Source organism: Emydura macquarii, unplaced genomic scaffold (genome assembly GCF_026122565.2).
Source record: "Emydura macquarii macquarii isolate MOO-44397 ecotype Brisbane River unplaced genomic scaffold, CSIRO-AGI_Emac_v2 contig_2924, whole genome shotgun sequence".
Lineage (NCBI taxonomy): Eukaryota > Metazoa > Chordata > Testudines > Chelidae > Emydura > Emydura macquarii.
Genome location: NW_027133061.1, coordinates 3,377,132 through 3,447,732, shown reverse-complemented (window position 1 = coordinate 3,447,732; position 70,601 = coordinate 3,377,132). Strand labels below are relative to the sequence as shown.

The 70,601-nt window shown below is 50.2% G+C and overlaps 2 protein-coding genes across 2 annotated transcripts; both read left to right on the top strand.

Moving 5' to 3' along the window:
- The first annotated feature begins 19,129 nt into the window (after window positions 1–19,129).
- On the top strand, window positions 19,130–39,516 carry LOC137167389 (hepatocyte nuclear factor 6-like). The gene is made up of 2 exons (XM_067569510.1): window positions 19,130–20,048; window positions 39,155–39,516. The coding sequence occupies exons 1-2, from the start codon at window positions 19,130–19,132 to the stop codon at window positions 39,460–39,462; spliced, it is 1,227 nt and encodes a 408-aa protein (XP_067425611.1). The 3' UTR covers window positions 39,463–39,516.
- Window positions 39,517–49,057: 9,541 nt separating this feature from the next.
- ENSA (endosulfine alpha) lies at window positions 49,058–62,650 on the top strand. Its single transcript, XM_067569381.1, has 4 exons — window positions 49,058–49,201; window positions 56,928–57,053; window positions 59,540–59,706; window positions 61,400–62,650. The coding sequence occupies exons 1-4, from the start codon at window positions 49,145–49,147 to the stop codon at window positions 61,455–61,457; spliced, it is 408 nt and encodes a 135-aa protein (XP_067425482.1). The 5' UTR covers window positions 49,058–49,144; the 3' UTR covers window positions 61,458–62,650.
- Window positions 62,651–70,601: the final 7,951 nt, after the last annotated feature.

The window sequence follows — 70,601 nt, the reverse complement described above, 5'->3', positions numbered from 1 at the left end:
TTCTCCGCGGAGACTACGACGCGGCGAGAATTCCTCCGGCGGGTAATTCAAATGTGGCCCGCCGGCAGAATTGAGTTTGACACCCCTCATAAAGAACATGAAAAGTCCCTGGGCGCATGTCCCAATGAAATGTGCTGCGCACGCCTATGGTATCTGGCCTGTGTTAAGCAGGGGTTCAGATGAGATGGTCACAATGATCCCTTCTGGCCTGAGAACCGACGCAACCTGCAAGGTGTGGGGGACCGATGGGAGTTGACAGAGGGTGGAAGCGCCCTGCAGGATCAGGCCCTAAATTGGAAGTGGAGAGAGCTGGCTTTGAGACAGAGAGGCAGGCAGGCCTTTCTGCTCTTCTCTGCGACAGGCACTTCAGCTGGAAGGAGCAAAGCAAACAGCAAAGAGCGTGCTGATTCCTGAGTGAAAAGCTGCTGCTGTTTCTTCCGCGCCTGCCCATCTCCCCCCAGGCGAGGGCTGGAGTGTGTGTGAAGTGCCCTCAGAGGCGGATCTGTGTCATCTCTCTGCCTTTTATCAGGAGCCCTCCACATCCTGCTCTGCGCAGCGCCGGAGCCGGAGTGCCCATTAGCCCAGCTAACCGGGGCCCTCCCTTTAATCTTGAGAGCAGCATTACTGAACTTCACTCTGCCGCTTCGCTCCTAATGATGTGCTCTTCCCCGCCGCCCGCGAGCCCAAATGGCTGGCCTGGTGATCTCCATCAGTGACCCCATGCCTCTGCTTAAGTGCTTAACAGCAAGCCTGTAATGGACCTCAGCAGCAGCACAGCCGCCCCTTTCATCAGGTGCGAGCCGTGCCGCAGAGACCTGGGTGACAGCTCTGGCTTGTCGCCTTTGCGTGTGTGTGTTTCGGTGACATCGTCCAGAAACAGTTGTTTCTACATGTGTTTATATATGCAGAGTGTGTGTGTGTGTATGCAGTGAGTGTGTGTGTGTGTGTGTTTGTATGAAACCATGCAGTGTATATATGGAGTGTGTGTGTGAGATGATGCTGTCTGTGTAAGATCAAGGATGTGTGTGTGTGTGTGTGTCTGTCTATCTGTATATACGCAGTGCGTGCATGGGCACACCTGTGTGTGTTATGCAGAGTGACTGTGTGAACTTAACTATGGCGCTACTATACATTTAAGGCTGCAGCAGTTTCTTTGTTAACAGCTGATTTTTCAAAGGCACACGGATGGGCAAACGGCCTTAAAAATGTGTTTGCCACATGGAGGGTTGGGGTAGAGTAAGTGCTGAAAATGTGGGATCATTTGACTAAGGGATTCCCAACATGGCCTCTTCTTGCCTCCCTAAAACAAGGTGGTTTTAAAAATGCTTGGTTCTTAACCCTTTTTTCCCCGGCAGATTCAGACTCTGCGCGGGGGTGTGTGTGTGTGTGTGTGTGTGTGTGTGTGTGTGTGTGTGTGTGTGTGTGTGTGTGTGTGTGTGTGTGTGTGTTCGCGAGGCAGAGGTTCCAACTCCATGTTAAGCTTTGCACTTAGGCCCTGATTCAGCAAGGCACTTAAGCACATGCTAGCTTGAAGCCCGTGAGCCCTCCTATTGGCTTTAGGTGCCTAAAATTTGGCACATGCTTAAGTGCCTTTGGATTTTTGGCACATGTTAGTGTTTCAGGCAAAAATGCTCAAATTTCCTCTCGTTCCCCAAACCTCCTTTGAAGAGCCCAGCTTTAATCTTCCAAGGGGGGAGCGGGGCTCTGCGGGCGTAGAGCAGTTTGCACGATTAGGACCCCAGTCTGGAAATTTCACACGATCAGGTTTTCGTCCTGTCTGATTCCTGGTACTTGCTGCAGGAAAATCCCCCGCAAACAGCTTCTCTGGGGGAAAGTTCTCAGCCCCTGTCCCTGCCCTGCTCTAGCCAGCGGGCACAGAGTTGGCAGAGCAAATGGGAAATACCCCCGCTCGCTTGTCTCTAGGGTTACTAGGGACACCTGCATTCCATTCCTGGGTCTGCCACTGAGAAGCTGTGACAACTTGGGCAAGTCAGTTGCCCGCTCTGTGCCTCAGTTTCCCCTCCAACAACCGAGGAGTGCGTGAATGAGGAGAGAGGGTTGGTAACCCAAAGATCTCTCTCTCCTTGGATAAACATACCCGAGTTGTCTGCAGTCTGCAGAAACAAGATGGCCTCGGACCAGATCCTCAGCAGGCATAAAATGAAGCCTGTTGAGCTATGCTGATTTACATCAAGGAGACTCTGGGCCCGGCAGCATGGCGAATGAGGTGAAAAGACACCTGCATAGGGAATCGGTGACCTGACAGAAGTCCAGGAGTCCTCCGGGCAGCCTGGTTCCTAAAGAGTTAATCCACTTCTCCCTCCGCCTGAGGTTCAGTGCAAGAATCCATCAAGGAACCGCAAGGAAGAGTAAAAATGGATTGGGGATGGCCCATCGCTGCTGTCCATTTATTATCTCCACAATCAATAGGCCACTTCTTGGAGACGCGGGTCAGATACGGTTGCTAGGAGACCGCAGCATCGAAGATGAGGGCTAGTGTGTCGGGCAGGCAGCTGGGAGGGCAGAGGTCACCGGCGCCGGGGCTCGGGGAGGGGGTGAGAGGGGAGGGCTCCGTGGGTAGTGTCCGTCCGTGGAAATGGTATTGAGGGGCGTGAGGAGTCAGACTGACTTGTCAGAGCCAGGGCGGGTGCTGCCCCGAAGAGTGCAGGATGGAGTTGGGGGGCAGTGGGGTGCAGGGCATATCCCTGACCCCTGCCAAGTTCCCAGGACAGCCTGGGCTCCCAATGTTGCTAATGAAGCAAGCAGCTGGACCTGGAACTCTCACTTCATTTCCCACAGCACCCAAAGGCCCCAATCTACAGTAGAGATAAGAACAGACTGCAAATGTCAGCCCTCAGACCAATGGATCGAGGGGGAGACAGGAGTTGTGGTTAGGCGCCCCCAAAACCCCTGCTGCTTTGCCCCCTCTTATTCCACTGCTCCAGACTATAAAACTGGGTTATGGCCGTGATGTGTGTCAAAAAGTTTCCCATTCACCTGGATGCAATCTATATCCACCCTCAACAGAGAGAGTCTGTGTGTACGTGCATGTGCACACGTGTTTTCCCCAGGGGGGGCAGAGGACTGACCTAGGACTCAGGACACCTGGGTTCCATTTCCCAAACTTGCCACCAACTGATTTCATGGTGTTAAGCAGGTCCCTGTCCTTCGGTTTCCCAAGCATAAAAAGGGGGTAATGATACGTAACAGTGCCTTGAGCTCTAAGGATAAGGAGCGCTGTTTAAGAGCTTTAAGTGTTATTCCACACTTATGCACAATTCTGCGAGAACTAGATCTCTTCCTTGCAAAGTGTTGACCAAGTGCAATTAACTTCTAGCCAAGGTTTAAATTCCAGGAACCAGGGATTTCCAATGTGGATGCTGAGTGACCTTGAAACTCAGGTTGAAAGAGGATGCTATTATCGATAAGTATATACAGTATAGGCAACCCCAAATGTTACAAAACTCAGGAGCTGGGTTCCAAAACATCATGAGATTGGTTTAAAAATCATGAGGTTTTATTGGGTTTTTTTTAAGTTGGGTTATTTCCATTTGCTGTCTGGCTTTTGAGCCTCTAGGTTTCAGTCAGGTCATGTTTTCAAGCTTTTCTCCACAGCCACAGGTGAGGAGGGAGGGAGGGGGGAAGAGAGAGTGTGTAAACTGAGATTCTCACCTAATCACATGACTCCAGGAGCTGGGACTTTAAGTGAAGCAACTTATGTCATGAAACTCAAAACTGCAAGAACTGGCACCAGTGTCTATATAAATGTACCCATCACTTAGCTAGTACTTTCTCCAACTGAATACCAGTTGCAGTCTCAGTGAGCTAAATTTTCTAGTCTTGTACTGTGACTCTGCTAACTCTCTGAAGCTGTGCAGCGTCAGCCTGGGACACTGACTGGATGGGAGACCTCTAAGGAACACGGATGGTGTCTGCTTCCTAAGTCAGTACTGAGCTAATGTTCTGGGGTATCTCTGCACTACACACACTAGAACTGTGCCGTTGTCGTGTGGACACGTACTACAGTGATGTAAGGATTTTTTTGATCACTTTAGTACATCCACCCCCTTGAGATGCAGTAGCTAGGTCAGTAAAAAAATTCTTCTGTTGACCTCGCTGTGTCTACAACGGGGGTTAGTTAGCTCAACCTAGCTATACCACACAGGGTGTGAATTTTTTCCCAGCCCTGAGCGATGTAGCTACATTGATCTACATTTTAGGTGTAGACAAGGCCTTGGTGTGGCTTCCTGGGGGGTGTTGTGCCGTTGGAGATGCCACCTTTCAGACACAGATGGTCATTAAAGAGCCCCCCGGTATTCTCCAGACGCTTGCCCTGTGTTCTAGCTACATGCCGCTTGGGGACTTACATTCTTCATTGCTAAGTTCCTAGTGCAATTTCAACTGGAGATGGGGTTAGGTACTTCTTTTCCCATCCCAAACTGGATTGGCTCCTGGTATTGGTCGGCTACTTAAACCAGGCTCTGTGACTTCATAATGAGGGATGGTTGAGCTGTGCTGGGGGTAAAATTCTTGCCTGTGTGGAAAGTGAGTATCCAGTTTATTCAGTTGAATTTCCTCTGGAAGAGTATTCGCTCCTTACAGGCAAAGGGACAGTTTCATTTTGACTTCAATGGGGACAGGATCAGGCCCTAACCTCCCCCCACTTCCCCCGTCCTGTTTGCAATGGGCTAAGTGTAAAGCTTGAGAGAAGTTCTCTAGGGCTTGGTCTCCAAAGTTTTACTAAGTCCCAGTTTAGGAACCTGGACAGGAATAAGCCCAGCACAAGGTATTTTATTTTCACAGTCGTCAGGAATCCAGGCAGGGGTCAGCTTCGGGGGGGTGGGGAGGAGGTGATGGTGGTATTTGTCCAAGCTCCGCCCGCATGACATGCCACTCAGAGTAGGTTGTGCAGAGGTTTAAAATATGCTCTGTGAGCGCCATTGAGCGGTTGGATCTTCGCTCCCTGTTGGAGAGCGCTGGTAGGGTCCTTGAGCTGGGATCCTCCTTGACTGAAAGCAAAAGGGGTGGTGCTGAGTTGCCTTGTGGGCAGGGGCCCAGGCTGAGAGTCAGTAGACTTGGGTTCTAATCATGACTCTGCCTCCTGGGTGACTTTAGACAAGTCACATCCCTGCAGTGTGCCTCAGTTTGCCAATCTGTAAAAGGTGGGTAGTGATTCTGGCCTCCTTTGAGACTTCTGGATGAAAAGAGCTGGGGGTGGTTGTTATGGTCCTGAAAGGAGACGGCACCCACAGTAAACCCCGCAGCTCTGTCTCTGACACACCCCGCCTCCATTCTTACGCGAGGCATGAAACCGTTAACAAGTTTGATATTTAAATTCTCATAACCGGGCATCTGAGTTAACCTCTCAGTGTGGTGAATGGGGCCGTCCACACCTCCTGGCGCCATTGTCCCAGGCTCTCTACAGATTGAGGCCTGGTCGACCCTACAAAGTTAGGTCAACAGAGGTCGCCTGGCACTGATTCAGCTGTGCAGGTTCTACACTCAGATCTGTCTGTGGCGACACAGTAAAACCACCTTCCCGAATGGCACTGGGCCATGCTTCAGCTACTGAGGTATGTCAACCCTAGCAGTCCTCCAGCAGCTGTCCCACAATGCCCTGTTCCTTGCAGCAGCGGCTGCCCTTATGAACTCCATGGCCCAGGGATCACGGAAACCAGCAGCCTCCCCCCGTTTATAATACCCTGCGTATTTTTGAAATGCCTTTTCCTGGGTGCCCAGCGGGGTGAGCACAGCTAACAGCTCTCCCTGGGTGAGTGCCAACCAGGCCAGCATGGAGACAATTTAGGATCCAGTCTCCCTCTGCTCAGGAAACCGATTGATTTCGATGTGACTCTCAGAGAATGTGTTTGCAGGACTGGAGTGGAGGGTGTGTCTACACCGCAAACGAAGCTCCAGTCTGCGGGACCCGGGCATGTGGGCTTGGTGCCCGTGTGTGAGCGTGCACACTGCATTGTTACAACTGCTGGACCCGGGTCTCACAGCTGTGCCCCTGTGTCCGCACCTCACTACACAGACCTCCTGACCCGGGACTGCTGCTTGAGCTGTGTCCACGCCGCAAAATGACGGGGCTTGAACCCAAATTGCAGCAGGACGCGGGCTCTGAGCCACTCCCCGCAGCAGGGTCCGATGACGTGGGTCCTGAGCGCTGGCTGACCTGGGTCTGACAGAGTGAGGGGTGGGCTCAGACCTGAGTCGGTGATCAGGCTTAGCACGCGGTGTAAACGTGCCCTTAGCTTCGGCTATGTCTGCACTGCAGCTGGGAGCGAAGCTCCCCACCCAGGGAGACAGACTCACGCTAGCTCTGCTCCAGTTGGTGCGCTAAAAATAGCAGAGTGGACCTTGCAGCTCTGTAAGACGTGCCCTGAGCTCACGCCTGTCTGCAGTCCTGCAACGTCTGCTATTTTTCGAGTCTGTCTTTCCATGCTGCTCCCAGCTGCAGTAGGGAGCGCCGGATTAGATCACAGCCAGCGTCCATCCAGCCCAGTGTCCTGCCTCTGACAGTGATGTGTCAGCGGAAGTTGCAAGAACCTGATAACAGGCAGATGTGGGATAATCTACCCCCCATGAAGGTCTCATCCTGGTCTCTAACTGTTAGAGATCAGTCTAAATCCTGAAGCAAACGTTTAATAGCAACCGAGTCCTTCATAACTGGTGATTTATCTGTTACAGACCTAGTGCCCCGTTCTGCATTGAGGTCTAGTGGATCGAACATGGGCCTAGCGCTCCAGAGACCTGGCTTCTACCCTGCCTCTGCTGCTGGGTGACCTCCATCCAATCACTTACCCCTTTCTGTGCCTCAGTTTCCCCAGCTGGAAAATGTGGATAATGAGATTAACCCTCCCCTTTGTAAAGTGCTTTGAGGTTTGCAGCTCATAAGAGCTAGGGATGATTCTTACTCAGGCAAAATTTCTATTGACATGACCAGGAGTAAGGAACGATGTGCGGACTCCGCAAAGCTCTGAAGCTCTTACATTTAAAGGTATATTATTTATTTCAGTGGGATCTAAGTATGTGTTTTAAAGTGCTTTGCTGAATCAGGGCCCGCCTGAGTTGAGAGCAATGAATCGGACCCTATATTTACCGTGTTGTCGTCTGAACATGTCTCTTGATTGGCTCTAGTTTTCCCAATAACATCCTGGTTTTTCCTGGCAAACTTCCCCTCTCCTTGGTTGTGATTTGAGACTACATGAAAAGGATGATCCCGTCTAATTCAGGCCGCAGCCCCTTTCCCCTCTCATTCCATGAGCAGGCGCTTCCTCCTGATTATCAGTTCTCACACTGGGGACTCCCGGTGACTGTTTCAATTAATAGAAATGAGGCCTCAGATGAAAGCAGTGTGACTGATCCTGGTTAAAAAGGAGACACTGGTATAAGGGGGGGAAATCCTTACTTATGTGACTTTCAGTGCTTTGGGTTATTAAAACAAATTTAAAATTCCCATTGACTTGTCACCCTCTCCGGTGTTTGCATTTTGCTCAGCTCGGCTGGTGTACCTGATTCTAGTCTTTTACTTTCTGGTTCTCATGGGACTGGATCCAAAGTCCATTGAAATCAATATGAAGGCTCCTCATGACTTCAATGAGCCATTTAGCACAACGCTGCTTGGAAGTTTTCCTTTGGTGATAGGTATGTATTGGGAAAAAATAAAGGGACTAGATAATAAATAGACACTCGGGGGTTCAAGCAAGGCAGAGGCATATTTAAATAATAATTTCACCAAAACACTTTTTGTGTTGGTTTTTTTCATTAGTCTATATCATTCCTGCTGTTAATCTTGTCAGTTAAAAAAACCACCCAACCTGAATGTTGGGCCTAGACTACTGTATCTGGAAACATCCGCTTTAATTTAATTTCTTTGCTATTGGCATTAGGATCCTGAAAGAATGAGGTAGACAAGGAAATTACACCCACATGACACCCACTAGCACTGTCGTCTTTAGATTGCTATTCACAGGAACACTTCAAAGCCCCAGTTGAGATCAGGCCCTCATTGTGCTAGGCAGTGCTTAATTTGTAATAAAAGAGGTGCTGGGACTCGAGCCTTTTTTTTATTTTCATAACTGACACGGCAAGCCCAGAGGGGCCAGGACTATGAGTTACCAAACCTAGAGGTGCCAGGGCTCAGCCCTAGCCAGCCCTCTCACAAATTAAGCACTGATGCTAGGTGCTGTACAAACTTCTAGTAAGAGACAGTTCTTGCCCCCAACCTAAGTAGAGAAGACAGGCAAATGGTAGGAGGGGAAATAGAAGCAAAATGGCTTAAATCACAGCAGAAATAAAACCCAGCTGCCTTGAATCACAGGTCAGTGCTCTAAATCCACTGGTCACTGCCTTCTCTAGCAGGCTAGCCCATTCATTGTTCCCATTAGAAATCCCTAATTCTGGGGTTTTATCAGTGGACGGTGAAGTAATTTGCTCTTGGATGCAATGTCTCATAGAAAAGATTTAACCCAGGAAATAAAGTTGTGCCAGCGTGTTATATGCAAGAAATTGCCCTCTGATATACACAGATTTCCAATGGACAAGGTAATGTGACCTAAGTGAGAATCGGTACCTTATCTTTAGTTTAAGTATTAACACCCCATTCTCTTATTTTCTTCCCTATTAAGGCTTAAAAAGCTCTCTCCCCATTTGGTTTATGGTCATATCATTGGGGTTTATTTTTCATCCTGAGCTGCTTTATCCAATTATTAGACCCCATAAAAGAGAGCGAGACATCTATCTAAAGTAAAATATTTTTCCATCCAATTTTTTCTTGGGGAAACATAAATGTAAAGAAAATCGCACAAGGATTTATTCTTATTGATCATTTGTATCACAGAGCCATCTAGATCAGAATCCGACTGTACTAGGGACGACTGAAACATTACACAGATAGTCCTGCCCCAGAGATCTCACAATCTAGGATTTCTTTAACTTTCCTTGTGTATCCCACTAACCGTCCAGAGCTCTCTCAAAGGATCAGATCCTAACATGCTGAAATGAATGGCTTTTTCTTAGCAGGAACTAATAACAACCCAGCGTTGACTTTCTCCCATGTAGTTCACCTACCCATCACTCCACAGGTCTGCTTTTCTCCTTGGTGGGTTTTTTATTTATTTATTTTATTTTTAACTCAGCCAATATTTCGTAATTGCTTTATTAGAAAAATCCACTTTTTCCATGTGACCTTTTCCCTCTAGGTTCTGGTGAGTAAACTCTGGGTAGCATACTTAAAACAAAAAAAATCAAATAGCGTTAAGTTTTCTGCTTAACCCTAGATGGGTTTCACACAGCATATGCAGGTGGGCCCTCCCATATATCTGAAAATGTGTTCAGATGAAATAGCAAAAACTAAACCCAGATTTGTTTTCCCCACATGCTCTGAGACTTACACGAAGGAGCTGTGAAACTCACTAGATCCTTCAAACTCAGCTCTGAGAAAACTGCCTTCCTCTCTCCCTGTAACATACCAGCAAAGAGAAATCTTTCTAGCTCCAGCTACTCCACTGGAAATGCTCATCTCTGGTTTAGGAATAATTAAATTGGATTGTCAAATTATCCTATAATGATTATTTGTTTTCATTAGCTGATAGGCGCGTGCGTGGGGGGAGGGGAAGCTCTGGGAACTGGAAGTATGATCATTTCTGCTTTTCTGATTGACTTTATTGATTAGAATCTCTGTTCATTAACAGCTTGATTTAGCCAGGCAGGGCGGGGCGGGGGGGGGGGGTCTAGAGGACAGCTTTGGAAAGCAAGAGCTGGGTTTATTTTGTTTTACTGGCACGGGAAAGCTGCAGAAAGGGCAGAGTCAGACTGTCCCAGGAGCAGGGGGTCCTGGTTCCCTTCAGCCGAAAGCAGGAGCCACACAAACCAGGCACGTGTCTGCAGCAGAAGAATCCTGGGCAGGCAAAGAGATGGGGGCGGGGGGGGGTCGGGCATGTAGCCAGGAGACAGCTGCAGGTTTCTGGGTTCACAGGCAGCAGTGGGAGGGCGGGACCCAGGTTGAACAAGCAGGAGCCTAGCCACAAACCCCCTTATTCAAGCGAAGGCAAGTAGGAGGCGGTGGCTGGGACCGGTGGGCGCTAAGTGTGGACTGGGGGTTGTGGTTTCTTCTTTCGGGCTGACGAGCCAGGCAGGCACCGGTCTGCGCCCCGCTCACCCCCCTTCTCTCTTGCTTCCCTGGGATGCACCGTTCATCCCCCAGCAATTTGCCGGGGGTTTGTTCCCGCTGCTGTCTAAGAACCTCACTTTGCTCCTTGGGCTAGGACAAAGGCGAGGAGCAGAGGAGGGGTTAGCCGGGCCCCCTTGCTTCGTCCTGACCTCCATGGGGAAAGGATTGCGTTCGTTTGTTTATCTTACAACATTGCCTTCCACGGTGGGTCTACAAGAAAACCCACAATTGCTGCAACTCCTCGGCTTTTAACGTGTGTGTGTGTGTGTGTGTGTGTGTGTGTGTGTGTGTCGCACGCGCACACACACACACACACACACGAGAACTGGGAGTCAGATCCGAGCGGGTCAATATGCATCGGTGGCTGCATTTAATGGTGCCATGTATTTTCCTTGCAGGAATCTGTACTGTAAAATCTCAGGTCCCCCCCCCCCTCCACCCTTCTGTTTCTTTTCACATGCCCCCCCTGTACAATAAGCCCCCACCCCACACCAGAATGGCCGTGTTAATATCACGGCGCATCTTGCATTTAAAATCCCAGCCGGTTATGGCTCAGCCCGCTGTGCGTTTAGCACCGAGCACGGAAGCGCCTCGATTTTATTCGTGTGAACCCTACAGACCCTTCCCTCATCTGAGCCCAGACTCCCTCACACCCCCCCCCTTCACACGGATCCCGCAGCGTTTTGTCTGAGAAAACTGTAATGCTGGGGATGGGCTACATCTAAGGAGAGCTGAATTTAGCAGAATAGCTACCGCAGCCGTGCAACCGACTAAACCTGTGTGCTGCGTGCACACTAGAGAAACTAACCCCGCAATGATCAATACCAGAAACCAGACAATCTTGGGGCTGGTTTAGGGGCAAAGCTTTTGATGGCTCGAGCTGAATAAAATCTCTGCGAGTCCTACAACATCTGCATTTCCTCCTTCTGATGCAACTGGCAAATTCCCGCGGATCCCAAACCCGACCGCAACCTGAACTTTGCTTTTGCTGTTCCCAACCCGGTAGTGAGGGGTGGGCGAGGGGGACCAGCCTTACTTCGAAAGACATTTCTACCCCGCTACCTCCGGGTGAAAGATGACGGGGGGTGGGCGGGGAAACGAGGATCTACGCGGAGCAATGAAAGTTTTCCCTAGTTCGTTTGTTTTTTGGAGTGACTGAGACACAAAGCAAAGCGGCTCCCACCATTCAAGAGGGAAATGGCTCCGTGCCGAGCGTGTTTAAATTCGGTGCAATATCGCGCTGCAGATCAATGGGCAGGGTGGAAATCAATGGGGGGGAAGGCTAAAGGGGCTCACTCGCCAGTTAGAAATGGAAAAGAATAAAAGCAACCCATCCCCTGACCCAGATCTACGCTCTGCACTTCTGTCCTGATCCGCAGGCAAGCTCCTGATGTGGGGGTTCGCTATATAATGAGCAGAACACGAGACCCTCCTGTGAGGTTTTGCTAAACTCCTGGATAACCCCTAGAGTCCCCCTTGCTTCGACTCACACCTGCCGCTTTCAGCCCCCCCGCCACAGGTAGAAGACCTCTCTCTCTTTAGCAGCCAGATGGTCTTTATGAAGGATCTAGTGTAGTCAACAACACAAAATGCCTATTGATCCTTTTAATGCAGCACCGATATTTCAAAGGGGAGAAAGTCTGGACCAAGTTGATTTAAAAACCATTAGCTCTCTCCCTACAGTTTTAAAGCAAACGGGGGGGGGGGGGGAGAAGTGGCTCCCTACAAATTATTAAATAAAAAGTTTGACGGTACTAAAGATCTTTGGTTAAAACAAGAAGAAAACCCCCCGTGAGCCCAGACTTTTTGTCATCTCTGCTCTCGTTAATTTCATTCTCATTAAGGGATACTTTATTACAATATTCTATTGACCAGATTTAAACAGCACTGAAGAGCCATGGCGTCCAAATTAAAGCTTAACCCAATGTAAGTAGTATTCATTAAGAAACATAAAATACTGTAAATGCAAAATGATTCATAGCTGGAGCTGATATTTCACCTCCTTGCTGTCAGGAACTTGATCCATAGCATGGCAAATATAGGAATGTAATTCAATTTCCTTCCATGCTATTTCCTTTATCTGTAAGGTAAACTACATTGGGGAATAGTCCAGGGAATAGTTTAAATAATGTTGATTACATTAAATCAAGTTAAATTCTCCTTTTTTTACTTACAGCCACTTTTATACCCTCTAAAGGTTAACAGCTTATCATATTTGTAAAAAATTTCCCTGACTTCAAGATAATTCACTCTGCTTTTTATTAGGGACTTTAAATGGGGAGGAAAGAGCTGTAGTAATTTTCTCCCTTTATTTTTTTATTTCTGAATGTGTCATATTATAGTTACATTTCGTCTGAATGAATAGGAGTCATTTCCCCCTCTTTGTACTGAGAGATCTTTCCTTGACTTATTTAAAAGCCTGTTTGTGCAAAGATAATATTTTTCTCCTCTCAAATAGTAAAATGTAGCATTTTTCATTGTTATTATTTAAAATGTTCCGTGTGTATATGTGTTCCCTATAGCTTGATTTTATAGAGATCTGAATAATCAATATATATGTGTGTCAATACATACGTATCATTATTCGGATCTCTGTTGAATCAGATCCACAGAATAGATGTGTAATACTTGACATTGTTCAACTGATCAGGTAGTACCACTAGCCGGTGATAATTAGATGGTGTTTCAAATTCATTCCTGTCTGCTAGTTTAATTCTTATATATTCATCTCCTGTAATTGTTGTGAAGTCTCACTGCAAAATGATTTGGGCAGATTCTGATCTTGTTTACACTGATGTAACTCCACTGACTTGACTTAAATGGGCTCATAGTCATAGTGGTGTGAAAGTGACCAGAAAACCACCCCCCGGGGCTATTTTTAATATTGTGTCATATTAATATTTGTTGAGCAGGTGAGAGTGAGTTTCTGAGTTTTTCACTGGGTAGCTATTTTTTCATCTTTGTTTATTTGGATTTGGGGGGGAGGCTGTCTCCTAATATCCTGCGAGCTTTGATTTTTATTGATGAACTTTTTATTTTGAAATTTCTCCTGTTAACCAACCCGATCCGTAGCCCTCCGGAATGTCAATTAACTACAAACTTGCCAAGTGATTTCATTGTGTCAGGTTGGATTTGTTTATTGACTGGGGCAGAGTTGTTAAAGGAGAAGTATTCTGTAAAGCCTTCGACGTAATTCCCAAAGAGTTGGCATTTATTGGAAGGTTATTTAAATATAAATAACTCAAGGAGCTTTGAAAAGTGAATATTATCTGAGAGACAGGGAAATTATTTTCCCCTTCTTGAAACTGACATCAGACATCATTTCAGTGTCCCTGTGTGGGCGTGAAATTTGATGTGCACGAGCACCCATATAGTGCTCAGGTGTGCGTGTGTACAGATGAGGGTGTGTGTGGCGATAGATAGATATCACATACGCCCAATCCAATTATCACAGGATGTTTTATCTCCTGAGATCACTGCCAGTTTGAAAATGTGACTTCTCCGTGGTTAAACATCCATTCAGCTGATCTGGATGCATGTAGACATATGAATAATAGCATCTATTCTAGTACATACACTGAACATTTCAAATCATAAACACACATACATGAAACAAATCTTCAACTCCCATTACTATAAAACAGGTCATGCCCCGTTCTGCCAGCTTTCTTCACTTGTATCTAAAATGTTAGGTTCTCAGTTATTTTGGGAATTTTATAATTGTGGTGATTGATTATTTCCCCCTGAAACGGTGTCTTTTAATTCTTTACAAAATCTATTCTTCTTTCTAGGATGAAATTGTTCTTTTTGATATGATTTTAGCACAGCCTATTTTAAAACAATTTGAAATACATTCCCTAAATACATTAAGGCTCTTGACACCATCCGTCCTCTGTGGAGGCTAAATCTGAAGAACAACAGAGGCAAGTTTGCCGGCATTTCATTAACAATGTTAAAGTTATTATTCGGAAAAGCCCTAAAGAGGGAGAAATATTAAATTTCTGTAATGCAATTTTCATTTGAAGGGGGCTAAATTGCATTAAACACAACTTCATTTCCTCGAAGTGGATGATAGCTAACTTCTGTATAGACATTGTAAAGGGGGGGGGGGGAGCCAACCAAATAGTAAAAAAAGTATTTTGTGTCTTTTAATGTGCTAGGAAATGTATTTAAATATATTCAGTGAAGGGGCCAATGTTCCTGCCAAACAGCAAATTGATCAATAAAAAGCAATTAATCAACTAAATGGTGTTTTAAACTCTGTTCAGGAGAACTACAAACCAAATGGTCGAGGCAAGAGCCTTTCAGTGTGTGTGCAGGCTCCATACACGGGTTCACAGAAGGTGTTGGAAAACTCGGGAGTCTGATACGATTTCATAATTAGCTTCCCTTGGAATACAGACTCTGCCAACATTTGTCTCTGTAGTAAAGACAATTGATTGGTGTCTTTGAAGTCATTTGAGAGGGCAGGTACATTTCCAGTCGCAGTATTTCAGTATATTTTTGAGTGTCTCCGATCTTTTAAATGTGATTGACCTCTTTTTACACATTTAAAAATAAAAAGAATATAGAGACAAATAACCATGTAAATGGGGGAATGTTTCATTCTTGTCAGACACCCAGAAATGCCATTTCAAATGGTTACACTAAATATTATCCGGGAGTCTAATCTGGCTCTCTCTGCATAGATCTGGCAAGGAATAAACTTAGGAACCCTCATGCTGGCATCCGAAAGAAAGCCTCTTTTTTGCTCGTTTTGAAATAAGATGAAAGTCTGTTGGGGGGGGGGGGGACATTCCAGTGGCTAATTTTCCCTTTGCAAAATGTGCATTTCTGAGGGAGGCTTTTTCTGCGTTTCTCCGCTCGTGGGTGCGGAGATCAACCACAATTTCTCCGCTACGATTGTTGCGAGCGGAAATCTGAGCTCCCTTTTCCCTCTGAATAAATAAAATAATGCGCCTTCTTCTCAGATCGGTGAGACCCTACAGATCGGAGTATACACGGGGCCCATTTGACACCTCTGGCTTGCCTGCGCCCCCAAAGAACTTAACAACTCCCCAGACCCGCCGCTCTTTTTCAGTGGGACGCTTGCATGGGTTTGTCTGCTGCAGTAAAGCCTCGGGGTGTGTGTGGGTGTGTGGAGGGGGAGCGCTTCTTAAATGAGCTTTATTTCAGTGCAGACACAACACAAATATTTTTCGCGTTCCCTTCTGGAAGCTTTGGCTGCGCAAAATGGTTTTAAAGAGAGAGTCCCGGGGTTTGCAGCTTGTATCCGAGCCCTCGGGGATCCATGGGGTGACTCTGAGTTTTGAATATGCTGTGAATATTCCCCCCCCCTCCCCACACACCAATTCATACCCTCCCCCTTCAGCACCTGCATTTGGGACAGCTCCTCCCAGAGCCGGTCTTGCTCCTTGGTCTCTAAGGCCCTTGGTCTTTAAGGGCAGGTTTTCGGAGGTGGTGTTCAGGGGGCAGTTCCCTTCACCAGGAGGCAGCCGACAAAAACTTTCTCAGCTCAGCGCCGCTTGGGAGGAAATTCCCAGCGCCCGGGTCGCACCGCGAACCGATCTCTCGGGGAGCCCCGGCTGCAGCTGGGCATCGATTGGACCCCACGGGGCCCGTTTGGCTTTGCAGCTCGACACGCAAAGTGCAACTGGAGGAGGGGCCGGGACCCAGACTCCCAATGAAACCAGTAACAACCATGAGAACCACAGCGGAGAGACAATTGTGGAGGAGCGGGGCAGTGTCTCTCTGGGTCACGGGGTGGCTCTGGGGGGAGTCGCTGGAGCATTTATACGATGCCCTGTGCACTAGGTTTGACTGTGTTATTGGTGGGGAGCCCGTGCCTTGCTCCAGACAAACCCCTGGCGCAATCCGAATTACCCCGCGTCTCCAGGAGGAGGACCCCCACTCCCAGGCAGCTGGAGGGACGGGGGGTAGCCAGAACCCCGCCTTGGGTGGCAAATATATCCATGTAGACGTGCTGTTGCCTGCATCTAAGCAGAGGGCCCTGCAGCCTCGCCTTCCGGGAGCTGGGGAGGTCAGGCGGGGCTGGGGTCAGTTCCCAGCTCAGACCCCGGCACTCGGCTGACGCAAACCGGCGCAGCTTCGAGCCTCTATCCTTGACCTCGGCCAACAGTCTCTCGAAAGCCTCTCACCCCCCCCCCCTGCCCCCAGCAGCGAGCCCCAGGGAGGCGGGTCTAGGCACGGCCGGGTTCCACACAGATCCGTCTCGTCTATTTCATGCCCCCCCACCTCTGTCTCCAGTCCCGCTGACCCCCCCAGGCGCACCGGCACTTCCAGGGTCGCTCCCTGCCGCTGGTTTTCTTTATTTGTAAACAGGAGAGGAGACCCTCTTTGAAGCCAGCGGCCTGAAATCGGTTTGGTTTGGGGGTTTGGAAAGGGACCGTCCTGCCTGCGTTGGGCTGGTTCCAATTCAGGGCGGCTGAGCCCGTTTCCCAGCGCGCCCGTGCTGCGATCTGGGGCTGGGGGGTGTGTGTGACCGGCCCCCTTCCCAACTCCCGTCTGTCCCCCCAGCATCTCCCTAATTAACCCGGCTGCCCAGCTCCTTTCGCGCGGGTTGCTCAGGTTGCGGCCGCCGCCCTAATCGCTTTAACGATGCCTCTTTAGGGAAAAGGGGGGTAAATATTCAGAAATGCCCCGTGGGGTTCTCCAGGTTAGCCAGACCCGGAAAGGCTCCGTCTAGAGAGATGGACCCCGCCGCTCCTGATGGCGGTGGAAATCCTCAGTCCTCCTTCGCAGGTGGAGATGTTCAGAGCTGTTGAGGGAATAGACACCCACGAACTGATTTCTCTGCATCCCTCGTGTTTGTAGCCCGGACTCCCCTTTGCTTAGAGCAGACAACAGGCTCCAGCTATTTCAGATTCACTGTGGGTGAGCTCCTTCCACAAAGAAGGGCTAACAGATCCCCCCCAATTCATCTATCTCACGGGGGACTATCGGGGAGTTGTGATGTTATACGAGAGCCGGTATATATCTTTGATTCTGGTTTCAGTTGAAATCACTGTGAGTTATCAGGGCGGAAAGGAACTGGTGGCCATATCTGCATTTTCCCAGACATAGATACCCAGCGCTGAGGATATTTACAGGCTGTTAATATTGTGCATAAAGCGTGTTATTAAAAACACCCAACCCTCACGGGATTGGCTCCAGGTGGGTCGGACAGGAATGATTTTAAAACAGACGAGTCGAGTTTAAACCACCCTTCAGCTCCGCTGCTAACCAAGTGTGCGCTTAGAAAGTTGGACGGGCCAAGGACTTCTCACGGCTCGGGTAACCCTACCTCTTCAGCTGCTGTCGAAGAAAGACCGAGAGATGAACGTGTGTGACTGCTAGATTTAGATCTGTGCATGTCAGATACAGAGTCCTGTGTAGGAGAGAAATCACAGGAAGACCAGAACACGCAGTTGCAATTTCTGTACCATTTAAATTTACATCATTTTAAATGATTTCCTACCTCAGGCGAGCAAAATACAAGACCGTCAAGACGGGTGCAGTTTTGTGGCTTTGTATAGCCGAACACCCTGCGTGTTTCCACCCAGATTCTCTGGATTTGTGTAGATTCATCTGTATTTACAGCCAGACTCTGTACAGACTATTTGTGATCTCACAGAGACGGTCCAAAATACAGATAGCATGCAGAGAAAAGACCGAGCTTGCGTGAAGCCCACCGGGGACTTCGCCTGTGGGCTTGACGTGGAAGGCGCTCCGATGCCACGGTGAGGAGCGGAAACTTAAGCGACGCAGGATGGTGCATTTATGTCGATGGATACAATTATTGGGGGGGGGGGGAGGATATGAAATAGACATTTTAACCCTGCACACAAAGTGTTGCAACTAACTGCAAAGCCAATAAACACCATCTACGTCCCCCCTCCCCCCCCATCCTTCTCGGCTCTGCAGCCCGGATTCGGAGCCGGGCCCGATCGGGTTAAGCCAGGTTGCGAGTTGAGTGCACATCTGTCAGGTTTTCGGCTGGATGACGTGTGAGGAGCAGGGGAGCGGAGTGTTGGCGAGGGAAATCGATGAGCTGTAGCTCTGGGCTGGAGCAGGGCAGTATCCTCTGGAGGGAGAGACAGATCGAGAGCTGTGTGTGTGTGTGTGTGTGTGTGTGTGTGGAGGAGACACAAAGAGGATGGGGCTGTTTTGAGCTGCACCTCTTAAAAACACACCCGGCGCGGGGAGCTGATCCTGCCCCCGCAGAGAGACAGCAGCTGATCGCTGGAGCCTGCTGCCTCGCAAGCACTTGGCTGGGGGATCTCGGGGACTCTCCTAAAAAGGCTGGGGTCCAACCCGAAGCAGCAGGAAGAAGCTTTCCCCTCCAAATCCTCAGAAGCAGGAGACCCTCTGCAGAAAGCTCCAGGAAGGGGGGGTTCGGGGGGGTCTGAAACTCTGCTGCTCATCGTCATTATTATTGTGTTTTTATTGATTTGTTTCTTTGTTTATTTTTTTACATCCCCCCCTTCGACTCCCCCCAAATGCCTAGGGAAAGCTGCAGCCGGCACTAGGTAAGGCAGGTTCTTCATGAACTTTCTCACTTTGCTTGGGGTTTAAAGGGAGGGGGTGGGGGGGCAAATCCTCCCTCCCCCCCCCCCACTCCTGTCCCCAAATCCACCCCAGCCTGGGGTTAGAATGTGTCTCCTCTCTGCTCAGTTTGAAGGGGGCTTGTTCATGGGCAGGGGAAAAATCATGAGCCCCTGCCTTCCTGGGGCTGCAGCAGAGTCCAGAGCACGTTAGGTTTCCTGACCCTGGAGACAAGCTTTGGTTGCTGAATACATAGGACTTGCCCCTTTGCCTGTCCTCCCGTCCCCACCGATCCAGGCAGAGAGGTTTCCTCGGACCCCTTGAAATCTGGCTAGCCCTTCCCCACGCGCAGGAAGCACAAGATTAATGAGCCGCAAAGTGGATAAAGAGAGGATGCACTAGCCTGGAGTCATGAACGTCCAGCTGGGTTTGGAGAACGCCGGGGACATGTCCAGCCAGGAGCAGGAGCTGATGCACGGCCAAAGCCGAACCTTTCACTCCGCTCTCCCCAGACCTTCTCTGATGGCCTCGGTGCTGGACGGCAGCGAGTATCACCGGGCCGAGCACCCCCTGGCCACCTCTTTGCACCCTGGACTTGGCTTTGGTGGGGATTCGCCCACCAACAGCTACACCACCTTGACCCCGCTGCAGCCGCTGCACGAGAAGTTCCACCACCACCACCACCAGTGCTTGCCGGTGGGCAACGTGATCGGGAGCTTCACCCTGATGAGGGAAGAAAGAGGCCTGGGCTCCAGCGGTAACTTTTACAGCCCTTACCACAAGGATCTCAGCATGGGGCAGAGTCTGTCGGCCCTGCCCAGCCCTACCCTGACCTCCATGCATAGCTACAGCCACTCCGCTGGACACTTGGGCAACGAGAAGATGGTGGCGGCCAACGGCTTTGAAGCCCACCCGGCCATGTTTGGTAGAATCGACCAGCATTTTTCCAGGGAGATGTCCCCCTCCCAGAACTCCACCATGGGATCCCCCAACGGCATTGGCCAGCACCACTACGGCCAGGCCCGGTCGGACGTGAACTCCAGACCCAACCAGCCCATCTCCACCCAAACCACTGTCCTCGCCAGCCAGCTGGAGGAAATCAACACCAAAGAAGTGGCCCAGCGGATCATCGCGGAACTCAAGAGATACAGCATCCCCCAGGCAATCTTTGCCGAGAGGGTGTTGTGCAGGTCTCAAGGCACCTTGTCCGACCTCCTCAGGAACCCTAAACCCTGGAGCAAGCTCAAGTCGGGGAGGGAGACTTTCAAAAGGATGTGGCGGTGGCTGCAAGAGCCCGAGTTTCAGAGAATGGCAGCTTTAAGGTTAGAAGGTAAGATATTTTTTACGAGCATGATCAGGAACCGGGCCTGGAACAATACAGGGATATACGGCCCGGGGCCTCTTGATTTCCAAAAGAGAGAGCAAAGGTCGCCCGCTCCGTGACTCTGCTCATCTCTTTTGCAAACTGTCAGGCCTGAATAAAACAGCAGTGCGAGAATAATTACACCCGGAGCCTTGACTGCCTGGTAATATGAATCGTAGCTATTGATCAGAACTTGCAATGTACACACACACACACACACGTTCTGGGGCGGAAGGGGGTGACTGGGTTGCAAAGGAATCTCCACGTGTTTTCTCTCCAGCATTCCCCTGTATTGTTTCGGGGTGGTTTCAACATACGCACAAGAGGCTTCATTTCCTTCTCCCCCCGCACTCACCTTCTGTCGTTTATGCTGTTAAAGCCATTTTGTCACCCCCCCCCATGTCCACCCCATAACCCATTGCTGCTCCTTGCGCTACCATGGTTTAACTGAACATGTTAGCCTCCCGTTCAACATGGAGACCTGGTTCTCAATGGCTGTGTGCAATCTCCTGGGGCGTGGGCGCCTGAATCAAAGCTTACGGGAGGCTGTCTACTCACTTCAGCGAGCTTTGGATGGGGTCCCATGTATGGGGGCAGATAACATTGAAGGAATCGATGTTCCTGTGCTGACGCTATTACTGTATGGTTCGTGAGAGGAAGCTGTAGGGGAAAACATCCACCGAGGGGGAATCTACAACGCTGCCCCTTGCTACCGGTGGTAGGAGATGGCTTTTTCCACTGATTGAAAATCCCAGGATTTTCTAAAGTGGGGGCCAGAATTTTAGTTGGTACAAACCACCGTAGCTATCACTGACTTCAGTGCAGCAATCCTGATTTACACCAGTGCCCTGGTTAGGCACGCCAGCCCTGGTCAGCAAAGGGAGAAAAAGATTGCCAGGCCGGATCAGACCTAAGGTTCCATCTCTCCCAGTATCTGTCTCTGACTGGGGCCAGCCCCAGATGCTTCAGAGGGAAGTGTAAGAAACCCTGCCGTGATGGGGCAACCTGGCATAGGGGCTTCTCCCTCTAATAGTTTAGAGCTTGACTTAACTCCGGAGGCAGAAGACTCTTAAGCAGGTGCTTATTTTTAAGCACCTGCTGAAGTCCCATTAAAATGAATGAAACATGAGAATATCCGTTTGCAGGGATGGACTGTGCTGAATCGAGGCCTGGTTGAGGATTTGACCCTTATTATCCAAAGTTAGGCTGCCCAAATCCATATTTAGATACCCAAATAATTGGCCTGATTCCCCCCCACCCTTCCCAGCAGTGACCACTGACTTCCATGGGAGCTGTTGAATGTTTAGCGCTTCTGAAAACAAGGCTACGTACTTAGGGGCCTAAACATGGATTCTAGGCGCCTCCCTTCGGTCCTTCCTTTTGAAAAATCTTGGCCCAAATGGCTCTCGATGGCCAGTGATGCTTCATATCAGCCCTGCGGTGCAGGGAGTTTGCATGACCAGAATACTGCTGCTTCCCCTCCCCCCCCCCCCCGCCCCCTTCACGTTTGTGCTGTTCTCCCATCATCTTCAGAAGGGATGGTGCATTGGAAACGGGGGAAGATGGTCGGGGGGAAGGGAGGTTAAACGATGAAGTCCAATGCAAGGAAAGATTTCCTGCTCTTGGCCTGGTCCCGCCGATCTCTCTGAGTTTCCTCCCGGTGAGCCGGCCAGTGGTTGTTTTGGGTGTATGTATATTAAAGGCCATGTGACAACAGCCCTGGCCGCATCATGTGACCCAGCAGGGACCTGCATTAACAGCCTTGCTTTGCTCATTAGCAGATAAGATCCAGGCTGGCAGGAGGCTTATGGAACCACTGAGGTGGTGGAAAGAAAAAGGAGATGTTTGTGCTGGTGGTGATGATATTTAGATGTCCTAGGACTCCCCCCCCCACCCTCCCCTCCCAACTTTTATTGAAATATCTTCGCAGGAGAAGGCCTGTGCAGTCGGGAATGTCAGTAAACTCAGGGACTGAGCCACAGCGTGAAATCCCCCCGTGGCTGCAGTGAGCTTTGGATCAGGCTATTAGTTCTTTTCAAAGGCTTCTCTGTCCCGTGGCACGCTGTACTTTCCGTCCTCCGGCCCCTCTCGTTCAGGGTGACCAGACAGCAGACGTGAAAATTCGGGACGGGAGGTGGGGAGCAAGAGGCGTCTATATAAGAAAAAAGCTCTGAATATAGGGACTGTCCCCGTAAAGTCGGGTCACCAGGTCACCCAACTCCCCTTTGACCTTATCCTCATGTGAGACGTTTACTCTCCAAGCAGCTTCCTGCCAGGGCTGGTGGGAAACAGGGGGGCTTCCAAGAGGGGTGGGGGGCAGAGAAGGACCTAGCAGGCCCTGGTGCATGCCAGTCCCCAGATTATCCCGGCAGGGCTGAATTTGTCTCTCCGCAACGTTGCTTGTGACCGCGTCCCTCCAGGCCTGTGTTGCATGAGCCCAGCCTGCCGACAGCCCTCGTCTGCCTGCGGGCAGCCACCGTCGCTGGGGCAGGGTTGGGAATAGCCGCTTGCTTAGAACCAGGGAGTTACTTGCGGTTCTGGGTTAGCAACGGTGGCTTGCACCGGACTGGCCTCAGGAGGTTTGGCTGGGCCGAGAGTAGCCTAAATCCTAATCCCTGGCGTTGGACTTCCTGCCTCGTCGGGTGGCGGGATTGTCTTGGGGTTTGCAATTCCTGCGCTCCCTGGACTTGCACGTTTGAACCCCAGTTGGTCAGTTCAGCTCATCTAACCCTTCTGGGATAGATATATGGAGCGCGGTGGAGCCCGTCGCCCTTGGGTCCTTCAGCTGAGACCCAGAGAAACCCAGAGCTGATCTGCATGGATGAGAAAACCCCCCTGGAGGAGGGGAATTGCCCATGCAGACTTTAAGGCCAGAAGGGACCCGTTAGATCCTCTAGCTGGACCTCCTGGAACACAGCTGAGCTCTGGCATCTCTTCCAGGAAAGCATCTAGTCTCAATCCGCAGGTGTCAAGAGATGGGGCACGCGCCCCTTGCCTTGGCTCTTTCTTCCAGTGGTTCGTCCCCAGCGCTGTGAATATCGGGAGCCTCCGTTCGCGTTTGAATTCATCTGGCTCCAGCTTCCAGCCATTTGGGTCTCGGGCTGCCTTTCTCCGCTCGACTCACGAGCTCTCCAGGCTCTGCTCTTTTCTTCCCGGGAAGGTGCCGATACCCGGGGATCAAGTCACCGCTCAGCCTTCTTTCTGATAAGCTAAGCAGACCGAGCTCCCTCAGGCTACGTCTACACTGCAGAAAAATAAACTCCAAACCCCAGCAGTGAGTCTCAGACCCGGGTCAGCTGACTTGGGTGTGGGAGGCTTGGGCTGCAGGGCTAAAAATACCAGTGTAGACATTCCCGCTCCGGCTGGAGCCTGGGCGCCGAGACCCTCCCCTTGGTAGAGGTTTCAGGCCCCCCGTGGGAACGTCTGCACTACAATTTTTCACCGTATAGCACAAGCCCCTTGAGCCCGAATCAACTGACCTGGGCTCAGAGATTCAATGCGGCAGGGGTTTGTGTGCTGTGTAGACATCCCCTCGGCCTCTCCCCATGGGGCGTTTTCTCCAGTCCTCAAATAATTCTTGGGGCTCTTCTCTGCACCTTCTCTAATTGTTCAGTGTCCTTCAAAAATGCAGCCTCCAGAACTGGATGCAGTATCCCAGGATCGGGGAAATCCCATCTCTTCTCACTACTTCCCTGTTAACATGTCCAAAGGATGGCATTAGCCGGTTTTGCCTCAGCATCAGACTGGGAGCTCGTGTCGAAGTGTTTGTTCCCTAAATCAGCTTCCCAGGATACAGTCCCCCCTTCTGTAGCTATGGCCTCCTGTCTTTGAGTTCAATTGTTCCTTCCGCCACTGTTCAGCATCCTGCAGGCTTGGTGGTTGTTTCCACCCCAGAGGTGGCTGCATTCCAGGGCTCTGTGATATTATTATTTTTGGTTATGCGATAGGGCCTAGGAGCACTAGTCCTAGGCTGGGTCCCCACGGTGCCAGATGCTGTACAAACCCGTAATGAAGAGAGGGACCCTGCCTCCATCAAATCTTCCGCTCCCTTAGTCAAAGCTCCTGTTGATTTCACTGAGTAAGAGTCACCCATGAGATCAGCTCTCGTGTGTTGGGCTCCGAGTTTGTGCTGGCCCAGAGAACGTGGGAGGCAGAACGGACCGGGCTGTCTCCTATATCTGAGCTATTTAGCATTGTGACGCCGATTTCCCCACGGCTCTTCCTCTTTCCCTCCTGTGGCAGCCCCTACGGTGGCAACACCTCCAAACACAAGATGCCTGCAGAGCTGGCATCGGCCTTTCTCAGGGCCGGCAGAAATAGTGGCACGTCCCATCTTGTTGAGTCCAAAAGGGCCGGGGCTCAGAACGCACTTGGATCCCGGAGCCCTGCGCGACGGTGACCCTAAACGAAAGCAGAGGTTTCTTCCCCGGGCGTGTTGCCGGGGCACCTTCCGCTGTTGCTGACTTTGAAGTGGTGCCTGGCCCGGGGCGCAGAAAGATTGTGCCCTCATGCAACAGCACGCACACGTGTCACAGGAGGACCCGCGCTCATCAATCCCGCTGTGACTTGCCATTGCCGGTGGGAGGTGAGCAGACCCGGGAGACGTTCAGGGCGGTCAGGACTGGGGCCAGGAGGCAATCCTCTTTCAGGAGGAGGCTAAAGGCTGAATCTGCGGGTGGGGGGAGGGTGCAGTACGACAGGGCAGGGGAGGGAACGCAACATCAGATATTTGCCTGGGGTGAGAGACTTTTTGCCAAGAAAAGCCAGGCTCGCTGGGGTGAATGGGGGAATCTTGACTTGCACAACCGGGGACTGCGCGCAAACGTAGCGGGTTTTGCACGAGGATTGTCGTGCAATGTAAATCGGAAGCGTCGCACAGATCAGATTGCACTGTGTGCAATGACAGGGTCCCAGAAAAGCAGTCCTTTTCAGCAGTCGCTAGTCCCTCCGATAATGTGGGGCAGGACTCCTGGGTTCTTTTCCTCCTCTTGGCATGTGGGGTGCCCTGGGGCGGGTCCCTCTCTGGGCTTCTGCTTCCCCTGCATCCCCGGATGATTATGATCATTCATGCAGAGGGGTTGCAAAAGCTGATCAATGTTTGTAAAGTGCTTTAAGGTCCGGGGATGAAAAAGGAGCAAAGGTTTTTGTGCCACACCCCTGCAGGAGTGTGTGTGTGTGTGTGTGTGTGTGTGTGTGTGTGTGAGAGAGAGAGAGAGAGAGAGAGAGAGAGAGAGAGAATCATAGAATATTAGAGTTGGAAGGGACCTCAGGAGGTCATCTAGTCCAACCCCCTGCTCAAAGCATTTTAACCTCTGCTATATCATCCCATTTTAAAACCAAACAAAACCTGAATGGAAAACCAGGTTGATTCCTCCCCCAGCCCCTTTAATATAAATTTTCCAGGCCTGTGTCGGTACAGCCACATGGAAACTAGAGCCCGAGAGCCAGAAAATGAAACTGGCTAGACGTAAGCAAAGCTAGTTTCACTGTCCAAAGCTGAGTGAAGTGGAAACACAGAGCGTCTGTGATGAAAGCCAATTGTGTGCATGCGTGTGTTTATCTTAGGCTTTTATACTGTTGCCTGACACCACAGCATCAGAGCACCTTCCACATACAATCAACAGCATGCATACACACACACACACACACACACACAGAAAAAGAGAGAGGGTTTTTTTTTTAAGGAATTCGGGTGCTGAAAGATGCAGATCAGTGCCCAGTGAGAGTTTAAAAAGTGCCCATCTGCATGTTCGGGTGCCTAAAAACCTTGACAAATCTGTCGCCAAACCTTTAAAAAACGATGAGTGATTTTAGGCACAAGCAACTGGCCCCAGGGGCTCGCGATGCGGGACTGGGGCTTCTAGGTGCTGCCGCAATACATGTAATATGTAACAGGCGCCTTGGGTTCCAGATGCCCATCTTGAGACCTGATTTTCGGAGGCTGGAAACACAGCGTATCTGGAGATCGAGCCCCTGTAAGGTGTCTCAGGTGGAGCTTTCAAGATGGTTAGTCCCTTTTGCAAAAAACTGGGCCGTACGCGTGTCACTTTTAGTACAATCAGCTGTTACCCTCCCGCGGGATGGCAAGGAAGGTCATTTAAAAATATTTCTTTTTTGATTTCACTGAAAACGAGTCTCTCTTTAATATACATAGATTATTCCTGTGGATTTGGAACTGAGTCCCTTTAAAGCTCCATGGCAGATACACAAGGTCCAATCCTGCTCTGACTGATGTTAGCGAGTTTTGTGCTATTGTCTACGATGCATCAAGAGAGCTGCGTGGCTGACTCCACTGCCATTACTGGCGGGAATAAAAGTGGCAGGATTGGACCCTGTTGTGCTGCCAACTCTTGCAATTTTATCGCAACGCTATTGGTTTTTTCTTAAAGCCCCAGCTCCTGGAGTCAGGTGATGATGTAAGACTCTTGCATTGCAGCTTACTTTTTAATTTTTTTTTTTTTTTTTTAAATTCCTAACCTTTGCATTTATAGAGAAAAACTTGCAAATGTGACCCTTAAAGGCCGTGCCGTGAGGCAAGCATCAGGAGCTGATGCTTTCTGCCCTCCCCTTATGCAGCCCTAGTAGGGGAAAGTGACCTGGATGCAGGGATCCCTGATGTTGCTCCTCGCTCCTCCCCTCCCCCACGGACCCCTAGGGGAACGTGGAGGAGCAGCATTCAAGTGGGGGGACGAGCAGCAATACCAGCTGCTCTGGCATGTCGGTCTGTTTCCAGGTGGACTCTGTTTCCAGGGTTTGCAGAGGTTAGGGATGAAGAGGGCACAGCGTCAGGAATTAGGGGCGGAGCAGGAGTGAGGAGCCCGCAGGGATTAGGGGTGAAGGGGGAGCCCATGGGGGCCAGAGGCAGGCGCCCACAGGGACGAGGAGGTGGCACTCAGAGGCTTGCTACATGAATGGGGTCACCAACAGAAAAAGTTTGAGAACCACTGTCCTCGGAGGACAGTGCTTGTTAGGAAAAATACGGTAATACTTTGAGGCCGCTTCTCTGCCTGAAGAATACATAATAAAGCATCGGCCCACCCTGGACCTTAATGTGCGGTTTGACCTTTTATCTCCAGCTTCCTTAGATAAATGTGCTTTGGATTTACAAACAACATTCAACTGTGACAAGGCCCAGCCTGAGCCTCCGGAAACGCAGACCTGTCTGGTACCTGGAGCTTGGGACTAGACTGTCTTTTTGTTCCTGTGTGTGTGTGCAGCACCTAGCACATGGGGGCTGGAGTCCAGTGGCCAGGGCGCTGAACTGGGCTTCAGGACGTCAGGACCCTGCCACTGATCCTGGGAAAGTCACTTTCTCCCTCTCCGTGCCTCAGTTTCCCCTCCCACTCCTTGTCTTGTCTCTTTAGATTGTAAACTCTTGGGGGCAGGGAGAGTCTCTCACCATAGCAGTGGGAGCCCAGCCTGGACCGGGGACTGTACACACGACTGGAATACAGCTCTGGCTATGTCTGCTTTGAGCTGGACTTGTGATTCTCCGCCATGGGCACCTCCCTCAGTTTAGTGCTCCTGAGGGCTGTGATGCTTTGGTCTAATTCTGGTTAGGGGGATGCATGTGGGGGCAGCTGGGGAGAGTCTGTGACCCAGGATATACAAGAGGTCAGGGGGGACGATCTGTACGTGGCCTTCAACTCCATGACTCTAGAAACAATGCAGCTCAGGCCTATTGCTGTATAAATGCAAGTCCTGCGAAGATTTTGATTTCATTTTGCTTCTGGCCTTAGCCCTGTGAACATAAATCCTGCCCCAGACTTAAAACTCAGGTCAAATGGAGCCACATGCCGGCAACCCATAACTGGTAAAACTTGGTCACACCAAAGCATAACAACATGGAGCACGTGTCATCCATGGGTCTCAAAGGAAGGTGAGTATCGTCAGAGAGGGAAACCGAGGCACAGAGTGGGGAAGTGGGAAAGCTGGCAGGTCAGTGGCAGAGTCGGGAATGGAACCCAGGAGTCCTGATTCCCAGGACTCTAGCTACGGGACAGCACTGCCTCTCAAAGCAGTTCTGTAGCCATTTTTCACTTTACCTGTGCTTTACAGACATCAATATATCCTCTCGGCCCTCCCGGGAGGGGAGAAGGAAGGGAGGGCACACTGTGGGATAGGCCCAGCAGCCTTTCAATCAACAAACGTTTCCTCCTCTAGGCATCCAGGTCCGATTCTGTCTCACCTGGCCATTTTCCCCCGCGCAGAGCAGGGGGTGCAAAGCGCCATCGTGCTGAGTGTGTGGGGGGGGGGGGGTGATAGTGATTTCACAAGGCACAGGGCTCGGACAGCTGAGCCCCAATTCTGGAGAGCGTGTTGGGGATCCGGAGAGAAACCATCACGTGATATGACATATCGAGGGGAAAAACATGTCCCCAGCCTGGACGCCGGTCTAGCTCTGTAACAACTGCCCTGGGGAGGTGTCTGTCCCACAAGCCGCTCCATGCAGAAGAACCATGACCCAGCTCCTTACTCTTGTTAATCAGGCTCCGGGCGGGTGCAGGGATCCACACACAAAGCATAGCTTACTAGGCCTAAGACCCTGCAGAATTAAAAAACGTAACGCATTGTACTTAGTGCTACAGGGGTAGTTGAATACCGTTAATCCTCCGTAGCCGGCCAAGGCCGTTATAGAGCCTAGAGACCCCATTGGGCGCAGACACAGAGTGAGAGACAGTCTCTGCCTCAAAGAGCGTAGGCAAGATGGATGAAAGGTGGGAGGGGAAACTGAGGCACAGAGCAGTGCTGGGCCGTGCCCAAGGTCACCTCCCAGGCCTGTGGCAGGGCAAGGAATAGAACCCAGGACTCCTGAGTCCCGGTCTAGTGTCTTAGCCATTTGATCCGAAGGGCGAGTAAAACTATTGGAGTCTCATTGGTCAGGAAGTGTAAGAAAGTTGCCGTGCCGTGAGCACGGTGCTGTCACAGCTTTGCTGGGAAGTGGGGGGAGGTGGCTGCTTTCTGGGGGCGTTGCATTAGAGGGTGCACAGGTCATGAAGGGCGTAGACCGCCCGTCCCTTCTCTGGTACCCGCCCCAGCACCTCCTGGCTTGTGCATTTCTAGGCAGAAATCCATACGCCCAGGGGAGTCAGGCTGTCCCTGCCGACCAACTCTGCTTCCCCCGACCCCCGCCGCAGTGAGGCGCGACGCGCTCCCTTTGCAGAATCCGCTCAGGAACGTGAGTCCCAGACAAAACACCCTGCCTGGGCCCTGCTGCTGCAGAGGAATCGAAGAGCGAAGCTGGGAATTGACAGCGGCAGCAGCAGCTGCAACTGGGCTGAACAGACTAGGCTGGAAAACAGCCTAGCTGCCCCTGCTCCCCTGTGTAACTGCACCGAGCCGGCTGTGAGGACCTGAGCCAAAGCCGGCTGCAAACAAGGGAGACTGGCTGGTGTGTGAAACCAGTGGGAGATCAGAGTTGGGCCGTCTCTGGATCGGCTGCCCCTGGAAACCAGAACCCTGGAAACTGTTTCCCCTGCCCCACACATCTCTCCTCCCCATGTCTCTCCCCCCTGCTCTGGTGGAACCCTCTTTAGGGGTCCAAGTCTGGTCTCCACCGCCTGCTCATCCGGGACCCAAAGGTGTTGCCCTTTGATGGCTGCCTTGTGTGAAACGAGTTGTTGGTCTCAGCTCACCTTACCAGAGGTGCAAAATCCAGCGCCCCGATGAACCCCTTCGCGGTGCCCCCAGGGGGAAGGCAGAGGCCCTGAAATGGCTGAATTGAAATGAAAAATGCGTGTGTGGTGGTGTGTGGGGGGGATCTTCATTTCAAGGCAACTCAGAACGTCCAGTGGAATTTGTTTATTTTTTGATTCAACGAAAAGAATGGTTTTCAGTTAGAATCTAGCAGGATTTGTTGGGGGGAGGTTTTGGTTTGGCCCCTGAATCAAAAAATCCCGCAGTCGCTCAGTGTTATTTTGAAATGCAGCAGTATTCCCGGCTGTAGTTCGTCAGGGCTGGAGGAGCATCTGGAAGCTGCCTGGCGGGCGGTCAGAAGAAATCACGTAGGAGCTGTGCTTTTCTGGTCCACCTTCAAACATCCCCAGAGAGCAGACAGTATAACAGCTCTCCACCTTTGTCACAGATGCCCCTGTGATCGCAGGGTCTCGTAGCACTTCCTTAGCATGTTAATGAAGTCATTTGTGGTAGGGAAGGGTCAGCACCCCCATTTTACAGATGAGGAAACTGAGGCATGGAGTGGGGAGGGAGATTTGCTTAAAGAGACACAGGAAGTGAGTGGCGGAGACGGGAAACCCACACAAGAGCCGGGGATCAGACTGGAGTCGTGAGCTCTGTTCCCAGGTGCACCAGTTGCTTCTCTTCGGTGAACTCCACTTTCCCCAGCTGCAAAATGGGGCAAAATATTGAGCCAATATCGCATGCTGCGGCAGCTGCTGCTCTGTCATCTTAGACTCTGTGCAAATTCCAGCTGTGATCCAGGAGCCGCACTTCAGGGAGCTGAGTAATTAGCGAGCGGGGAGCCGGCCTAGATTTGAGGGGCAATTAGAGCCAGGATGTTGGTTGGATGGAAACAGAGACAATCGAGAGGCCGGCTGGTGCTGTGAGCAAGGGCCCGACTAGCCCGTGACTTAGAAGCTGTCCCAGGTAGGATCAAGTCCCCCTTCGGCCACAAACTTCCTGACCTTGGGCAAGTTGCTAAGCGTACGTCTACACTGCAATTAAAACCTGCGGCTGGCCCATGCCGGCTGATTCGGGCTCGAGTTTAATTGTGGTGCAGATGTACTCTCAGGTCGACCCGGCCAACCCACCTCCTCCCCAAATCCATGGCAATGTGTCTCAGCACCGGGGTCCACAGACGTGCTGTGGCACTAAAAATAGTGGTGTGGATGTTCCTACTCAGGCTGGAGCCCGGGGTCTGAAACCCAGCAAGAGAGGTGGGTACCCCCTGGTACGTCTACACTGCACTGGAAACCTGGGCTGCAGTGTTGCCAAACCTGCGTTTGAGCAGCCGCGCTGCATTCTCAACCAGGGTGTGCAGTTGACGGGCTGTGCGTCTCGCAGTGTCCAGACTGCCCTGCGCAAACCTGACTCGGGTCTGCGGCTTGAGCTGCGTCCACACTGCAAAATGACGGGGCTTGGATCTGAATTTCGGGGGGGCTCAGACCCACCCCCTAGATGGGCCCTAAGATCTGGGTCCTGAGGGCTTGCTGACCCAAGTCAGATTGATTTGTCTGTCGACAGATGGGGGGATTTGGGCTCAAACCTGAGTCTGAGCCAGGTTTACAATGCAGTGTAGACACACCTAGATCTAGATCCTGAACGGTATTTTACACGCCCAATTCTCACTGATTTCAGTGGGGGTTACCTGACTACACACCTCTGCCGATCAGGGCTTTAGTCTCTCTGTGCCTCAGTTCCCCATCTGTACAATGGTCATAATAGCCCTGCCCGCCTCCCAGGGGAATAGGGAGGATAAAAATGGTGAGGTGCTCAGGTACCGCAGTGATGGGAGCCAGCTGGATAGATCGAACCGCACTGAGTGCTCCGATACTGATCAGCGCGCCATGACCTACTGATTTGTTATTGTAGGGTCTCTCCTGAGCAGGCTTGCTCACATGGGGTTGTAGGGTCACTGAGCGCTGGGAACGCTGGCTCTGCCCATGTGGTGATGATGTTCCAGGGAAGGCAGGTCAGCTGTGGAGGCAGCGCTCACTCTATCATCCCTGGAGCAGTAGAAAGCCACGGGGGTGCAGCTATGTTCCAGCAGGATAACGCTAAACGTTGAGCAAGGAGAAGCCCCGAGTCAGAGACTTTCACTAAGTTACGCAGGGCAGATCTCTGGCCCGATGGCTTCGCACTGAACAGAGAGCAGTGCCCTTTGGCCAGGTGATCCCCGGTTCCGATATTTCCTGTCCGTGCTTCATTTGTGCCAGGGCTGAGCCCCGGCACCACCGGCCTTTGCCGCCTCAGTTCTGAATGTACAAAAAGTGCTTGAGCCCCGGCACCGCTTTCATTACACATTGAGCCCTGCCTCCGGGCCCCATTAAAGCAAGGGAGCAGGGTTTAGCGATGCAAGCAGGGGCGCCTGGGAGCTAGCCTTCCTGGGTTCTAGTCTCCGCTCTGGGCGGGCAGTGGTGTCTTGTGGTTAGAGCAGGAGACGTGGGCTGGAGGACTCCTGCCTTCTGTTTCCAGCTCTGGAGAGGAGCATGATCTAGAGTCAGGGCCTGGGCCTAGGATTCAGGACTCCTGGGTTCTATTCCTGGCCCATGAGTCCCCTGGGCAGTAGCTTCCCCCTCTATTTACCCATCTGTACTACATCGCTCCTAAGACCCCGTGGGAGGGGGCTGGGAGGTTCTTAGACTCTCTGAGCCAGTCCAATGAGAAGCACAAGGTAATGTTGCAATCCCTGGTACCCTGCTTCGGCAGGGCTGGTACCAGATGGCCATGGCAGGGACACAGACTGGCTGGCAGGGTAGGTGCCAGGGTACATCAGGGCTGCAGAGACCCATGCTCAATCCCGGCTGCCATGGGGAAAGGGAGGAGGCCCGAATTCCTTGCTGGTTTCCAACCCCTCCCCCTCCCAGGGTGCTTTATTTAAGGGAAGCCATTGATTTTTTTTCTCTCTCTCTCTCCTCCTCGCAGTCAGAAAGTGAGTGCCAGTCACAAGCGAGTAGTCAACTACCCACAGTTCCCTGCTCCCGATTCCCTGGGGGGGCTTTTCTGCAAGGGAAGCATTGATTTTTGGATTTGCCAAAATTAGCCCCTCCGCTTGCAACCCCTTCCCCCCTCAGCCTTCGTTTATCGGCTACGCAAAGTGGGGGCAAAATTCTCTGTTGCTGCAAGTCCCCTGGAAGTCAGTTCGTGTTCACACCACGGCTCTGGGAGCGGCCTGAGTGTGGGTGTAGTTACACTACCCTGACAAGATCCATGAATACGAATCAGACCCACCAGAGAGGGCAGAGATTCTGCCTCTCCGCTGCCTTAAAACCCAGCCGGACAATCTCGCCTTCCAATGCATCTTTGCCATCCTTGGCTGCAGGGTAGCCATGGTTGCCAGAGTCCTGGGCCAGCTTTCGCCACAATGCCAGCCTTCCTCTGGGCTCCCCCAGAGACATCAGACCCTTTGGACTCAGCTCTATCGTCTCCACGGGCCCATGGCCTTTGTTTAACTCGGTAAGATTTTGTATCCTATCGGAGATGCTTAAGGGAGGGCATTGGCTGTTCCCAGCATTCCCGCTCCTCCAGAGCTGAGGACGTTCTGCCTCCGGACGCCAACGGGCTGGAATCTCCCAGCTGTGGGTCTTTGGGGGCTGAGTCCAGTTGGGAAAGGATTTGCCATGGGGGTTTTTTGGGGGGGCAGGCAGGAGAGGAGAAGAAGTGACCTTGAAGGACAGCAGCTCACATGGGAGTGACGGGGAGCAGGTGCAGCGAAAGCAGAGGGAGAGAGGCCGTGCTGAGGAGCACGATTCCCCCGGGTTACAGGCCCCCGAAGCCCTGAGGACTGCCATAGAGCGCAGAATTCGCTCTCCTAGGCGTGAAAGTTTGGGACCTGATGCCAATTGACTTGCCCCAAAGCAGGCACAGGTATAAATGACTGCTCCAGAAACAGGGTAGCCAGACCCCTCCAGGCGTGAGGGAGAAAGGTTTCATCCTTTCGTTGGACATCGACTCTCCTGGCCCCTCGCCCAGCTTGGTGGGTGGGTGCTGGTTACCCCCGGTCCCCGTGTCTGGACAGGATCCTACCGATCTGCCTGCCCTTCCCCATTGCCATGGCAACCCTCGCAGGGTGATTTGTCCGTGCAGCGTGATTCACGGCCACTCTCCAGGGCCATTTTTCCCCCTCGCTGCAGCATTTGTCTCGGCCATCGACAAGTCCTAAGCGTTATGTCACCGGCTCAGCTCATAGCGCTTCTGTCCTGCTGCCTAGGTACGGGACTAGAGCAGGGGGGATGGGCTGGACCCCCTTCCCTTCCCCCCGGGGCATGAGGGGCACCCGCACCGAGAGAACAGGCTGCTCTGGTCTTTTAGGCCAATCGTAGCTGCAGGGCTGGGTGTTCAACAGCCCCTCAGGGTGGTTGGTGCCAATCCAATGGGATTTGAGTGCCTAAATCACTTAGGCATCTTGGGCGCCCAGCGTGAAATCTTAGGGCCAAAATTCTCCTCTCAATCACACCCTTAGCCCCCTGCTTGTTAATACAGTCACTGCCCCCGCCTCTTGCGACCTGCCAGGGCTTTAGGCCTAAAACTCAAAAGCTCCTCGTTCATGCCAACGCCCCTGTCAGAGGGACTCCTGCCCCGCTGAACTCCACGGGCGCTTGGCTGTTGATTTCAGTGGGGCGCAGGACTTTAGAGCCTGATTTTCAAGGGGTGCTGAGTCTCCCCCCAGCTTCCGCCGGGGGAGGGGGGGCGGGGAGCGGCAGCTGCTCAGCACCTGGGAAAAATCAGGCCTTTCATTTCCGCCGATCCAGCCGGCTTGTGAATTTCCTGGTGTGGGCACGTTGTGAGGGTGCCAGCGGAGCTGTTATGGGACCAGGTGGGGACCAGGTGAGGGGGAGCTGGGGAGCAAGCTGGGGGCGGGATGAGACAGGGGTTGTGATTGGAAGTGGCTCTTAACAAGAACAATGCACAAAATGGGGCAGGGGTGGGGAGAGAGACAGACAAGCAGGAGAGTTCCTGTGCAAAGGGCTTTGAGATCCTCGGATTAAAGATGCCCTGAAAACAAACTAGCGGCGGCTGGGCACTCTCTTGCTTTGAAGCAGGCGGCGCTGCTCTCCGGGGGCTGCTAGGCTAGGAGGGGACCAATCCAGACGGACAATTCCCGTGGTCCTGCGGTTATTAATTAATTGCCACTGCCCGGCCCAGAGCCCAACGCCTCTCCCTTGAAATGGGAGGGCGGTCAGAGGCTGGATCTGAGTTTTTGGGGCTCGTCAGACCATGTCCTGGGTGGGGTCTTTATGTGCCAAGCTTGGACCTCCCACCACACACACACACACACACTTCATTGCGGACACAAGAAAGCGATGGGGCGACGTCTCCTCCCAGACTGGGCTGTTCTCAGACTGGAGATGGAGTCTGGCTCCATCTCTTCGGTGCTTCTTGTGCATGGGAAAGAGCATCTGATGGTGATGGGGAAACGGCTGCCCCCATATGCTGGAGCAGCTGGTGTGGTTCAAATCAGGCAGCCGCAGGACCAGATTCGGGCATAGGAACTATAGCCCCCAGCTCCTGCGATCACTTGAGGGGAGCAGGAGTGAAGAAAAGCTTGGAAACGTGACCAATGCCTGCCTGAGTCTGCAGCCGGCTTGAAACGCTGGCTCCAAGAGGCGTGAGCCCATGCAGCTTAACTCTGAAACCTGCTGCACCCTCCAGGACGGGGCAGGTCCACACCTGGGGAGCGGGCTACGGGGGAACCGCCTGCACTGTGCATAGGGCCCTGGATCGCCATCATTTGGCCCGGCGCATGGGGTGGAGATCAGGGGGAGAGCTGGGTAATAACTGACCGAGCAGGGGGCGTAATCTAAACCAGCATAGCCAGGTCTCTGGTTTCTAACACGTCCCCGTTCCAATCCCCTTCCTCTCCTCCTGAAAACGCCGACCGAAGCCCGGCCCAGCAAGGGTTAACGTGAAATAGGTTGTTTGCAGACGGCGCTGCTTGGATCTGATCAATATTTTCTATCAGCCGGCAGCCCCAGACGAGGAGCCAGGCGGGGAGTGGGCTGGGGTGGGGGCTGGTTGGGGACAGGGGGCACGGAAGGAACCGGGCGGGGGGGGGTAGGGAGGAGGGAAAGGCCGGGCCCTCACGTTTCACAACCGCCAGACAGACCCGTAGATCATCGCCGTGTACAGCGCTGCCCTGGGGGAGCGAGGTGCCCGTGCAGCTGGCCTGGTGGGCATGCAGGGCAGGAGGCGGCGGGCCAGGGGGCTTTCAATGGACAGGCCCCGGGCGCTTGAGGGTGGGTTTGCTTTTCAGGGCGGGTGGTGCTGTCTATAGTCGGTGCGGGAGGGGGGATCCCTCTCACACACACAATCCTGCCTGTCGCCAACCCTTAGCCCCCCGCTAGCCCAGCCCCGGGCTCCCCACACGCACGGCTCTGCAGATGCTCCTCACTCCTGCCCTGTAGCTTTCCTCACCCCCTTGTGTCCGAGGCCCAGCTGGCGCGGTCAGGGCTGAGGTTATGCATCCACAGGGACTTAGGATTCTCGCCGGTCGTTAACTCACAGCCAGCTCCTGAGTCTCCCCGCGGCTCTCGCCTTTGTGCAGCGCGTGGAATGAAGCTGAGCAACGGGCCTCAGGGGACGCATGTGGACATGGGGTGGGGGCGGCTTACGCAGGCTGGACCAGCCGGTGTGTTCTGGGTGAGCGTGGTTGGCACGCTGGGCAACATCGCTAGCTCTCCGGCCGTTGGGTGCTTAAAGTCCCAGCTCCTGGAGTCGCGTGATTCTCTCAGTCTCTCGGCTTTCCTTGTAAAACCTAAGTGAGCTTTCTAGCCCTCGTGGCTGCTTGAAAACGGGACCCCCCGCATGGCTGTGACACCAGGAGACGAATCAAAAGAACCCCAGGATTGTTACTGGCTTAAAATCGCACGGTTCCTAAGCCAAGCTCACCATGTTGGAGCGCACGGCGTGAGCAGGGCTGGATTTACATCTTACGCGCCCCTAGGCACAGCATTTTCAGTGCCCCCCCCCTCCGCCTACGACTGACCTTTGTGTTTTCTCTGTGGGGGAAGGGGAGAAGAGAGAGGGGCCAGCTCCATGCGGAGGACAGGAAGAGGGGCTGGGGCGCTCTGCTCGGCCAGCTGCAGGCAGGGTGAATATGCTCACCCCTGGACGCCAGCTTCCGGCCTGGCCAGGGTCTCAGGGGGAAGAGGAGGCGCAGGGGCAGAGCCAGAGTTCTGGGGCTCACGTGGGCCCCCAAATGGGCTGGGGCCCCGTTGGCCCGTGCGGGAATCCGCCACTGTTTAGCTGCCCCTAGAACGCCGGTGCCCCTACGCCTACCGTGCCTAACTGGAAATCCCACCCTGGGCGTTGGGGACGTTGCAGATTGTACCGACACGTGCTGGGTTTGCTGGGCAGCATGCCTATACCCCCAGCTGGGCACAGCCAGCGTAGCAACAGCTTTCCCAGCCTGGGTCTGCTGGGTCTCGGCTCAGTTTGTTTCCGGCCCCAGCTAATCAAATCCCGCCGCGCTGCTGCGGGTGCACTGCTACCCTGCTGGGGCTTGCTTACAAAGGGCAAGTTTAACTCGAGCCAAAGCCTCCAGTCCTTCAGCTAGTCCTTTGCGTCGCTAACGGGCCGTCATCATCCTCACGGCCGCCCCTCCAGAGCTTCCCGGTCCATTTCCGCCCAGCTGCAGCTTCCCGCTGTAGGTCTCCTGCTGGGAACTACAGAACCATCTTTTTATCCTCCAGCGAGCGACTGAGGCATGGGCATCCAGCACACCTGGCCCCTGGGCCCTCAGGCCCAGCTAAACCAGGCACGGGGCGGCCGGATCCAGCTCCCAGAGCCAACCTTGGAACAGGGCTGGTTGAGTGACCTTCAGGTTGGTCCAGTGGTTAGGGCTCAGGCCTGCTTTTCAAGAGGTGCCGTTCCCTGCTCTGCGACAGCCAGGGGCAAGTCGCTTAGCTGTGCTGTGCCTCAGTTTCCCCCTCTGTACAACGGGGGCGATCGCCCTGCCCTGCCTCGGAGAGGGGGTGGGTGGGTCAGTCCCTTAACGCTCATGAGGTGCTCGGCTCCTCGGCTGAAGGAGACGCATCGCAGATAAAAGCGACCGCTGCCCTGGGACCCCCCCCCCTCGCATCGATCCAATGTGTGCCTGACGTCCCCTAGTCTCGCCTGTGCCGTGGCAGGGAGTCGTCAGTGGTTTGCTGGATCGCAGCATGTCTTAGCGGGGCCCTATCGATCCAGGAGCATGGCCCATGAAGCCCTCGGCTGAACGTCACCCCTGCAGACTCCCAAAAGGGTGCGGCCTGCCTTCCAGCTGGGATCTGTGACTGAACACAGCAGCATTTAACATCTGTGTCCCGTCCCGTCCCCCCGCCGGCCTCTCGCCCCATCACTGGGCTCCCTTGGCCCGACCCATCCATCATCCCGAACACGCCTCTTAAAACGCCTGATGCAATATTAATGGCGGGCAGCCGCTGGGCCGAGGCTGCCGTGAAATGAAGTGGCGGTTCTCCTGCATTATCGCCGCCGCGCTTCCTTAGCTGTAAACGGTTATTGAAGCTGGGCCAGCGGTTAATCACTCAGAGCGGGTGGGGAGGCTGCTGTTACAGGTGCCAGGCTGCAGTTTCCTGGTGTGTGGAGGGGGTGGGGCGGTAGCCCTTTAAATAGCGTGTAAGCCCCTAGAGGTGCTCACTGTGTTCTATGCGCTAGCCGGAGTAGCAGCCTCGGTAGCTAGGACTGGCACAAGAAAAGGGTCCCGCTGTGCCCATGTGGTATCAGCACAGGTTGTTTCAAGAGCAATAGACACATCAGATTGGCACGGATAGAACGGACGATGCCAGGGCTGGCATACCCCAGAGAATCGAGGTCTCTAATGGGGGCACGTCTCATTTTCCTCTATCGCGATGTGACCTCAGCTCCGGTGAAAGCTACTTGATTGGCATCCCCAAATCTAGAAGGCCTCCATCTATCCACAGAGCACGGGCGGTGGGCGGGCAAACTTCCTCAGTGTTTTGCCCCTGGGGCGTTAATTTTACCTGCTCTTCAGCCGCTGACCTCACTGCAGGAGTTGATGGGGCGGGAACCCTCCTCCTTCAGGGCAAGCTCTAACAGGGGGTCAGGAGGAAAGGTCCCACGGGGCGGTTGTCCCTTCGTTGCAGGGTTTCTGACACCGGGGAAGCTGGAGGAACCCTGAGCTAATCCAGGCGGGCAGGTCCCACCCGGTTGGGTTTGCGGCTGAGGCTCTGGAGCGGGGGGCCGGGGACTCCAAGCAGCGTGTGGGAAGCTTGCCAGTGTTTGGGGGTAGAGGGAGGATTCCAGTCTCCAGGGTTATTGGCTGGGCTCATTGCCTGGCACTAAATCCACCCCACCTGCACGGTCAGCTACAGCACCTGTAAGCGGCCGCTCCCCGCTTCTCTGACAGCATCTCCTCTTCTCTCCCTCTGCCGCAGCCTGCAAAAGGAAAGAGCAAGAGCAAAGCAAAGCCGACAGAAACCACGTCCCTAAGCGGCATCGCCTGGTCTTCACGGACATCCAGCGCCGCACCCTCCACGCCATCTTCCACGAGAACCAGCGGCCTTCCAAGGACCTGCAGGTCACCATCGCCCAGCAGCTGGGCCTGGAGCTCTCCACCGTCAGTAACTTCTTCATGAACGCTCGGCGCCGCAGCCTGGACAAGTGGATGGAGGAGGGGCGCCCCCCGTCCTCGGGTGCCCACGCCCCCAACACCTCCTCCGCCGTCACTTGCACCAAAGCCTGAGGGGCAGCCGGGGCGCCAGACCGGGGGGCGCGGGGCCAGGCTGGTGTGAACTGGGTGGGGTTTGATGGGGTGGGGCTTTTTGTTTTTAATTTCTCCTCTTCGGTCGTTTCTTTCCCCTTCCCCCTGCTGGGCTTTTTCAGCTGTTTAAATAACGCCCCCTCCGGCCTGGATCCTCAGCCACCACGAATCAGCCCCTTTGCATCCAGTGAGGCACTGCTGATTTACCCCAGCGGGGGGGGGCCCTGACTCCCATGACATGATGCTGATTTACCCCAGCTGAGGATCTGAGCTAAAATAATCCCAGGCAAGATCCTCAACTGGGTTAGATCAGCTCCTTTGATTCAGGGGGGCCCCCCCCTGATTGGCACTGGCTGGGCAGTGGTTCCCGTAACTGCCTGGGAGGCAGGAGAAGCGCGGGGCTGAAGATTTGGGGGCCTGGCGGAGGGTGGGGCTTGCGGCTCTTTAAAAAGTGTTTGTTCCAGCCGGCTGATTGAACCCGTGGTTGTTTCTTGTTTGGAAGATGGTACAGCCCAGAGGTGAGCCGCAGAGCCAGGACTCCTGGGTTCTATTTGCCCCTCTGAGAGGGGTGCAGTGGGGGGTAGTGGGTAGAGTTATGGAGGGGGAGCCAGGACTCCTGGATTTGGATTTTGGCTCTGAAGGGGAGTGTGGTAGCTAGTGGTTACAACAATAACCTAGCAGCCCGGACTCCTGGGTTCTGGCCTTGGCTCTGGGAGGGGAAATGCCATCTAATGGAGAGTGCCATTGACTGGGAGCCAGGCCTCCTGGGTTCTGTTCCCGACTCTACCACTGATTGGGTGCATCACCTTGAGGCAAATCACCTCCTTGTCCTGCGCCTCAGTTTCCCCACCTGTCTGAGCTCTTACAATTGCCCTGCCTAGCTGGGGTGCTGGGAGGTTGAATGAGTCAAGTGCTCGGAGAGGAAAGGTGTTCTGGAGACTGCCCCTGCCCTACGATGATTGATTGGGCTGGAGGTTTGAGGGACAGAGGGCTCAAAGCAAATGGGACGTTTCCTGGCTCCCCCTCTGTTACCGACTGACAGTCAATTCAATCAATCAGAATGATCTGGGGCAGTTTAATTGTGTTATCTACAGGTGAATTACTCCAGGATATCTTTTCTGCTTTAAAGTCACACTCTACCTTAATCCAGATTAATTTGCCTGTGTAGACAAACCTGCCTCCTCTTCTGGCCTAAGGGTCCAGCCTGTGGGCCTGATTCTCCATGGGCCTGATTCCCGGGTGCCCAGCACCTTGTGCTGCTGTTTACACGGGTGCCAAATGCCTGCAACACACTGTTCCGATCAGAGAGGGCGGCTGTGTCCACCCGTTCGGCACCGCCCTCAACGGCTGTGCGAGGCGCTTTGGGAACGGGGCCTTGGAGCCAATGCGCGGCACTGAGCAGCCGCGGCTCCTGTGAACGCCAGCGGCAGGTGGGGATGCTCGCGCTCAGGCAGCGGGAGGCGAAGGGGTTGCATGGCAAATCCCGCCTCTGCAATGGTCGGGGCGAGCGGCTTCTCCCCGGGGTTCATGTGGAGGTTTTCCCAGGGGGCCTTTGGAATAGCAGTTTAAACAGCAAATCCCTGGGATGAGGACTGGTCCTTTCTGCATGGGGGATGGCTGGCGGCATCCCCTATAGTCCCGTCCCATGTGGACGGCCCAACAGCTTCAGCTGGCCACTTGCTATCTAGGTCGCCTCCTCCTTTGCCTTTGAGAAGGCTTTGAAGCTCTGTGATCTGAGGCCCAGATCCTCCGAGATATTGAGGCCTCTAACTCCCATTGGTTACCCGTGGGGAGTTAGGCACATAAAAGCCTTAGAGGATCTGGGCCTCGGCGCTTTGAAATCACGAGTCCTGCTGCTGTCGCCTCAGGCCATGCGAAGTGAGCACGACCGCACCAGCACAGGCGTGTTTCACACTGTGCTACCGGATCAGAGCCTGGGGATGGGGAGCCCAGTGGGAACCGGGCTGAGGCCCAGCAAACTCGTTACACCCAGGCCTCAGAATGCGGAGTGGATGGTAACACGGGCGGGGCAGGCCCGGAGGTGGCCATCCGGGGCGCTCAGCTGGGGTGTGATTGGGCAGGAAGCTTCCAACCCATGACCCTCGGCCAAGCTGAAGAGGAAGCGTCTTTGCCCTCGTTTAGCCAGGCGGCTGTGTGGACACGCTCCAGCCATTGGAAGCTGCCTCTACCAGTTCAGCTGGCACATCGGGCCAAACGAACCCAATTCAGGTCGGGCTTAAATCCATGCAAGCGCGTCCACGTGCAAAGCTGCACCCGTGTAAGCCACAGTCGGCTGGTTTAAAAATCACAGCTGCAGCGTGACGCTCAGATCCTCGTGGTTTGCAAAATCACTAGAGCTTCTGGGTTGAAATGAGCTCGCGAGAGGCAGCCTGGCCTTAATTATCTCTCTCCCCTCCCGTGCGGCGCTGCCTGGGTTCCTGGGATGCTGTCAGCTGGGGTTTGCTGGTTCTACGGAGCAGGGATGAGCCCAAGCTGGGGTGACCATGGTCACAAATCAATAACCCCAAGGGCCTGTTCCATCCATCCCCACGTGGGGGCACAGCCCGTGGTCCACTCATATGGATAAAGAGAACAGCCAGAACCTCCGCTTCTCTGGGGCAACGCTCCGATCCCTGCTGGGATTCTGCCCCGTCCACCGTCTAAACCAGGACCTGGAAAAATCCACCCCTGGGGTAACTCATGGAGTTAGTTACACCTAAGGAAGGGTCTGACCTAGGAAATCCTGCCCCAGATTCCGCATAAACGCATCAGATCCGGCAGAGACTTAGCTGGCTTCATCTCCCCCTTGCTGGCTGGATGCCGTCCCCGCCGCAAGCCGGAGCGAGACAGCACCGGTGTCCGGATCCTGCCACCTGCACAGCCGCTCCTCACCCGAATTTGTCGTCCCTCCTCCTCGCCCCCCGCCCCCAGCCATAATACGTGTCGTGCGATTCTATCGTTTTGTCAAACTGCGGAAAATTTCTACCTCACTTTGTCTCTTGCACCAAAGATACCAAAGATTTTGCAAGGAGTCTCTGTGTGGGCGTGCGTGTGGGCGTGCGTGTGCCGATAGCTATATTTATAGATCTATATCTATCTATCTATCTTTTTTTTTGTTTTTTGCATGGCTTGTCTCTTGAAGTGCTCTATGGTGTTGGACTTTCAGTCTGCGTGGGACAGGAACGGCCTTCCTGCCTGCCGAGCTAGTGACGTGACATTAGATGTGTCATCTGTCATAACCGAGACAACTAGGGTGACCAGATAGCAAGTGTGAAAAATCGGGGGTGGGGGGGAGCGGGGAGTAATAGGCGCCTAAATAAGAAAAAGCCCCGAATATCGGGACTGTCCCTATAAAATCAGAACATCTGGTCACCCTAGAGACAATGATTCTGTGACATTCCACCCCCCACGTTCCCCTGCTCTCTGTATGTTACCAATATAATGCACTTTAGTGGAGTGACCCACAGGCTGAGACACCTGTAACAGTGTTTAGGTTCCAGCCGTGGGCAAACAAGGGACGGGCATGTGCTCTTCTGTTCTATGGTGCGACTCTCTGTAAAAGCAGCATGGTGGGGCCAGATCTGTATTTATTGTACCTCAGCGGCTCCAGATTGGTTTATCCGGCTGTTGTGCAAAAAGATTCAAAGATTCTTCTTCTGCTAGCTCCTTCCCACCCCTTAACTGAGCAAGAAATGTCCTCGGTGGCAGGCTGCTAAACTCTATATATGATCCGGCCACTGGGGCAGTGGCAGGGAGCTGCAGTTCGTTTAGGGCCCGCAAGCCTTTGTGGGTGCTTCCAGGTGGAACCAGGTGAGACAGCAGCTGCTGCTGCTGCCAGCACAAGCAGTGCCCAGGGAGCGGGAAACAACCCAGCGCTGTGCAACGGTTCCACTCAGGGGCTTCGACTGCCTTCCAGGCAGGGCCCTATTCTGCCCAAGCTGCTCCACCATTCCAAGGCTAGTCAGATCCCCACGCTGGGAAGGTCAAGATGGGGATCCCCAAGGACCAGAGCTGTTCGGGTCCAGGTGTCCTCTCTCTTTAGCACCCACATTGCCCTCTGGCCCTTTGACTTTCTAGCTGGGACTTTCAAAGGAGCCTAGGGGCATCTCATCGAATGGCAGTGTGAGCTGGGTGCCTAACTCCCTTAGACGCCACTGGAAATCCCAGTCTCTCTCCAGTAAGCCCAGTTGCTGGGGTCCTGAACCCTCCAGCCCTACCTCTTGGTCTCGGGCGGGGGAATCGTTTCCCCACACAGCACTCTGCTGGGGGCGGGGTGGGGATAACGGCTGTGGAGGCTCCTTGCTGGAAGCTCTCTCTCTCTCTGCCCTCTTGTGAACCGGGCACGGCAGGATTCTCACGGGCTGCTGCAGCCCAAGCGCCGAGGGTGCCTCTGTGAGCCAGAGAGCACGTCTCTGCTGCCGGAGCCGGCCGGCGAGAACCACAGGGTCTGGCTGTGTCCTGCAGCCTCAGTCAAGAGTCCCGTTTATATTCATTACGCCCAGCCTGGCCTCTCCTCCACAGCGGGGAACTGGGAAGAATCTAGCAGCAGCACAGCGCATCCTAACCCAACCTTTGTTCCCAGCGAGCGCCCCGCCCTCCGTTCCCATCTGAGCATGATGCAGACAGCTGCGTTGGCGGTCCTCTCTTCGTTTCCCCGACACCACCTCCAGGCTGCACAGATCCGTAAAGAACGGGGCCTGGTCCTCAGTTACACGCAGGCCTCTTTGTACCACACTGGCGATGTACGGGGGGTGGCATGAAAGTGGGTGGGAACGGGACTAGCCCCCTGAGAAGAGCCACCTTGCCAAATAGCCTCCTGGATCAGTGCAACTGCTGCTGGGGGGACTTCTGGCCCCATAGCATAGTCAGCAGGTGGCAGAAAGGGAATACTGGCTTCTATGGGGCTAGGGTAGTTCAGCAGCACAGTACGGGGCCTTCTACACGCTCTCTGCTCCTACTCTCCCTGCAGCCTCAGTGCTCCTTGTGATCACCGTCCACACTGTGGCCCCGTCTCATCTCACTGCCACACGTGGTCACTGTCCCCAAACCTAAATCTCAGTTCAGTCATTTAATCCTTTTTTCTCTTTTTGGCTGACCAACGCGGACTCACCAAGCAACCATCCAGGCGATGCCCTGAACAGGAGCCCCTCACAAACAATAAGTGAAGCCAAACTCAACCAGCCCTCTCCTTTCCTTCCCGTCGGTGTAAGCGGTGTGTGAAAAGCAGTGCATTACTATCTATTACCTTGACTGTTTCTTTGTTTGTTGACTGTGCTAACTAACCAAAGTCTTTTTGCCTGTAAACATTTTAAAGCCACGTCCATTTTATACCAAAGGTTTTTCTCGGCTACCTCGCCCGGGACCTGTTTGTGTTGATATGTTACCCTCAAAGTAAATGTCCTTTATTGAAACACTCCTGGCTCGTTCGATTTGCTTTCATCTGGGGCAGCCTTTCTGGTGTATTTTACAAACACACTGAGTGCATTTGAAGACGGCCCTGGTCGTAATTAGGCCTGATTCTCGTTTACACTTCGGCCTGGGTGTAGACACATGTTTTGTACAGGCTAACTCGCAGTGAAGGGGTCTGATTTGTAACAAAATAGTTCTACCCTAAGCGTGGACTCAGCACTATGAGTATAACAGTGCCTTGTAACAGCACAGCTTATACTGGGATCACTGGACCTGTATAAAGCCCCTTTAGATCAATATAACTGCGTCCACATTAGAGATGTTGTTACTTCTTTAACTATACTATAGGGAGACAGTGTGTCTAGTGGCTAGCGCCCTGGATTAGCATTCAGGAGACTTGGGTACTATACCTGGCTTCCTCACTGGGCTGCTTTGGGCAAGTCACGTCCCAACTCTGTGCTTCGGTTTCCCCATCTGTACAATGGAGATGATACTGTCACCCTTTGTAAAGCGCTTTGAGATCTACTGAAGATAGCACAGTATAAGAGCTAGGTCTTATTATTAATATGCTGTTGATTTCAACACGTCTGCTCGCAGTAGTAAAGCATGTGTGTGGTTGCAGGCTCGGAGCCTTATTGTTATAATCCCAAGCGCCTCTACTTACTTCTGTAAATGCCACAGCAATGCAGCCATGCTGGGGTGAAGTGAAGCAGCCAGGTAGAATGGGGAAAAATTAATTTGGGGGGAATTATTTTGTCAAACTTCTATTCAAATTTCCACCCAGCTCTGAGGGTGGGGAGAGAATTTGTGAAAATGCGTCCGCCTTTTTTCCCTATTTTTTTAAGTTGAAATACGTCACTTGGAAATTTGGGTGGAATTTTGAAACCTTTCAATAGCTCTACGATCCAGCGCATAAAAATGGAGTTTGGGGGTGGAATTTTAGCCACGGACAAAGCCCTGCTCGAAGCAGAAGGGCTAGGAGGTCATAATGTCCATGCAGAGCCTGGATATTTAAAGTCTGCTTTGAGAAACCCTCTGACAGCCAACTGCATAGAATTCACGTTAGGGACCACGACAGGCCAACTCAGCTAGGATTTGACCTACTAGGGGGTGGGCTCATTAAGCCATGCCCTCTGGCTCTGAAAAGCACCAGAGCACTGCAGTATGTTCCATGCACACAGATGAAGGAAGGATCATATCCATCACTCCTAATGCTGGTGGCTGATAGCTGAGACACAGTTTTCTGCTGCTCTGTGCCTGGTGCATTCATTATAGCAGCGCAAAGTAACCGGGAGTTTTGCACCCACGTGGCACTGGTATAAAAGCCAGCATGAGGTGCAGAGCAATGATTAATTGAGCCCCGATGAAGGTTTTAAAAAATTCCCAAAATGCACCTGGCCCATTGCATCATTCTGTTCATGTGGCAGAAATTCCTGCCAGACCCTCAGGGTAGTCAGTTCTTCCCCTGGAACATGAGTCGATTCCCCCAGTCTTGCCTGCATTGGTCATAAAATTGTCCACCCTCTTTTCAAACCCAGCCACCCTATTTGACTTCCTGATCTCCTGCAGCAAGGAGTTCCACTGATTTTTCCCATGTTGTGTGAGCAAGTGTTTCCTGATGAGACCTGGAGGAGGAGTTGACAGCGTGCAGGCCATTTGAAGGTGGTGTGGGAGCTGAAGGCCAAAGGAAAGGTATATGACTGCCTCTCACCCTGAAGTAAATGGCATGATTCCACTTTTCAATGACTCTGCCCAGCTCTGGGGATGCTAAGGAGGCCGCAGGTAACTGTGGATTGGCTGGAGGTGTCAGTCATGAATTGGCACTAATGAATGAATGAAACGCACTCAGGCAAGTCTATGGGGACGCACTTTTGTGGAGTGAAGCAGCATCGTGCTTACCAAGGTGAGAACACCAACCCCCTTCCCATCAGCCTGGCCCGGTCCGGCCTAATAAAGCTGCTGCTGGAAAAGAAACCCAGCCAAGATTCAGTCTTACTTCCTTCCCTGCTTAGGTCTGCCCACCAACCCTGTCCTTGCGGGTGGCGTTGAGCACGCATGTGAGAGTTCTCATTGCTGGTTGGCTGGTCAGATGCCTGGATTTAAAGTTCATGGCAGAACTAGCATTGTCCTCCACAATCACCCTCTCCTACCCTGGGGCATCTGCCACTTTGGTAGCTCCACTTGCCCAGAACGCGGGTGGAGATGTATGCAGCTGACTCTGGTGCGTGTAGCCCCCCCCCCTGCTAAAACCCCCAGATAGACAAGCCTGTAAAAGTCTTGGTAAAATGGGTCAGCAGTGGCATCTAGTGGCCATAGTGTGTCATGCCAAATGCCTTGCAGAGAGGGACTTCCCGTAGGACGAACCAGCAAAGGGACATTTATTAGGCTGAACTTCAGGGAACAGCAGCGGAAGAGGAACAACATTAGAAGCGAGTTTCCCAGCATTAATTTCTGTAGTTACATTATAAGTTATTATGTGGGTTACGGTAACAGCTGGGCATTCCACTCTGCCAGATCAGCACTGTGCAAACACAGAGTCCCTTCCCCAAAGAGCTCACACCCGAAGTGATCCACATGCTGTGGACAACTGGGCCTTGGTAAAAGACAAGACCCGCAGCTGCTAAAAATAAGATGCCAGTGCCAGGTATAACCTAGATCGTTAAACACGTGGTCCTGAATTGATTTGTTTCATGCCGCTTCCGCCTAGGCTGTTTTAATGTCACGCTCAAGGCCACTAGAGAGAGGCAGGACCTGTGTCCAGGCCCTAAGTGCCTACCAGGGTGTGTAAACGAGCTCTTGGTTGGTTTGCGTTCAGTATAGCCGTCTGCGCAGCATGTTACTAGAGGGATCATCATTTGCCCCAGGGGGCTTTGAACGAAAGTGGGGGGGGGCCATGTTGGAGTGATCCTAATTCATGCCCAAGTGTGAAGCCAAAAGTGTTTTAAACCACTTTGTCCAGGAGTCCCAGGGTCCAGCCTACGTCCCAGCCTGGAATCAATCCCTGGGGAGTGGCTCCTTTAGCAGGCTGGGCACCTAGGAACCGCGCAGTTACATATGAACTGTGCGAACATCATTTTGATCCAAGTCCGGGCGGATACCACATTCCCAGGGACAGGAGGACCCAGCGTTGAGCCACCACAAAAGACACAAACTGTGACACCCGCAGTGATGTGGGTACGGGACAAGTGATGGGGAGGTGCAGGTCCTGGGGTAATGTGGGGGGTGGATCCCAAAGGGTCCTGGGGGGGCAGGTCCCCGGGGGGGGGGTGAGTCCTGGGGTAATGGGGGGGGGGGCAGGTCCCACAGGGTCCTGGGGGGGAGATCCAGGGGGTGGATCCTGGGGTAATTGGGGGGGCAGGTCCCTGGTGGGGGGGGCCTGGGGTAATGTAAGGGGGGGTCAGGTCCCTGGGGGTGGTTCCTGGGGTAATGTAAGGGGGGGCAGGTCCCTGGTGGGGGGGTCCTGGGGTAATGTAAGGGGGGGGCAGGTCCCTGGTGGGGGGGTCCTGGGGTAATGTAAGGGGGGTCAGGTCCCTGGGGGTGGTTCCTGGGGTAATGTAAGGGGGGGCAAGTCCCTAGGGGTGGTCCCAAGGGGGTGGGGTCCCAGGAGGGTCCTCCTGGAGGGCACCAAGGGGGCGGGTCCTGTACTGTGGGAGGGAGGGGCAGGTCCCAGGGGGCGGGTCCTGGCGGGTGAGGCCCCAGGACTGGCCAACAGGGCTCACGCCTCTCCCAGGCCACCCGCTGCTCGAACCAGGGGCGGGGCCGGGCGCCACAGAGCTCAAGGCAGCCAATGAGATTTCTCCCGCCATAGCCAAGACCCGCCCCCACCACGCCCAATCCTCTATTGGGTCCCCGCCCCCACCACGCCCAATCCTCTATTGGGTCCCCGCCCCCACGGCCTCCTCCCTTTACCTTATTGGATCCCCTAAATCTCCATCATTCGCAAGTTTTTCCCCGCCCATTCTGCTCGTGTCTCACTTCCCATTGGTCCTTTTTTCCATCTGTCTCGACTCAGTGTCCCGCTCCCACATCCCGCCTCCTAAGGGCTTTGATTGGTTGGTTATGACGTCACCCTGGCCTCTGGAGCTTTCTTATTGGCTGCTCAGATTGTCAGTCACCCAAGGCAGCACCGTTACGGGGGCGGCGGCGGCCATTTTGGTTCCACAGTGAAAGTGACAAGAGCTGGGGAGAGGGTGGGAAGCAGAGCGCCAGCCCTTCTCGCTGCCACGTGCGTCCCTCTTCCCTTCCCTGCCCCACCATGTCGGAGAAGCTCGGCACTGACAGCCGTTCCGAACAGACGGGCGACGAGAAACAGGTGAGGGCCCGGCGGCCGGGGCTGAGAGTCTGGGCGGGACCGTTCTGGGTTCCGATTGGTCACTAGCACGTCCGTGCACGCCGGTCTGCTCTTTGATTGGCTGCCTTCCTCGTCGCTCCCGGTAATGGTGTTTGGTCATTGGCTGCAGGCCTGGGGGAGGTGGTACTTCCGGGGGGGTTTGGTGGTGGGGTAGATAGGGCATAAGTGCGGGGGGAGAGGGGGTTAGGCGGTGTATTGTGGGATACTGGGGGTGTGGAAACCTCTGGGTCATGGGTGCAGCTCGTCTGCGGTGGGACAGAGGGGGATTGTGGGATACTGGAGGATATGGGGGCGGGAGATTGTCATGTTGGGGGGCTCTTGGTCTGAGAGATTGAATCCAGGCCTGGGTGTGGGGCAGGCTGCACTAGTGGCAGGAGGACGTGGGGTTCTGAGTGGGCCAGGGACTCCAGCATGGGCTGGCTACGCTGGCGGGGGCTTGAATTCTTCCACTGACTGGGTGGCGTCTACACTGGGGGTCAGGTTGGCTTAACTACAGCCCTCGGGTGTGAAGGTTTCCCGACCCTGAACGGGGTAGCCAGGTCAATCTGGATTTTGTGTGTAGACAGGGCTAAGGTCACAGGTCTCCACGAAATCGGGATTGCAGAGAGACGAGGTGGGTGAGGTAGCGTCTCTTATTGGACCAGCTTCTGTTGGTGGATAGGGCAAGCTATTAAGCTACACAGAGCTCTTCTTCGGGTCACCTGCCCTACCATGTCCTCTGAAGAAGAGCTCTGTGTGGATCAAAAGATTGTACCTTCCACCAACAGAAGCTGGGCCACCTACCTTGTGTGTCTCCTATCCTAGGACCAGCACAGCAACAACAATACTGCACACATACGTGTGACATGGCTTATAGTAAGTACCCCTCTCACCTGTTCAGAACTCAAGAGTGGGACAAAGCTGACTGCCCAGCAGGATCCGTAAGAAGAACTAAGAATGCAAGAGCTGCTTTAAAAGCAGTCCGTTTGGTGTCTTTAATATAAATAATGGCCGATCACCTCAGTTTCATGACTTGCCTTCTCTGTGAATATTTGATGATGAGAGGTGAGATCGAGCTTGTGTGAGATGGAGGTGAATTTGAGTTTTGTAATAACGACTCCTTCAGAGTAAGTATGGGAATTTCCCTTTGATATTAAGGGGAGGGATGTTTCTCTGAAAATACCAGTTCAGGCTTGCACTAAAGCAACCACTTTGTTGAAGCCAGTTCTGTGGTTATGCACAAGCTCTTGATTTATTTGAGGGTAATACAGTTCCTTAGGCTAAAGCAGATTGCAGGGGGTGGCCCAAAAATGAAGCTGCAGTCAGTGAGAGGAGGCAGCATTATTACTTGGGTGGGCAGGGGCAGGGTTGTAATTAAGCTGTAGTGCGGGTTTTGTATTAACACTGTGGCACTGAACTGTAGTGAGTAATGATTTAAAGTTATCCCACATAACCCTTCTGTGCAAAAATTCTTATTCTGACTTTTGTCTAGGCGGCTTAATAGCATGGTGTGCATCTCCCCTGAGTCATCGACTGACTTAGAGCATTGCCCACGGTGTCGTGAGCAGAACAGCCACTCAGACTTATCCACTTTATTTAAAGACTGTCTTATCAAAGACGCATTGTTTTTTCAATTGTTCTTTTCTCTTGACTTTCTTTAAGTGGATGGTAAGCAAAGAGAGGAGACAGTAGCTTTAGAGAAAGGAGAAACCTGACTTAAATAGTCTCTTCCAAAATGTCTTGGCGTTGTCTGTCCTGGAAATCAGATATATTGGGATTGGGGGGGAAAGTGTTTCCAATCTGAAATCTTAATTTTAAATATTAACTCTTGGTAACATAAGGAAATAGTTGCTGCTAAAGAGGCCCTCGGCTTAGAATGCTAAAATAGGTAAGACCGAGGACATGACTTACCAACATCAGAAGGTACAGTTTCTCTTAACAACTTTCACAGGAGATCCTGAATATCAAATGCCACTCCGTCATCAGACTTAATTTAAAAAATCTAACTGTGTTTCTGAAGCTTATGTATGAGCATAATCCAAAGCCCACTGAAGTCAGTGGGAGACTCCATTGATTTCAATGGACTGTGAATCAGGTCCTGTGTAGGACCGGTCGGGAAGCCATGCTGGAAGAGAACTGCATTTGTGCCTTCTTGTCTAGAGCAAGTTTTTATACTAAGTAAATGGACTGTGACACGGGGCAAGATAATGATGATACCCAACCACTTACTAATGACCGCTGCCAGATCACGGCCACAAACCTGTTCTGTTCTTGTAATGCAGGAAACTTTGACCCTTCTGCTTGTTATGTCGCAAACATGGTGTGTAGCCCTTGCCCGTTAAAGGCCTGAGGCTAAAACGGGGAGAATCTTTCTATTACTCTGGTACACAAAACCGACACCAAAAGAAGCACTTTAACTACCAGTACACCCAAATCTTAATGCTTTCCTGGAGCTCTAACCCCACTTCTAATAGTTATGAGGTGGAAGAGCATTCTGGGTAACAAAGCATGCAAATGCAGACCTTGAAGCCTGTTTTGTCTCAGTTTCTATACCCAGTGCTGCAACTTCAAACTGCAGAATGGAACAGGATTAGCACAGGCCAGGTGTTCTCATACAAACACATGGGCAGCTCTCAGCTAAACCGGTTAGTGCCCAAACTAATGGTGATGCCAGTACAATAGGGATCTTTCAGAACAATAGGCTTTCCTGATCTTACAATACTATTTGAATACAAGTTAACAGCCATGCAGCTAAAACCTACTGGCCGTCTGGGCACATGTGATCAGTGACACAGGTCCTCTGGGAGAAGAGGCAGCCATTTGTTACTGTTAAGTCTGAACAGTGACTAAGCCTTAAAAGAATTAAGGATTGGGCCTTGTGCATGTAGCAGAGAACAAATGTGCTGTGGAAGTTGCCAAAGCTGTATTCAAAAAAAGGTTGAGCTGTATGTGTCCTGCTCATTAGAAGGGAATTCAGGGTCTGATTTCTCCTCTTGTTTACAGACTAACTGCAAGGAAGTGAAGTGAATTGAATTACTGTGGTGTACACAAGAGGAGACTTGAGCTGTCTGTATCTAATTCAGCTCTTGCAATTTGTATAGAGTAGCAGGATATGCTCTGTGTAGATCCTGGTAGCTTAATCTACCTTGATAGGTAAAGTAGGTTGCATCAGAGGTTTGAAAAGGTGCCATTGTCTCTTTAGTTCAGGCTACATTGCAGTCTGCACATATAACCATACTGGGCCAAAAATGCTAATTGATATTAATATCCCAGCTATGGTGTTGGCCACTGAACTTATTCCAGTAAACCGAGTAAAGCACAAAGCCATTGATTGTAATGTGTGCCAACAGAAACTTAGGATAGTGTACCCAGGATAACAGGAGTAATGGTAGGAAAACAGCCTTTATGGCCGTATGTGGAGATATGACTTAGAAATAAATAATTGAGGGCGGGAGGTGGGATTGTTGAGCATCTGGTAAGAACCACTGGGCTAAAGGTAACAGCCAGAATTCTTGCTGTGAAACCAAACACAGCTTTGGAACTTGTGCTTCTCTCTCTGTCTGCCAGTAAAGAATCCCTTTATTTCATGAGGCAGCGTCTGTTTGATCTGTAGTTGGCTGAGTGGCATCTGTCTACCTGTATCATCTTCCTAGAAAAGAGAACTTCATTTCGATAGCCATGGTGGGAAATAAATCTCCATTAATCCGAACACCATTGGAATTAATACTATAGCAGAAAATATCTCAGTACATTTGTGCCTAAGGTTGCACGGCCAAGTTCTCAGCCGTTGTCGGCCGCCTTTTAATAGATCAGATACCCACATGTATGTTTCCAGTTGGGCTACAAGACAGTCCTTAACCAGCACCCGTGGTCCACAGAGCATCCTCCAGCATACCTGTCCGAGGTGGGCCAGGCATACATCTTTCATCCTAGCTTCCATGCCTCTCCATCCCAGTTTCCCACTCAACAGATTGGCGATTAAGATATGTACACAGGTAAGCAACATCATTTCTACCCACTGTCTCCTATCCACCATTCAGCTATCAGCCATGAGGACCAGTCTGCCTCCCCCTCAACCCAGCATGGACTCTAACTGCCAAAACACACATTCACCAATGCTAGCTTCTGCCTGTACTTTCCTCTTTACCTAGAAGGACCTCTCCAAGGCTGAGAGATTTCAGTGTTTGTCTATGGCTCATTCACTCCAAGACCGTGAACAATGGAACAGTTATGATGATGTGGTCATGCCTGCCTTCACTTTCTGGTGGCAAATCTATTAATTTGCAGTGGCTTCTCAACATATTTCTCCTGTCCTTCCACTGCGTTACCTGGTAATGGACAGAACATCACGGGATGGTGCAGGCCAGCAACAAATAAAACCTGTGGATCCCGGATTAAACTGAACTGAGTTCCTATGTGCAAAATCTTGCTTTTCTGGAATTGGTGACTATGCTGATTAGCAGGAATGGAAGGTTCCAGAAAGGCCAAGTGAATGCAGCAGACAGAGGGCTGACAGCCCATTAGGCGGCTCTCTGTAGAGAGAAATTATCCAGATCCTAAAGAGACCAGTCGCCTCTGTTCTAAATCTTTGAAAAACTTCAAGACATCTGAAATGCCTTCCAATAACTGACATCAAAAATAATAGAACAGCAAGATTTCTTAGGACAGACTGTGCCGTTCTATTTCTGGCCAGCTCCTATATTGACCCTCGAGTATAATAAGCAGTATAGCCCAAGGAAATGGAAGTTACTGTATTTGGTCTTTCGTATTCTCAGAACTTTTATACCATCTAATCTGCTCTCAAAGCTGTATTTAAAAAATTCTGAAACGGCTGAGAAAAATAATGGCTGTGTGGTTTGGGCAGCCATGCTCTCTGCTTAACTCTTATCTCTACACAACCTTCTTTGCTTTACTTCAGCAAACTCAATTTAAAGAATATGGTAGATTAAGCACTCTCTTGTAGGGCAGAAGTGTGACAATCCTTCTATTCCTCTTTCATCACGTGATTTGGGGGGGGGGGTGTTCCATTTTTTGTTTTAAAACTGGCCTGCAGTGTCTTTCAGGATGTAACATACAGCGCATCCCGGCCAGTCCTCAAACATCCTTTACCACTGTGGTGAGACAAATAGTTGAAGGTGTCATCAGTTTTGAAGCCATCAAAACCTGCTGCTCTTGTACAACAACAACTTCACAACAGCCCTGAAGTTGTCACTTAAAAACCAGTCCATATGATCAGTCTCCTAAATTAGAAAATTAGTTGAGGCCTGTAAAAATCTGATTTCTTTCTTTTTTTGTTAACTTTCCAATTTGAAAGTTTCACATGTTGATTTCAGCAGAGTTCCATCTATATATTCCTGAGCAAAAATGTCCTGAACTCAACCATAATATGCTCAATCCTAACCTTAAGGCAGAAATGTGCCTGTTCTCTTTGCTAAAATCAAATGTAGATTGTCTAATTAGCTGGATTCTGTCCTACTCTTTTAGCAAGAGTGACTCAGTGTAGTTGGAAGATGGGAATAGCTAGTCTAGATCAAACGCGTCGTCCCTCCAGTCTGATGTCATGTCACTGACCTTGACTAGAATCCTGCTGCTTACATCTCTGTGATCTTGCTCTAGCAACTCGCTTTGTAACCGTATTGACACCATGCTGCTTCTTGATCAACCGGAGATCAAGATATTACATGCTGTTCTGCCCCTAGGACTGAGCTTGCAGCCTCTGTGATACTCCAGGCCACTGAAGTGATAGGCACAGTATTCCAGAACCAGAGATGAAATCCTGGTCCTCTGCATGACTGTGCACAAGTCTGCCAGCGGCTTGTTGGAAAACGGGACTGTGCCAGTCCAATATAAATTGGTGCACTCTGTCAATATAAATAGCACAGCTAGAGAGGCTAGTAGATTCTAACCCTTTTCACGGCCTACTTTTGACTAACACTAAACTCTTCCATGTCATAATTCTGGAATGATTGAGGGGGGGAATAATTCCATCCACCCTGCCAGTATTGGACCCAAACCTGTTTTTGCCATATGTAATTGCCAGTCTGTTAGTCATGTCTCATGGGGTTTATGATTAGCTTGTTTCCATACTAAAAAACTTTTGACTTGCTGATTATAGAGAACATTGAAGTGTGTGACCCTGCTCTTTTCTTTCTGCAGTGCAGTGTGCGCCATCTTTCTCAGGCGGGATGGGAGCAACTATATTTAGAAGCTTGGCACCCCCCGTTGTCTCAAAGATCACAGCGATCAGTTATTCTGGAACATAGCACTAAAGAATGCAGACTCCTTGCTGATCAGGACTCTGCATGTGTATTGCTCACTGCTGGCTTGGAGTGAATTCTGCTGGTGCTGAGTGAGCTAGCATCATCACTGGGGATGGGGGCAGCTTGGCAATGATAAATAGTGTCCTCTGGTTTACGTGTCTGGAAATAGCCAGCTGCTTGATTTATGCTCAGAGCAGACCTCATTACCGAATGCACTGGCTGGTCCAGATGATTGATAACAGTATTGGAGTTACCAGTTTGAATTTGGCCTTGGTTGAAACTGACCTGAGTCAGCATTGTTTGGTTTGTACAATAGAAGTTGGACATTCGCAGTCCAGTTCTTAGTAGAGAGGTGTCCATATTGCAGAAACCATCACACGGGAGGTATCAGTGGGCACCTCTGCAGAGGCCAATGATTCAGAGATCTTAAGGCCAGAAGGAATGACTAATCTGACCTTGTGTAACACAGTCCATACGACACAGCGTGAGTGAGTCTTGGATGGTGAAGTAATATCTTGCTCTGGAATGGTTTGTTCTCTTCAGCACAGGGCTCAGACGCCAATGGGATGGGGTGGCTTAGAGTAAACCTCTCTGGTGCTGCCTGTGCTGTGTGGATACAGAATCCTTCTGGCTTTCTGGGCTGTCTGCATGCACTCTTCAGCATTATGGAATTCCCCTTCATGGGAAAATATTCCCTACAATATTGATTTGCCTCTTGTCCTTTTAATCACTATTACAGTAAATCTCCTTAGAATCGGATGCTTTCCATCCACTGTTTGTACAGCAAAAAAGTCAACAACTAGCCATACATTAGACGGTTGATGCTTCGTGATCAGAGAACTCCGTTGTTTTAAAACAGCGATCTTCATGCAATGCTAGGAAACAGCACTGGGAACGTTGATGCATTGGACATGTGTGAACTAGAACACCATGTTCAAGCAGCAGAACTTGATCTCTGTGACCCACCTACTGAGCTGTTTCTAGTATGTTGATTGCTCTAAAGTATAAAGACCTGATTGAATGTCTAGCCATTGCTCATATTGGCCACTTTCAGCCATTGGCTGCTGACTTGTGGAAAGGCTCGTTACAGATGGTGCCACATTTAATTGATGGGCGTTGATGTGACACTGACGACTCCCAGCTGACCCTCTCCTTCGGGGTTGAACCTACCGTTGGCTCCTTGTCCCTGGCTTTATCTATCACCTGGCCCATTTATCTGCCCGCACACCCACAGGCTTCATGAGAAAACCACTCCCACTGTGTGTTTAGAATTGAGTTTACGGTGTTCTCAAAGTATATTTAAGCTTTCCAGGGGCCACACCTCAATTAGTGATGCACATTAGGCTTGTAGTTACAGGACAAACATTGTATAACTAGACTTCGGAGGTAAAATAAAGATGTTTTCTTTCATAGGGTTGAATAGCTTTAATCTGATTCTTGTTTTTCAGGATACACAGGAGAAGGAAGCAGTCATCCCTGAGAGAGCAGAAGAAGTAAAACTAAAGGCCAAATATCCTAATTTAGGACAGAAGCCAGGAGGGTCAGACTTCCTAATGAAAAGACTGCAGAAAGGGGTACTTACCTATTCAAATGCTCTTGGCTTGGAAGCTAACCGTTGTCATCACTAGATGGTGTAAAGAAAAGTGCATATGATTTATCCAGTAACACGTAAACTAGTCGACATGTTGTTAATAGACTGTATTGACTTAGAGGTTTGGATTCAGTATGTATATATGCTTGTGTCAATCTGTTGATCAAACTGGACCAGTGACCTGAACGACTTGTAATGCCATTCATACCCGATACATTTCTACTAGCTACCATGTGTGACTAGGGAATAGATCAGGCATGAAATAAGTCGGGCATGACCATTTGAAAAGGATCCAAATGTCGGAACAAACATCATTTTGATGTAGCCGTCCAGGATGAATATCCGTTTACTTGTACCTGGAGTGACTTTAGTGCTTATGAAAGTGATTGATAATGCAAGCTTGTGCCAGGTCTATAGGCCTGACTAAAACTCTTTAGGATGGGCCCCATCCAAAGCCCACCGAAGTCCCCATAGTGGATGTGGGTGTGGCACATTCCCCTGCTTCCCAAGCTCTGCACCTTCTGATCCGGATCATCCCATGCTGTTCTTGTCTTGGGCCGTTCTTGAAAGAGATGCTGCCTGTTGTGTGGTGGGTTTTGCTGTGTGAGTATTGTTTAGTGGCTTCCCATTTCTCCACTTTGTGACCTGTCAGGATTTGGACTCTGATACTTAGACTAGTGCCCGGATCTCCATGTGCCATCTGGGCCTCTCTGCTTTAGCGCTGTGGGGCTGGTCCTGCACCAGCCAGTGATCTGGTGGATCAGATGTTCCAAATCTCACAGGTGATTCAAAGGAGAACTCTTAAAAGAATGATGCAAAATTTGAAAGTGGGGGCTTGGTTTTCCATTGCCCTGCACCTTGTGCAGTCACTTATACCTGTGGAAAGTGGGTGTAAAAATGCCACCAACTCAGAATGGGAACGTTTTACACCCACTCTGTACTGGGATGACTGGTCAAGGTGCAAGGCAATGGAACACCATGCCTTGTGACTCCTGTGTGTGATGAATTCGTTAACCCCCCTCACTGAACTTCAGTAAAACCAAAGCCTGGCATCTTGTTTATAGCTGTAATATTTTTAAAGGCCATTGTAAAGCAGTTTGGTACAATAAATGAGCCTCTTGGCCCCTTCAGATTGTACAAATATCTTCTGAGAAGTTGGAAAATACAACTGTTCTGCTCTTTTTCCCATTTAGAACGCATGGATTCTGCCCACCCGCTCCCTTTTGCTACACTGGAATTAACACCATTGTTTTCCTTTTATAGCTTTTATTTATAGCCTTTCATCCTCCCAAAACATCTTTGTATGCCAGCATTATCTCTTGCTCTTGACGTTACTCTGGGAATATTGTTTTAGGTAACAGTCTGCAGAGCAAGCACAAAAATAATGGTTTCATTTCTTGGCAAGCGAGCAAATTGGGTTTTTGTTTTTAAATCAAATATTTAGGGCCTGATTCCCCTCTAACTTACACCAATGGGAGAGCAGAATCAGGCCCTTAATGAGTAGGGGTCTGTTTCTCATTTACACCAAAGCCTCTTTATGCTGCTTTGGCAGACATTACATTTACAGGCACTTTAAGGCCTCTTTTGTACTGCCAGAATGGTGTAAATGAAAATCGGGTCCCAGGGATTGCATCTTCCCCCTCAAGGTTACAGCCATTTGGTGATAGGTCAAGTGTTTGGCCTTTAAAAGTCCCTTTGAAGAACTTAGTAAACAGTACTGAGACTCCCTGTTACTATAAAGCTTCATCAGCTGCTGTTGTACTCGGTGAACTGCTTGTTTACAGTACACCTTGGTAAAGGAAGTAAATGATCATGGTTCTCCTTTAAAATAAATATTACAAAAGGGCTGAGAATTCATTGGGGGTGACTGGTTGTGTTACAAACTTACTTAAAAGCATGCCTGTAAAACATTAAAGTGGATTTTCTTGTGTGGAAGGAGCCTGCTTGTCTGGCTTCTGGTCTTCTGAACTGCTTCTTTAAAGTGAGGTGGTAGTATCTGAATCTTAGGCTAGAACTACATGTAAGTCTTGCCTGCATACCTTTGCCTGATAGGGGTGCGGGAGTTACTTTGCCTGGGTTTTTGCTTACAACATAGTTGTGCTAGCAAAAACCCTAGTGTAGATGCACTTACACCAGCACAAAAGCACTTTTGCTGAGATAGCTTATTTCGCTCACTGAACCTGAATGAACTATACCAACAAAAGCACTCTGTTGCTAGTCTAGCCGAGTTCTGCTAGTGTAGCTATAGCATTATGGCTACACTGGCAAAACTTCTAAGGCAGGCAAGCCTTAGCTGATGAGTCTGCGAATTCAGTGACACAATGGTATACGTTGACCATGCTACTTCTTAAATCAAGAAAACACATTCATGGCCAGATAGGTCTTGTGTTCACAATACTCAAACAAGTTTTGGGGATATATTTTCTTAAGACTCTTTTCAAGTAACCTGAAATCCTGTCCCTCTTTCAGCAAAAGTATTTTGACTCTGGTGACTACAATATGGCCAAGGCAAAGATGAAGAACAAGCAGTTGCCAAGCACCGGGCCTGACAAGAACCTGGTGACAGGAGACCATATCCCAACGCCACAAGATCTTCCACAGAGAAAGTCCTCACTTGTAACCAGCAAGCTGGCAGGGTAAACCTGCCCTTCTGATTATTTTGGGTTTTTTGTTTTGTTTTTTTTTGTCAAACTGATTGAACTTCACTGTATTATAGAGCTGGGATGATCGGAATTCATGTAGTCATTCAAATACTTACAGTAATCAAACAAAAGGAAAGCAAGTAAGATGTGTTCATAGTCCTGGATGTGTGTGCAGATTTTTACAGCTGGTGATCAGTCAGCTGAGTGGATCCTTCCCATATAAAGCCAGTTTGCTGCCTTAGTTTGCATGCAGCTGAAATCCCTCGACTATCAGGCATCATAGCAGAAGTGTTTGAACTTTGCCATCTCACTATATGAGCAAGGAAGCTTATAAAAGCAGAAAACTGCACCAAAGGAGTGGCCTGCTGTTGGCATGACAGGATTGCAGGTCCTGGGACTATGGCCTTTTGCTGTTCAACTATTAGGTCCAAGGTACTGAGAGGTTTAGTGACTGTAAAGAAGGTAATGAAAGAATTGGGCAGGAGTAGGATGACCTGCAAACAAGTGGCCCATGGGTCTATTTATTATGCATGAATTAAATGAATAGTGGTCTTCCTGAACAAGAAATTGGGGAGAATACAGAAAGTTGTTAGGTAAAATGTGTTCAAGGAATGTCAAGATTTGCTTATTCTGCTTGGCTGGGCAAATTGGGAACTATTCCATACTTACATGTACCTATGTGCTTTGGCATAATCAGAGTAAAGCCCTCCTGACAGAAGACTCTCTTCAGTTCTACCTCCTGGAATCTTTGGTTTCCTTTTTGAAAATCCAATATTCTTAATTGTCAACATTTAAAACAACCTACTTACCTTAAATTAGAACTTGTACCTCCGAGTAAATCGCTGTCTGTCTCAGGAACTCCTATGGCCCCGATCATCATAGTATCTGAGCGCCTCGCAATCCTTAATGTTGATCCTCGCAGCTCCCCTGTGAGGTACATCAGTACTATTTTCCCCCTTTTACAGATGGAGAACTGAGGCACAGAGAAACAAAGTGATTTGCCCATGGTCACAAAGGAAGTCTGTGGCCAAGCAACGAATGGAACTTGTATCTCCCAAGTTTCAGACTGTAAATAAGGCATACATTTTTAACGGTGAGAGTAATTAACCATTGGAAAAATTTACCAAGGGTCATTGTGGATTCTCTCTCACTGACGATTCTTCAATAGAGATTGGATATTTTTCTAACAGATCTGCTTTAGGAATTATTTTGTGGCGGTTCTATGGCCTGTATTTTATACAGGAGGTCAGACTAGATGATCACGATGGTCTCTTCTGGCCTTGGAATCTATGAATGAATCCATGATTCTAAGTCCCAGGCGAACGCCTTAACTAACAGCTGAAATTATAGAATATTTAGCTCGGCACTGCAGCCCATTACTGACACACAGATTTTTAACACTGTTGGACAGGATTAGGAAGACGGTAAAGCAAGCGTAGCTTACTGTATTGTAGTTCAGAAAAATGGTACACAAACTGACACTTCTAAACCCATGAGGATGCGTGGGGAAGATGAAATTCTCTTTGAAGGTAGAGGATTTCAGGATAGAAGATCACCAGCCTGTAAAAAAAACTGAGAACCTGGGAGGATGGAGTGGAAAGAAGTATAAAAGCAAACTTTCATTCATGGCATAACACATTAGTAGCTTGTTTTTGTTTTGTTTTTTTCCTGCCTGTGTCTGTTTCAGGCCTGAAAACCATGTTGATTCAATGGATGCAGCCTGTGGAATGCAAGATCACAATTGATAATGCATGTCAAATATGGTCTTCATGTGGCATAAAAAATATAGCATTTCACCTGGGAACACAGGATCGAAGTGCTTTTATAATCTTGCAAAATATTTTAGCAGAGATGCGATAGTGTGCTGGGTTAAAACATATTTCAGTGGAATGATGATTTTAAGATTGCTGCATGCCGTTTGCTGCACTGAAACAAACATGAATCTCTGTTAAGTCCAGAATGTAAAGATTTGGGGTTTTTGGGGGGAGAGGAGGAATCTGTTTAATTAGTTCACTCTATAGGATACCATATTGCATATCAAAGTCAAGAAAACCCAGGAAAGGTAACACTTGAAACTCCACAACTGATGTAACTTTGTCTACGTACATTCTCTGCTATGCCTTACTTTAGGGACTAAAAATTACCAGGTAATGCATACAAAGTTTAAGTTTAAGTTGTCTGTTTAAGTTGATCATGCTTTGATGCTGCTGATTCTAAAAGGAAAACCTGGTATTGCTTCTAGCTAAGCAGGGTATTCCTGAGACTAATGGTTTAAAAAAAAAAAAAAAAAAAAAAAAAAATTAAAAACCCAACCTTGACATAATGTACAAATCAACATCCATGTTTCTGCAGTTGTAAAGAACCATTTTTTTTTTTTCTCATAGTGACTAGCCAATAGAATGTGTCAGTTTCACCAGAGTGAAATGGAGACAGGGTTTAGCAAGGAGTACAGAACTCCTTTGTAAATGTGTAATTTCATTCTTTAGTCTCCGTCTCCTCATGCCTTATATCCAGGTTCCAAAGCAATCTGGGAAGGTTGGGGGAAAAGCTATTGGTGTCTTGCATAATCTCCTCAAACGTTTTGCTGTTTGTCCCAGCCACATTGTAAATAGATATGAATCATATATATATAAATATAATTTTTTTACATCTTCATCTCTATCTTCTATTGTTCTATGCTTTTTTCTAAGAAAAAAACACGACTGCACTACTGAGTACCTGTCAGCTGTTCGATAAGCCTTCATGTTGCTGATCTCAGTGAAATCTGACAGGGAGAACAGAGAGGGGAATGAATATGTTTCAAACCATTCCCCCATCCCTCCAGGATTCAGGAAACACTAAGTGTATTTATATAGAAAGGAGGAAGTTTATCTTCAAAATACTGGGTGAGAAACATCGGGAAAGATTATTTTTTTAAAATAAACTTGTCTCAAACACATCCTGTAGTCATTTTTATTCTGTCATGAAAACTCAAACAGTGGAGAAAGATGGACCCTAAAAAGGAGCACTATTTCACAGTAAATTCCTTCCAGTTTTCCTCCATTGTGTAGCATTTGCAGCTTGGTGTGCAGCCTGAAGGGTAGAAATAGAATGAGTGATCTACTCTGGACAGTTGCACTACATACAACTTTAGGAAATGAGTATTTTGTCTTTGGAAGCAGACTTCTGGGAAAAACTTAAGCATGACTATAATTTTTTATTATATAGTCCCTCATGCCCCCACCTTTTCTGGGGAAAGAACTATGATTGGAAACTTTTGCTTGTGAAAAAATGAAGCAAATTATTATGAATTAGAAATAGAAGCCCTTACAGCAAAACAGTGAAGAGCCTCTGCATGTTTGAGCTAATATGACTCAGCTTGGCCATGAAGGAAAAAAAAGCCAGTAATACTTTCCTACATGCAGATGCAAGGATCCTGATGGAAATCCCAACCAAGAGCTGACTTTTCAACCCAAACAGTTCCTTGCTGCAATTCCTCTGGAATCGTGTTTCCTGGAGAGAGGGTGGCATCCTGATTGGGCACAGGGATATAAAACCAACACAAGTGCCCATTGTTTATCCACTGCTGTGCCGGAGTAAGGTATAGAAGGGAGCTCAAGCTGAGCTTGCCTTAAAGGTTGACTCTTTTGGGTGCTATTGGAAGATAAGTAAAGTACTTGGATGTTATGGTATAAAATGGCTGAAGTAGGCTTGGTTTCTCGTGGCGGGAAAAAACAAATGCTTGTGACCATTTGAAATTTTGATAGCTGATTAGTGTCTGAGCTAACAGCAGTCCTGGAAACCTTAATTTTTAACTGCAAGGACACCTCCGGTTTTCATTTAAAGAGCAACTGTAAGGTTTCCAACCAAGCCTGTTCGGCAAAGTTGCTGTATGTGCAGGGTCATGCTGTGCTGTAGTTTGACTAGGCATTGCAGAAATGTGTAAATGATAGCGCCACAGAGCCACTCGTACTTCTGTGAGAGGGGGAGATTTTCAATACTTGAAATAAAGTACTCTTCTGAAGCAAAAGAGTGTATTTTATTGCACAGGCAGGAACTGCAAACTAGACAAGACCAAACTAGATTTAATAGTATGCTTAAATATTTCAGCTTCTGTAGGCTTGGGATGCCAGGTTTGACCTGAAGATTTGGTCTCTTGCATTGATGCAAAACACGATCATTCTGATTTAAAGGAGGGTAAACAATTGTAGATGGTACAGCTCCTAGAGAATTGAGCTACTGTATTCCTTTGTGTGAGCAGCAGAGGGCAGAAGAAACTTTGCTGTTAGCCTTGTCTAGCTGTAAAAACAAATCCAACATCCCCTCACCCCCTTCTCTCCCACAAGGTTTCTAAAATCATGTGATTTTTTTTTTCCCCTCCATCAAAACTATTTTCCTGTTTCCACTGTATCAATTAACTGCACTGAATGAAACTCTTTTCAAGAAGCTGATGTATAAAAGCACTTTCCTGGGACATGCATTTTCCCTGATTAAAGGTCTGTTTGTTGCAACAGTTTCTTAACACCCTGTTCCTTTGGGGGTGGGAAGGAAGGAACATTCAGTACCAAATCACTCTGTAAATAACACCACATGCCATCTCTGTTAATTCTTTTTGATTAAGTTGCAGTTTCCTAAGGAAATGTGCATGTTGAGCTCTTATGTGTTAGGGTAGGTCCTATGGAACATTGAAACAGGTGGGGTGACAAATGTATAGCCCTTCCATTTAAGGGGGACAGTCAGTGTAGATGCTAGTCCAATGGGGCCCCTAAACAGGAATATTTGTGGTCCCTCCCAACACCTAAAAGTGAAGGGAAGCCCCACCCCCTTACCCTCCAAGCTGCTTAGGGCCCTAAGAAGCAATTGCTGAGTGTACTTCTGCCTAGCGCTGGCCCTGGGGACTGTGTACCTACCCCAGCCTAGCCTAGCAAAGGGCAGTTTAGCAGGCTCACAAAGAGGGCTTTGCATTAGTGCATTCCCATAGTGTATTGGGGCAGCAGAATAGGGGGCCCTTATCCTCATTATGGCATGAGACAATATCTTCAATCTCCCCTTCCATCACCCTTGAGCCGTAGTGATTAAATCTTCCCCTAGCGTGCACTGTTCCAGCACTGTATTGGACCAGAGGGTCAGTTTTTGCAGTGGACCAAGGACGATAGATTTTACAGGCTGATACCTCTGGGGCCCAGGGTTGATTCAGGAAGACAGCCAGTCTATTGTAGACTAAAGGGGCTTTGGGGGGATGGTTTTTCTCTCCTCTATAAGAATTCTTTTGTGGCTATTTCACTTGTACTTGGAGAAAAAGGTAGGCTGAGCCTCATGTTTCCTTGTATATGAAGGCTGAGATTGCAGGACTGTAATTACCATGGACAATAAGGGTCTGATCCAAAACCCATTAGAGACTCCTATTCACTTCAATGGTTTTAAAGCAGAACTTAATTGAGCACACACCTGTAGCCTAATAACTTACCTCTCTTGTTTTTGATGTAAGCTCCTTTCTCCGGCATGAGTCTGTGGAGAAGACCAATATCCTGGCTAATATTTTCCCTCTCAGCGTGATATTAGAGATTATTCAACTATCTGTGTGCGGTAGTTTTGATCCCACCAACTCCTGCCTTCTTTACTTGTGCTCTTTTTAGGCTATATCCTGTGTTTGTTTAGCACTTTGGAGATAAATGAGTACAGGACCAAACAGAAAGCAAAAACAGAACTGAAAGCAAAGGGGACTCTCCAATCTCTATAACTGTAATAAACCTTTTCCTGTAAGAGTACCTTTTTGGCAAATACTAGTACAAGTGATTAGGGTGCCCCATGCTGACCCGCTTCACTGATTATAAAAACCAGCCGATCAATAATAGCGATCAAGTGAGATAAGTGGCAGATGCTAACCAAGAATTTGGAAATCAATACTCATCTGGGTTCTGAATGAAGACAGCACAAAGCTGGTGTCTCAACCAATTTTAAACTAAAATACTTAGTTTTACACTGCCCTAGTAATTTTCACCACAAAAAACTTAAGATACAGTAAAGCACGAAGGATTCTTTCTCCAAGAATTAGGCAGGATAGACAATACTGAAGAGGTTTATTCACAATACCGGGAAGTCTGATAAATCAGCTTCCGCTTCATGGTGTTACAGTGGTCAGTTATATACCTTTTCTTATCGATTACATAGTACGTTTTAAATTCTTTATCTAGTCACTTACAAATACAGACATTGTCCTATCCGGAGAGAACAACAGTGATAGTGGTCGTTACATACATGCAGAGACACTTTAATCACCCTAATTAAATCAAGGATGCTAGGGTTATACACGAGGTGGGGGGCAGGGTGGAGGAAGAAGGGAGGGTTCCTTACAGATAGGTGGCAGATGAGAGAAATTCTAAAAGCAAATGTGCTGTTCTCATTGGAATTAGAATCCCTAGGAGGACATCTGGCTTCCTGAGCCATCGGCTGCTTACACTAGCCATTGTCCTTGAGGATCGGGTATGCTCGTTAGCCATTTAAATGAGTTTCGATTTACAACTGGTTAGCTGAAAACAACCTCAAGCCTTACAACACAATCTATCTGGTCCCCCTGATATGCAGCTGTGTCTGGGGTGAGGGCAGCAACCAGCGGTGATGCAGGAGGGATGTTGGCCAAGAATTCTGGGGCAATATCTATCTCCTCTTATGAAAGCTAGGTTCTGTAAAAGTCCATGTGTGGCTAACGGGCACTCAGTATTTCAAGTCTCATCTGAAAGAACTATATTCACAGAAAACTGCATGGAACTTGTTTTATCTGCTGTGGAAGGGTAGAGTGTTGAGTTGATTTCAAACAGGATTCTGGGCAATGGTCCCAGGGAGTGCAAGTTTTTCAGACCTAGAGTTTTGTCTAGGCATCCATTCCCAGTGATTTAGCAGTGCTATGGGTCTGAACCTAGATATATGGGTCACCTTATATCTTATTCTGAAAAGTCAATTCAATACAATAACCGTGGTGATGGAATTAGATGTTATGACTGGAAAATAAGCTCCTACATTTGCTTTCTTAAGGTTTAAAATCTGTTGTCTTTCTCCTTGCAGTCAGAGCTTATTATTAAGTCACAGCATTTCATTTCTCTGACATCACTTATTGAAACCACACTAGCCCTAAGGTTTACATTTCATTCATAAGGAATATGCAGTAATACTAGCATAGCATGGGAAGAGGCACCTTAGAAAAGATCCTGAGCTCAACACTTTTTGTGTGTATGTGTAAGTGTAAGAGAAAGGAATGAAAACTCTGCATGTCTTCCCATCACATTTATAATTGATGCTGAAACACATCTCAGTGTTATAGTACCTTGAAATGTACACATCTGAATTAATAATCCATCAAACAACCACAAAGGGGACTTGACACTTTAGTAGATCCGTTGTCTATAAATGTGTTAGAGTCTTCAACAATGGCTTTAATGATCTTTCAAAAATCAGTTCATCTGTTCCCAGGCCAGGTCATGAGTGCAAGTTTCTGTACTGAGCCCTGGACAGGAACGTACTGTTCTGTGTCTTACGCCAAGTATGTACTGTGCCCATGCTAGCATGTGTACTCAAGGTTCAGCACGTGAAGGAAAACGTGTGCCAGGTCTTGCCCTGTGGTGCCTGAACGATCTCTGAGCTGCTCCTACGCCTTTTTTAACCTGTGTTGGTTTTATTGGCAAGCATTCAATACCACCCAGCAAGGATAGATTTCTCAGAGTTGAAGAATGGACTTTTGTGGCCTGACAGTTTGTTTGTTGGTCCAGAAAAGGAAACACTTTATCTGATCTACTGAATCAAAAATAACTTGCATGGAATGCATTGTTCAGTGCCAAACTTTGGTTGGTTACATAGAGATTGTCCATGTGTAAACTGTAAACAGGAGCTGGTGAAGAACTAGACCAGCACAAGAAGAATTACACAAGGTAGATGTAACTTTACATCTACACTGGATGGGGGAGAGGAACCCTCACATTACAGGTCCCACACCCAGGCCAAAAGGAACATTGTCTCGCAGTTAAGGGCCAGGTCTATGCTACAGTATCAGTCAGTCGGGGTATGATTGTTACCGACATAGCTGTGCCGTCACAATTCCTGAGTCTGAACAGAGTTATATTTACTCATTTGGCTTCGGATGGGAGCCAACACAATCCTGCTCTCTCAACCAATTTTTAACTCAAAGCAATATTTAGTTTTACACTGCTCTAGTACCGTTCATCCCAGAGAACTCTAGACACAGTCCATCTGGCCCCACTGACATGCAGCTGTGTCTGGGGTGGAGAGGAGAGGGTGTCCAATAATTTCATTGGCTCATGTTTTTGTTGCAGATGTTGGCTAAGAAAAACTGCTTTTGCTGGTATCCCTTGTTTCACCTGGCGGTTGGAATAAGCTATACCACCAAAGCACAGGTTTGCCACTATGAACTCTGTACACACTGGGAGTGATTTGCTGGTACAGGGTGTTGGTACAGTTATACTGCCTAGTGTAGACCTGGCCTAGCTGGCTCAAAGGACGCCTCAAGGTTACCTTCTCAGGAGTGCCACGGTGCAGTTTGCTTGTCTGACTCATTGTGACAAGGAAGCTTGAAGCTCCCATAGAGAGAATGGTAGTGGCCCGGACTCAAAATAAGAAATATGGAGATTAAAAGACCCACAAGAGAATTAAGTCCATCCTTCGCCCTAGCCTATCACAGAATTGTTCCCTGCAAAACATTCCTGCGTGCTTTGTCTAGCTTAAAGGTGATGAACCTAATGAGCAGCATTTCCATTGCTCTGTATTTTTCCATAGCTTCGGCAGTAGGCAGCTCTTGGTTTCCAGGCTGCATTTTTCCGTGCTCAGTTTTAACCCATTACTTTAATATCTCTTTTCTCTCTTTGTTGCTGGTGTCCTTTTAAATCGTATTTCACCTGGGCCTTCCTTCAACCAGCCTGGATGCAATAATTGGTTCCTCAATGTAACCTTTGTCGGACAATGACCACCCTTGTTCCTTCCCCAACTGCAGGATCCTGGAACACACACTGCTTCCCTCCAACAGTCTGCTTGCAGTGCAGTTGAGACCGGCAGGAGGCGCTGTGCTCTCCTTTCTTTCCCAACCCCTTGGCAGGATGGTGCCAGCTCGGGATCTTTCTTGAGCTGGGCTGCAGTATCCTGACTGCAGTCAAACCACAGCTATCAAAATAGGGGTTATCCCCACCTAACCATAGGCAGTGCCAGACAAGATCAGATCTTAGGACTATATAGGCCAGTATTGTGTCTCAGACGGTCTGTGATGTTACAGGCCTGATTTTCAGCAATGCTGAGCACTTGCAATTCTAGTTGACATCAGTGTGCTCAACCCACATGAAAATCAGGTCCAAAGGGCTGTGTATGCAGCTCAACTGCAGTTGCGGTGCATTTTTCTCCCCTCCCCCACATGCAGCTTACTACCCACTCTCGCTACATGAGTTGGCGTTACTGCTTCCCAAGGCTCTCCTTCTCTGTCCCTTTTCCGACTGGGCAGTTGAGAGGCTACTCTTTCACGTGCTATTTTTATCCAGAAATCCTGCCCTCTCACTTCAAGGCACTGGAGCTGCTCCTCCGCTCAGACATCGATGTAAATCAGAGGTAATTCCATTGACTTCAATGGAGTTCAAGTGGTCGGCGTTCTCAGGCAAACCTCCTGCTTTCCAGGTTCACCACAGGTAGCAATGGTGGAGAAGCACATGTCGACGGGGTTACGATTACTGTTGTCCATTGATTTCAGTGCAGTTACACTGATGTAAAACCCAGTGTTAGAGGAAAATCAGGCTCACTGAGTCATTTTCTTTCCAGATCTCACCTTAAAATTTTCCTTCTTGTGTTTTTTGTGGAGCATTGTGTATGTGGGACATGGTCTATAGAACGGCTATAGCACAACTCCAGGCATAGGATTTCCTGCAGAAACGAAAGCTGAAGTTTTATTGCTAGTATGAAAAGATGATAAATATATAGGCTGAGAGTAACTTGGCCATCAATCAGTCAGGGACATGTCGTCATTGACAGATGGCTCTCCCACTGACTCAGAGTTGTAAAGCTACTTTCATGTTCTCCTCTATGACACAATGATTAGAGTATTTTTTCTTTTAATTGCATTTGGTCTACTCTTTTTTGTGATCTTTCTGTAGTGACATCAGTTTCCCAGGAAATGACCAGAAAGGTAAACAAAATTATTGCTCCACACCAGCCGAAATCATTAGTTTGATTGCATGACAATGGACTTTACATCGTTGTATACAGTGTAGTTGTAGCCGTGTCGGTCCCAGGCTATTAGAGAGACAAGGTATGTGTGTGGGTGGGTCTGGGAGAGGGGTGTGTTTGAGTACTGGGGAGCCTGAAGGGTCAGCACTACAGCTGGAGGGGTTAGGGGGCTGGACAGTGGGTTCCAACAGTCAGGGGCGGGCGTGCCAGTCAGAAGATCTGTGCCCTGAGAGCATGCCTAGGGACCCTGAGATTGGGGAAGTGGCTGGACTGCCTTCAGGCTCCAGGAGCTTGAAACACATTTAGGAATCCAGATTACAAAAAGGCTTGGATTCCCCTCATAGCAATCCTAATGGGTGGCCAGGAAGGAGTGCTTGCTAGGATCTGAGACACCTGATACCCCCAAATCCCCTCACCACAGTACTTTTACCTTTTGGCCTTACTTGATCCCCCGGGGCTGTCTAACCTTCCTTTGGGAAGCCTACATCATCCACTGTCCCTAGTGGAATTGGTTGAAACATGTCCGACTCACTGGTTTTTGTTAAGATACACGGTTTCATCAAAGCCAAAACCTTTGCAGAGACGTATTTCTTTTGATGACGTTTTCCAGGTGATGATTCCTGATCTCCAGGGTGGACTCTCCACTCACTGAGAGAGACCCAAATTGAAAACCTGACCTTTCAGAGCTGAAAACACAG

Excerpts from the sequence above, each read along its gene's own strand:
- LOC137167389 (XM_067569510.1), top strand. The coding sequence starts at position 19,130 with ATGAACGTCCAGCTGGGTTTGGAGAACGCCGGGGACATGTCCAGCCAG. Across the intron at positions 20,049-39,154 it reads GGCAGCTTTAAGGTTAGAAG|CCTGCAAAAGGAAAGAGCAA; the intron begins GTAAGATATTTT and ends CCTCTGCCGCAG.
- ENSA (XM_067569381.1), top strand. The coding sequence starts at position 49,145 with ATGTCGGAGAAGCTCGGCACTGACAGCCGTTCCGAACAGACGGGCGAC. Across the intron at positions 57,054-59,539 it reads TGAAAAGACTGCAGAAAGGG|CAAAAGTATTTTGACTCTGG; the intron begins GTACTTACCTAT and ends TCCCTCTTTCAG. Across the intron at positions 59,707-61,399 it reads GTAACCAGCAAGCTGGCAGG|GCCTGAAAACCATGTTGATT; the intron begins GTAAACCTGCCC and ends TGTCTGTTTCAG.